Source organism: Siphateles boraxobius, unplaced genomic scaffold (genome assembly GCF_051911475.1).
Source record: "Siphateles boraxobius isolate OS27281-9 unplaced genomic scaffold, OSU_SipBor_1 11, whole genome shotgun sequence".
Lineage (NCBI taxonomy): Eukaryota > Metazoa > Chordata > Actinopteri > Cypriniformes > Leuciscidae > Siphateles > Siphateles boraxobius.
The window spans coordinates 4,110,365-4,175,000 of NW_027508711.1; the positions used below are offsets into that span (position 1 = coordinate 4,110,365).

Consider the following 64,636-nt stretch of genomic DNA (forward strand, 5'->3'; position numbering starts at 1 on the left):
TTTTCGGGTTATGGTCGGGTTAAGGTCACTATTCGGGTTTCTGAAACATTAGGAATAACCCGTTTACATGCGTGAGCGGAGAGAGTTAGGCTACTCCTGTATACATGGAATTGCAATATCTCGATGTAAACGGCGACGCACGGTTAGCATCTGGACGTACGGACAACCTTAAGACGCAATATGCGTCATTTCCGATTTTTCTTCCTGTATCTAAAGACAACAACAACAGCAGCAGCACGCGGATAATGGATAGTTCGGGGCAGATAGCGATCGCCTTTGTTTGCGCTTTGGTGCTGGTACTGAACTCGCTCCAAAAGTATGCTGTGCTGCGTCTCGCCATGTTTAATTCCGGTATACTGCACGCGGGTTTTTGTATGTGCCGAGAAGTTCCTCAACTCAAGAAGCCAAGATTCCTTGCGAATAGAACATGCGCAGAACACAAATCATTATGGGGACATGCCGATACGCGTTTACACTTTCCTTTACTGTCTATGCGTTTACATGACCAAAAATTCGGGTAAGAAAAGGGGTACCCCAGGTATCATATAGCCTACTATATATTTACGGATTTTTAAAATCCAGGATATGAGCATATTCGGGGTTTTGCCGGTGTTGACATGGCCGTGCGTGACGGGGTTATTGCTAATATCCCGGTTTTGAACGGGTTATTGGCTGCATGTAAACGTAGTCATTGTTAGACGTATTAAAAATATATCACAGAAGTACTGGGTTAAAAGTTTATAGCCTAGTTCAGATAAAAACCCTGATGTCTACGGAAGAGATCACAATAGTGCAAATCACCTTTTAAAAGTAACTTGGCACTTCAGAGAACAATTGTATCGATTACATTGTAACATCCAGTGTTGTCAGATCGGGCGACGACCGCCCAATACGCCACCAGGTGGCGACAAGTGACTGTTAAAAAAATGATTGTCATTGAATCATTCACTCTAGAGATTCGTTCAAAAACGCTGATTCATCCAGTAATGAAACAAGTGAAGTATTTATGAGTGATTCACTGAATCATTCATTCAAACAGTCATGTTTTAATAAAATTCATTCAGACAAATTAAACATTTTAATTAGACTGCTGCAATTATTATCAATTAGTAAATTAAATGTTATTTTGTTTAATTGTCTGTTCAGAATCATGATCTCTGTTTGAAATTAGAAAAAAAATCGTGATTCTCAATTTATCCAAAATCATGCTGCTCTAATTTCAAGCAATTAAGCAAAAATATCAAAAGTATATAAATTAAGCCAACTGTGTCCAAACTTTTCAACAGACTAAAAAGAGCTCTGGCCTGTCATACTGTATCTGAATGTCAATCAGTGAAACAAATGAGAGAGGAAGAAAGACGTTTAAGCTGGAAGTGATGAGTATTTAAATGAATATGTTAGTATTCAAGTGAGGTGTAAGAGCGAGAGAAATTCAAGGAAATTGCTCAGGAGCGTCATTACCAATGATTTAGTGAATATAAGAAAAGAGTGGAAAGTGTAAGATTGGGAGGGAGAGAAAATAAACAATGTCCAATGAACGAAATCAGATATGTACCGCTAAACAAGTTTGTTTCCCTGTGGTTCGAGCTGCCAATTTCCTCTGATGAAATATAAGCCAAAGTTTTCAACGGCGGCAGATTTATCTTGCTGATAATTGTCTTTTAGATTATGGATGTTTCTGGAGTGATTTATTGCTGGCAGAACGTCCCTGTAAACCTGGTTACAAGGGCACCTTTAACTCAGCAGAGATTTTGTTAATATGCCTTTTGAATAAATTAATCTATGTGGTGTGTTTGACCCTGCAGTAGGGCAAACACACACACAAACACACACACACACACACACACACACACACACACACACACACACACACACACACACACACACACACACACACACACACACACACACACACACACACACACACACACACACACACACACACACACACACACACACACACACACACACACACACAAGCTTAATCAAAGCCAACTTTGTAATAATGTTTGTCTTTGCCCCCCAAAGTTTGTTTTATTCAGATTAACTTCAAAACACACACACAAAACTTTTACTTTGTCCCCTTGAACAGACTTTGTCCTCGCCTGAATATAAACACCTACAATACGTGAATGTCTATTTTAACAGAGTTGCAGAAAAGTTTATTATAGTAGAAAAAGTTTTTTTAGATTATTAAAATGTAAAAGAAGAACTGTTCACTGAAACGTTCTTTAGGTGAAAAAAAGTTTATTTTATGGTATCACTGCAAAACAACAACAACAACCTTTGGAGTTTGGAAACTTATTTTTGTGTAAAATAGGCCTACGTTATATTTCGAAGGCTGTAGTTATAGGCTTACTTACAAAGTAAAATAAATAAATAAATAAAAAATCTTATGATCCCACAAGTAATCAAAGATAGTTGGATTTACTTTCAGAGTGATTATTTGGCAACACTTCATTTCGATAGTCCACTTTAGACATTCAACTTACTATAAATAACTTTGCAGCTACATATCAACTAACTGTCATTAGAGTATTAGTAGACTGTCTGCTTAATATCTGATACTACTTTATTTTGTTGGTCCCCCAACAGACATTATACTGACTATCAGTAACTTAGCAACTACAAGTCAACTTGTTCTCCTAACCCGAACCCTAACACCTAGCCATAACCTAACAGTCTACTGACAGTTTACTACAGCCTACTAATATATTAATGACAGTTAGTTGACATGTAGTTGAAAAGTTACTTATAGTTCGTAGAATGTCTAAAATGACTATCGAAATAAAGTGTAACCGATTTTTTTTGTTGCTGATGAACAATAAAAACATTGACAGCCAATCAGAATCAGGCGTTTAATATTGTTTGTCTATGTGGTGTTTTTAAATATGCTTTAAGACAAACCATGAGCAAGCTCATAAGTCAACACAATTGCTGAGTATTTTCTCCTTAAAACTGTTTTGTATCAAAGACAGTCTCAAAAACGTGGTTTGAAATCGCTGGTGTTTCTGACGTCACAAACTACCTTGTAACCAATCAGGTCAACGTGTGATCGTCAATGAGTGGATTAATAAAGGTTACTTGTTAGTTTGGATTTATTAAAAGAAGCACATCAAGCATTTAAAATATGGGTGCTGCAGTGAAATTAAACATTAATATCCATATAAAAATGTGAGAAAATAATTTGAAATTGATTTGTAAAAACAATCCTGATTGGTTGTAATGAAGACTTTTGTGTGGCAAAGGCAATTTTTTAAGAATATTTCAAACATTATTATATTATTCGTATTACAATTTTCAGTCTCTATCAAAGAAATAACTTTTTTTAGAGAAATTTGCAGCCACTGTGCAATGCCCCACATCTTGGCGAAGGACAGTAGCTGTATTGATTTTTTTTTGGTATCAAAAGAACCATTCAATAACGTTTTCTTGTTGTTCTGCCTCAAATCACAGAATAAACCTCACGCACACACAGCAGGGAAGTGAGGAAAAGGATGGTCAGTGTGAGCGTCGCAGCAGGACAGAGCTTAGTGAGCGTATCGTTGAGGACAGACATCCGGTCATTACACTGAGAGTTTCTGCAGGAGGGATTTTAGATATCATGTGATGCAGAAAAGATTCAGCCATTATTTTCAGTGTGTGTTGCACATCACTGAAGAACACTTGGTTATAGTCCTGAGAAATATTCATTTCAGTCAATTTTGTTTCAATGAACCAATCAAAAGAAAGAGAAACAATTCAATGATTGGTTTAAGTCATCACTCACTGATGTTCTCAGAAGCATATTTTAGTTAAATAATGCTGTTTGTGCTGTGACTGTTTGAGAAGCTGGTATAGATGACTGCAATGCAATGTTGATATTTTGTAAAGATCTGTTTTGTTCTCTTTTTTTATTTATTTAAATATAATGACAAACTGTAAAATATTTTACTTAAAATGTATTTTATTAAAAGTAATTCCTGATGTAGTGCTATTTTAGTTGGCCGTACACAGTAGCTATTTGGGGTCAGTAAGATTTTCTAGAACAAATTAATACTTTTATTCAGCTAGGACGCATTAAACTGATTAAAAGTGACAGTAAAGACATCTCAAATAAATGCTGTTCTTTTAAACTTTCTATTTATCAAAGAATCCCTAAAAGAAATTTACATTAAGCAATATTAAGCAGATCAACTGTTTTCAACACTGATAACAATAAGAAATGTTTTCATTAGAATCATTAGAATGATTTCTGAAGGATCATGTGACACTGAAGACTGGAGGATTGATGCTGAAAATTCAGCAGTGCATCAAAGAAATAAATTACATTTTTAAAATGTATTCAAAAACAAAACTGTTATTTTAAATTGTAATAATATTTCACAATATAACTGTTTTTAACGTTTTTTTAATCAAACAAATGCAGCCTTGGTGAGTAGAAGAGACTACAGGACTTTTCAAAAACATAAACATTTGAATGACATTACTTTAGACATGCTATACATATCTCGCATTTCTAACCTAAGATAATATTATTTCCCTGTTCATTTATCACACTGGAAATGGAAAGCCAAGTCAAGTGCATTGCACATTTAAAAGAAAATTCACGTACTATGCACGGCATACATACAATATACTGCAGAAATAGTTAAATAGTAGAGTAATACTAGGTCCTTCTCAAAAAATTATCATATTGTGATAAAGTTCATTATTTTCCATAATGTAATGATAAAAATTAAACTTTCATATATTTTAGATTCATTGCACACCAACTGAAATATTTCAGGTCTTTTTTGTTGTTTTAATACTGATGATTTTGGCATACAGCTCATGAAAACCCCAAATTCCTGTCTCAAAAAATTAGCATATTTCATCCGTGTTTTTAATACAAAAAAAAAAGTCAACCTTCAAATAATTATGTTCAGTTATGCACTCAATAGTCAATACTTGGTCGGGAATTCTTTTGCAGAAATGACTGCTTCAATGCGGCGTGGCATGGAGGCAATCAGCCTGTGGCACTGCTGAGGTGTTATGGAGGCCCAGGATGCTTCGATAGCGGCCTTAAGCTCATCCAGAGTGTTGGGTCTTGCGTCTCTCAACTTTCTCTTCACAATATCCCACAGATTTTCTATGGGGTTCAGGTCAGGAGAGTTGGCAGGCCAATTGAGCACAGTAATACCATGGTCAGTAAACCATTTACCAGTGGTTTTGGCACTGTGAGCAGGTGCCAGGTCGTGCTGAAAAATGAAATCTTCATCTCCATAAAGCTTTTCAGCAGATGGAAGCATGAAGTGCTCCAAAATCTCCTGATAGCTAGCTGCATTGACCCTGCCCTTGATAAAACACAGTGGACCAACACCAGCAGCTGACATGGCACCCCAGACCATCACTGACTGTGGGTACTTGACACTGGACTTCAGGCATTTTGGCATTTCCTTCTCCCCAGTCTTCCTTCAGACTCTGGCACCTTGATTTCCGAATGACATGCAAAACTGAGCAACAGTCCAGTGCTGCTTCTCTGTTGCCCAGGTCAGGCGCTTCTGCCGCTGTTTCTGGTTCAAAAGTGGCTTGACCTGGGGAATGCGGCACCTGTAGCCCATTTCCTGCACACGCCTGTGCACGGTGGCTCTGGATGTTTCTACTCCAGACTCAGTCCACTGCTTCCGCAGGTCCTCCAAGGTCTGGAATCGGTCCTTCTCCACAATCTTCCTCAGGGTCCGGTCATCTCTTCTCGTTGTGCAGCGTTTTTTGCCACACTTTTTCCTTCCCACAGACTTCCCACTGAGGTGCCTTGATACAGCACTCTGGGAACAGCCTATTTGTTCAGAAATTTCTTTCTGTGTCTTACCCTCTTGCTTGAGGGTGTCAATGATGGCCTTCTGGACAGCAGTCAGGTCGGCAGTCTTACCCATGATTGCGGTTTTGAGTAATGAAACAGGCTGGGAGTTTTTAAAAGCCTCAGGAATCTTTTGCAGGTGTTTAGAGTTAATTAGTTGATTCAGATGATTAGGTTAATAGCTCGTTTAGAGACCCTTTTCACGATATGCTAATTTTTTGAGATAGGAATTTGGGGTTTTCATGAGCTGAATGCCAAATTCATCAGTATTAAAACAATAAAAGACCTGAAATATTTCAGTTGGTGTGCAATGAATCTAAAATATATGAAAGTTTAATTTTTATCATTACATTATGGAAAATAATGAACTTTATCACAATATGCTAATTTTTTGAGAAGGACCTGTATGCAAATCTGAACCTGCATGTTGAGTAAAACTGATTGGCCAACAGGAGGCACTGTTCTCCTATCCTTGACTTATATGGCTTTGAATAGGGAATCATTTAGCCTACACATTAAAATCCCCTTTCAGCTGCAAGATAGAACAAGACACTTTTGTTTCACTGATTATATTTCACATTAAATTCACGGTTCCATATAAATTTCCACATTACGGGGAATCAATATATGGTTTGGTCTATCCACACGCAGACTCCCTGGCGGGAGGGAGGGAAATTTAATCAGTGACAAAAGCAGGAAAGACAAGTGAGCATCTCAAAGGCAAAGCAATAAAGGCATTGTCAGGCGCTCACATGTGATGATAGTAATGTTCTAATGCTAATAATAATTTAATGAGCAGTTTGCTCCTCCTCCTCTAGGTTAAAATAAGTGTTAATGTGAATGTGGGAGTTTCTGAGATGGATAAAAGCAAACCCCTGAAGGATTAAATCTCAAAAGATGTGGTCTGTGTGTAATTTGACCATTCTTTGTGTGTGTGTGTGTGTGTGTGTGTGTGTGTGTGTGTGTGTGTGTGTGTGTGTGTGTGTGTGTGTGTGTGTGTGTGGAATATTGCAGTAGGATATTTATTATAAATTATTTATCTGTTCACATTATTTTTTATAGCTAATTCATGTTCCCTCGTAATCTTGAATTAAAATATTCCCCTCCCTCTTGCAGCGACTTCTCGTCTCTTATCTTCTCTTCTCTTCTGTGATGACATGTTTACTGGCCTGAGGGCGGGGCAACCTGTCAATCACATGAGATCCACCAATTGCAATAACTTTACCAAAAATAACAACCATCCAATCAATTCCCAATGTACAAAATCAAGTCCCACACTACAAAATTCTGAAGCACTCGGATAGGGAAGAGAAGATTACCGCAACTTCCGCTTCATGCCGACTTGACCAGCTGTGTGTGTGTGTGTGTGTGTGTGTGCGCGCGCGCGCGCGAGGTTACAATGAGAAAAGTGTAAATCTGTGAATTATATTGTTCCATTTCCATAATTTAATTTTTTTTTGTGAGAGCAGATTTCAGAAATGAATATTAGTTAATGCTGAATATGCCGTATTAGTATGGCTACAGTAGGCTAAGCGTCATGGGATAATGTGTGTGTTGCTCTACAGTGATTAATGTTGTGACACTAAAAGCAATACTTAGTGAGGTCTAAATCACCTCATGTGGGAACATCTATGTGTGTGTGTGAGCGCTTAATGATATTTAATATCTAATAGCATTTTACTTTAGTGTTTCTGCCCCATAGCACAGACACTGCGCGAGAGAGAAAATGAATGTAAATGTGTTCATATCAGAGAGTACATCATATCACAGGTGGAAATTCTAGAGGAAGGAAGTTCATTCAGAGGGCAACATAAATCCTTTGCTATAAAATAACTCGGAAATGACCTATGTTTACACACTCTTTAGGAACCTCATAGCAACACAAAGGCAACAACCAATATGCATACACTGTAAAAAAAGTCCCGTTGTTTTTACGGAATAAAACCGGCAGCTGTGGTTACCAGAACTTTACCGTCAAAAATACAGTATCAACATTATTGGTTTTATAGACTTAATGTAAAATTTACAGTAATAAACCGTATTTCATAATCTGATTTAATGTTAATTTACCAACCCATTGAAGTATTAATATCTGTTCCCTTTCGAAGGGAACTCAACAATACGTCAACAACGTTATGGGGAACGCCTCAGGCGTGACAGGTGTCTGAAATCACTATCAAATCACGTCAATCATATTGACCGGCGACAGCCCGTGAATCATTAGCGTGAATGATTAACGTGCGACCTGGAAGTATAAAGGGGCGCCTTGCACACATGACAAACCACCTCATCGTCTTCAGGGACTGTTTGTTTGAAAACGCTATTCAAGTTACGAGGTAAGAGAAAGATGAAACGCACAGCTAAGGCAGATTGTTTTCGTAAGTGTGCCGACCCGTGTCCGAGGTTTCTGACACCGGCCGACACACACGAGCTGTGCGTTTTTTGCTTGGGTGAAGAGCACGCACGGGAGGTTCTCGAGGGAACCCTCTGTGCGAACTGCAAGCGTTTTTCCCTTAAAACGCTCCGCTCTCATCTGGCCATCTTCTCGAGTGAAGGGGGTCCGGCGTCTGGACCTTGTGGTGCGGGTCCCGCTCGTGCTGAGGCCGATCGGCGACTTACATCATGGGGCTCCCAGATGGAGCTTGTCGATCATCTCGAGAGGGCTGTTAACCTCTCAGATGATTCGACGGCTGACGAGGGCGAACTGCAGGTCGATGGGGAAGGTTACTCACCGATTGTACCTGCAGTTGATGCTCTTCAGGACGCGCAGGAGATGGCTGAGGAGGTTTATGATCAGGTAGATCCTGAACCTCCTCAGCCATCCTGCCCCGTGTATGCAGAGCTGGTGGATGTGATGGAGCGCGCTGCCAACAGGCTGCAGCTGCCTTGGCAGCGCGCTAGAGGAGAGATCGCTCGCGGTAGGCTCGACGATCGGTTTCTCCCCGGCCACACACCACCAGCTCAGGTGAGACTTCCATTTCTTCCTGATCTCCATACCGAGATCGAGAGGGCATGGAAGAGCCCATGGGGACAGCAAACTCCCGTACACACACGTTTATTTGTGGAGTACACAGGAGTACTCAGGAGTTTTCTAGATCCAAGATGGCGCCGCGGATGGCTGCCTCGGTGTGGAGCTCTCCAGCTATTGTGTTGTTTTTGTTCGTTTGTTCTGCGTTTAGTCATTCTTTTCCTATCAGTTTCACCAAAGACGAACTACTGGACATTAGGAAACACACACCAGAAACCTTTTCTACAGTTTTTGATTATTCGGACGTTTTGCTGGACATTCTCGTCTGAGGGGCAGCGTTGTTGTTCAAACGCGCGTTCAGACGCAAACGCGGGAAGCGAGCCGGCGCGCTGGTTAAACTCCGCGAGCGCGGCCTGCGCACTGCACTCCCCAGCATTCATCTCGCGAATCTCCGATCCCTTCCTAACAAAACGGATGAACTTCTTCTCCTCACCCACACTAACAAGGATTTTTTAAACTCTGCTGCTTTGTGCTTCACTGAAACCTGGCTGAGTGAAGCCATACCGGACAACGCAATACATCTGCCGGGCTTCCAGCTGTTCCGAGCGGATCGCATCGCGGAGCTAACGGGGAAAACGAGAGGTGGTGGATTGTGTTTCTACATTAACGAAAGTTGGTGTTCAGATGTAACAACACTGAAGAAGATGTGCTCTCCTAATTTAGAGGCACATTTCATAAACTGTAAACCCTTCTACTCGCCTCGGGAATTTTCCTCTTTCATTCTCGTGAATGTTTACATCCCTCCAGACGCGTGCGTGAGCGCGGCGCTACAACAGCTGGCTGAACAAATATCTGAAACGGAACAAAGGTACCCAGACTCTCTTTTAATCATTCTTGGGGATTTTAACAAAGCAAATCTTCCCCGTGAACTACCAAAATACAGACAGCACGTTACATGTCCCACCAGAGACAGTAATATACTGGACCACTGTTACACCACAATAAGAAATGCATATCACTCCGTCCCACGGGCAGCTTTGGGGCTCTCTGATCATTGTTTGGTTCATCTCATACCGACCTACAGGCAGAAACTGAAATCAGCTAAACCTGGAATAAGGACTGTAAAAAGATGGACTAATGAAGCAGAGCAGAATCTACAGGCCTGCTTTAAATGCACTGATTGGACTGTTTTTGAAGCTGCTACCAATGATCTGGATGAGCTCACAGATACTGTAACATCATATATAAATTTCTGTGAGGATACATGCATTCCTACCAGGACATTCTCATCATTCACTAATGATAAACCATGGTTTACTGGGAAACTCAAACACCTTCGTCATGCCAAAGAGGATGCTTACAGAAGTGGGGATAAAATCTTGTATAACCAGGCCAGAAACAGATTGACAAAGGAGATCAGAGTTGCTAAAAGGAACTACTCTGATAAACTGAAAAACCAGTTTTCATCCAACGACCCATCATCAGTCTGGAATGGCCTGAGGAACATTACCAACTACAAGTCACCATCCCCTCGATCTGTGGACAATCAACACCTGGCTGATGATTTAAATTCATTTTACTGTCGGTTTGAAAAGCCCTCATTCACACCACACACCCGGTCTGATCTGCACTTCACACATTCAGCATCACCTCCTGTTCTCCAATTATCACTCCCCCCTCCTGCCATCCAACCTGAGCTTAAGGTCTGTGTGGAGGACGTGAGCCGAGTCTTCAAAAAACAGAAGACTAGGAAAGCCTCAGGCCCAGACGGCATCTCATCTGCTTGTTTAAAAGCCTGCGCTGACCAACTGGCCCCGGTCTTCACGCAGATCTTCAACAGATCATTGGAGCAGTGTGAAGTTCCCTGCTGCTTCAAACGCTCCACTATCATTCCTGTCCCCAAAAAACCCAAAATCACTGGACTTAATGACTACAGACCTGTCGCTCTCACGTCTGTGGTCATGAAGTCGTTTGAAAGACTGGTGCTGGCCCACCTGAAGGACATCACTGGACCCCTGCTGGATCCCTTTCAGTTTGCTTACAGAGCAAACAGGTCTGTGGATGATGCAGTCAACATGGGACTGCATTATATCCTGCAACATCTCGACAGACCAGGGACTTATGCAAGGATCCTCTTTGTGGACTTCAGTTCGGCCTTCAATACCATCATGCCTGGTCTTCTCACAGCCAAACTGACCCAGCTCTCCATACCATCCTCGATCTGTCAGTGGATCACCAGCTTCCTGACGGACCGGCAGCAGCGAGTGAGACTGGGGAAACACACATCCAAGACACTCACAATCAGCACTGGTGCTCCCCAAGGGTGCGTTCTCTCCCCACTGCTCTTCTCCCTGTACACTAATGACTGCACTTCTAAAGACCCCTCTGTCAAGCTCCTGAAATTTGCAGACGACACCACTGTCATCGGTCTCATCCGAAACGGTGACGAGTCTGCTTACAGACTGGAGGTTGAACAGCTGGCTGCCTGGTGCAGTTATAACAACCTTGAGCTGAACACGCTCAAAACAGTGGAGATGATCGTGGACTTCAGGAGGAACAGCTCAGCACTCCCCCCACTCACCATCATGAACAGCACTGTGGAAGCAGTGGAGTCATTCAGGTTCCTGGGCACTATCATCTCTCAGGACCGGAAGTGGGACAATCACATTGACTCCACTGTGAAAAAGGCCCAGCAGAGACTGTACTTCCTTCGCCAGCTGAGGAAGTTCAACCTGCCACGGGATCTGCTGATTCAGTTCTACTCAGCCATCATTGAGTCCGTCTTGTGCGCTTCCATCACTGTCTGGTTTGGTTCAGCTACCAAATCAGACATCAGGAGACTACAACGGACAGTCCGGACTGCGGAGAGGATTATTGGTGCCCCCCTGCCAAACCTCCAGGACCTGTACTCTTCCAGAGTGAGGGAGAGAGCAGGTAAAATCATCAGGACTCCACTCACCCTGGACACCACCTGTTTGAACTGTTACCGTCAAGACGGAGACTCAGATCACTGGCCACAAGAACATCTCGGCACAGGAACAGTTTCTTCCCACAGGCCATTTCCCTCCTGAACAGTTAACACTCCTCCCAAGGCATATGCCTGTAAGTGCAATACTCCCACTGTTTAGTGCAATATCCCACAACCCAGGTGATACTTATATGTAGATTTATTTATTTATAATATTCAAAACACTGTAAATAGGTTCATAATCTGTAAATCTGAAAATGTCTATTCTGACTAAACCCAACTGTGATAGTTTTATTCTCATATATTTATATTTTTATTTTTTATTCTTATAATTTGTAGTATTATGTTTCATGTTGTATTTGTATATGTCCACTGGAAGCCTCAGTACCAAAACAAATTCCTTGTGTGTGCAAGCACACTTGGCAATAAAGCTCTTTCTGATTCTGATACTCTGCCCGTATTCACCTACATCAGCGGGCCAGTTTCGCTGATGTGGAGGGGATCGGAGAGTATGGGTACGTGTCAATGCCGCCCATTGACGAGACGTTCGCGAACTATCTCGTGTCTGGGCGGGCAGCGACACTGAAAGCTCCAACCCTGCCATCCAAACCGCTGAAAACAACGGCTCGTTTGAATGGCAGAGCATACACGGCAGCAGGTCAGGCCGGTGCTGCACTGCACACCATGGCAGTGTTACAGGCGTACCAGGCCGACCTGCTGGGGGATCTCGACCAGGGGGCAGGGATGTCCCCTGAGGCGGTCGCTGAGCTGCGCCGCACCACAGATCTGGCTCTCCGGGCTACCAAGCAAACTGCTGCCGCGATTGGACGGTCGATGGCGGCGATGGTGGCCACGGAGAGGCATCTGTGGTTAAATCTAGCCGACATCGGGGAGGAAGAAAAAGCCTTTCTCCTCGATTCGCCGGTTTCGCCTTCCGAACTCTTCGGCACCTCCGTAGAGGCGGTGGTGGGGAAGTTCAGGGAGGCGAAGGCGCGCTCAGCAGCATTTAAAACTTGTATACCGCTGAGATCCGCGTCCGTACCCCGGCAAGCGGGAGGGCCTGGCCCTTCACGGTCTGAGGACCGTAGGCAGGGCCAGCGAGCCAGTGTCGCCTCTCGTGCGCCCCCTCCCTTGAGGAGCAGGTCGGAGAGAAAGCGTGACTCCCGCAACAGAAGAGATTTGAGGGAGGTTATCCAGCGCAAACGCACACAGCGTCGGTAATGGATAACCTCCCCGGAGGGTCACGAAATCTGCCCTCTCTCTTCTGACCCCCAGGCGTTCATAACATCAGGCCTGGGGATGGGCCTATGATGAGAACGATGTTCCAATGGCCCACCTAGGCTTGGTTAGTGGAAACGCCCCTTTCAGTCATGTAAAGTGGCGAATCCCAGGTTTGTAAAGAACTATCTGGCGAGTCTTCACTTTGCACGCCGCAGGTGAGCTGCTGGTCTTTTCAAAGAGTATTTTTTGTGTTTAACCTGTTAACCTTCAAGGCCACTTTTGAAAAATCCCCAGAAATGGCATACCCAAACTTAAACAGATACAGTTCATGAACCCTTTGCACTAAAAGCACAAGTATGATCTCATTTGAAAGCTGACACCTAGTAGTTTATTGTAAATGTAGAAATAATTATTGTCATAATGAAAAAAAAAAAGTTTAAATAGCTTCAAAGTTTTGTAAAGTTATTAGAAATTTACTTTCATGAAACATCTTCATAAAAATAAAATTGAAGTTGGCCCTGGAGCAATCTAGAAATGCACTGCAGCTAAAGCCATATGTGTGACCATTTTATATTTAAAATCTGAAAATGATAAGTCTAAAACTCTGTATTTAGTTAAATGTTTTTCAAGATCATGTCAAATTACTTTATTTTGATTAGACTCTAAAATGCAAACTGATGTTTAGTCATCTTCTGAGTCATCTATTCAGTCTATTGTCTCTATTATTTTGTGGTGCAAACGAGCCCCATTCAGAGTCAGTCTCTCCTTGCACACATTTACACCTCTCCAGACTGGTTATGGCTCTAAATATGCATTTCTTTTCTAGTAGCATTATAGCTACTAACGACTGGCTATTCACAGGCTATTCATAGGGTTTCAAACCCTAATTTCTTTTATCAAAGTTCTCACTAAATATTTGAAACTGGTATCAAATGCACTGCAACATTTCAGTAAGCATTCCTATTTAGAAAAAAATCATAAAACAATAACTGCTGGTGGCAGGTGCACCTGGGCTAGCTAGCATGTTAGCTTAGCACACCATCAATACACGACCATTTATGAGATTGAAACCATGTTTGTGCTCCAAACTTACTTTATAACGCAAGTCGGATGTTTTAAATAATCTTCTGTGATCTAATTTGGCTTCAGATAAAAAAAAAATCCGACAGAAAATTTATTATTTATAGTGTTCTGCACGATGATGAAATCTATATCGATTAGCATTGCATTATAAATATAATCTATTATTATGAAATACCTGGCATGGCTTGAAGAACACAGGTAACTCAAATATCATAGCAATCATGTTTATTGTCTTCAAAACATCTTTATCTGCATGTTACAGCGATCTCTGTCAGCTACTTTCTGTATCAGTGACGTCCTGGAATGTCACATGACTATGGGTCTTCTTCGTGATCCATATATGGACTGTTATTGTGCATATAGCGCCCTCAGGCTATTGGTATGAATTGAAAACACAGCACATCTCAGTAAGAAGCGATCATAATGATTACATCGACGCATTTGGGTATAAATTCAACAAATATTATTCCTGTCTATAGAAATATGATGTGAATCTATGAGAATATATCAATATTTCTCCAAGTCTGCACATTTTTGAGCTAAAGCCCTGAGGGACGATGTTTTGCGAATCGCTGTCATGACGACAGCTTGGAGTGTTTTTTATGAATGGACCAGCTGACGCTCATAATTCATATTAAAGGTATCGACTCATTTTTCCATTTCATAACTCCTGACACAAATTAAGAGATAACTGTCACTATAAGTTTCTCAGAATACAATAGTGGTCAAATACTGAATCTTGAGTATTATATCTTTTTAATGATGTATAGTTTGTCAAGGTATAACATTAAATCTGATAGTGAATTTGAACTAAATAAAAAAAAAAACCGCTTCAGTGCGCCGACGCTCTGGAAACGGTTAACAGGTTAAAAAAATAACATATTTCTCTTTACAGACCTCGTTCCCTGTATAGAGTCATGGGGTCATGTCAAGGTAATAAGGTAAGAGAACTTTATTGGATTATCAGGGCCCTGAAGTTCCCCGTTAGGTGGCCAGAACGGTAACTGTGTTAGCCTTGTGTTAGCCTGTGTTAGTGGTTGGTCTCTCTCTTAAAATTGTTTTACTTAGAGGGTTGACTGACGCTAGAGCTTCAGATAGATCTTATGGCCGGCCCACGGGTACGTTTGACTTCTTCCTGAGTATGTCGCCCCTTGAGCTCTGTTTGGGTTTTCATTAGGCTGAGCGATTCTGCAGCCCTTTGTATGGAATAATACAGACTATATTCTTTAGTAAGGCTGTGGCTCCTCCGAGCCCTCAGATAGATCTATGCTTGCAGGCTGGCTCTCACCAGGGCCGCCTCTGTAGCTGGCCTAGGCTGTGCCAGGGATAATAGAGGCGCTCTGCTAAAAATTTTAGCATTTCTTCCTCTGACCCTTCACTTTGTGAATGTAGGTTTCTAGCATCCCTGTATGAACAGCCTCCTCCCATGGGAGTCGTTTGGCCAAGGCCCGCCCCCTTCTCTGCATTCTGGGGTGACTAGAGTAATGCAGCGTGGTGCAGAGGATGGTTTATAAGGACATGGTAGGCCTCAAATAGGCCTCCGTGGTATATATGTCTTTACCGAGCAGGGTTAGGCCATCTTTCGCTTCACGAAGAAGACTGGGTTTCCTGCCCGACCCTGCCGTGCAGAACTGGCCTACGGATTTAGGCCGCCAGTTTAGGCTTCACTCACCTCGCTGAGCTACTGCTCGAGCGCTAGGTTGTAGGTGGTTGGCTTTCATTCAAGCCCCACTCCCCTAGGTTGGGCACAGATACATTTCTGTCACCCCTAGAGCCGCTGGCAGGCCCGCACCCTGGTAACCTCAGGGTGAGGTGTGAGTATTCCCCTGTGATACAGGTAGGTCTGAGCACTTCACTCCCAGTTCTGTTTTATCCTACCTCGCACCACTATGGCTCGGGTCGAGTATGAAGTAAGCTTCACTTCTTCTTTGGTCGAAGTACGCTCCCCTGAAGCCAGAGCATTGCCCTGAGCTGACGCACATGCATAGATGGTAGGCCCCTGACTAACTGGGGCCTCCGTTGAGGCTGAGTGGCGTATGTTGTACTCCCCTTGTTTTAAGGGTGCTAGCTTTCTTGCGGAGTACACTGCCATGGGCAATGTGATTAGGCACCAGGATGCCCTAGGCGCTGTGTAAACAGTTTTTCTGCCAACGAAGGCCATTAGGTTGTAGGCCTCAGCAGGCCTCCTTGATTGGGGTTCAGGCCTCCCATTCCCAATTACGTTGGCTATCAGGTAGTAGGCCTCTCTGGGCCTCCCTGAATGTGAGCTTCCAAATATTGTGGCTGTCAGGTAGTAGGCTCCTCCAGGCCTCCTTGAATGAGAACGGTCAGGTAGTAGGCCTCACCAGGCCTCCCTGAAGGTGAGTTCCCACAGTTTGTGGTTACCAGGTAGTAGGCCTCTCCAGGCCTCCCTGAAGGTGAGCTCCCCACATACTGTGGTTGTAGGGTAGCAGGCCTCACCGGGCCTCCCTGAAGGTGAGTTCCCACGTACTGTGGTTATCAGGTAGTAGGCCTCTCTTGGCCTCTCTGAAGGTGAGCACCCCACATACTGTGGTTATCAGGTAGTAGGCCTCTCTGGGCCTCCCCGAAGGTGAGCACCCCACATACTGTGGTTATCAGGTAGTAGGCCTCATGTGCCTCCCTGAAGGTGAATTCCCACTTACGTTGGCTATCAGGTAGTAGGTCTCAGGTTACGACTGTGACCTATGTTCCCTGAGAACAGGGAACGAGACAATACGTCTCCCTGCCATGCCTCGGGGCTTGCCTACCGTACAGTCCCTTCAGACGATAAGGTGATTTGTATTGTGTGCAAGGCGCCCCTTTATACTTCCAGGTCGCACGTTAATCATTCACGCTAATGATTCACGGGCTGTCGCCGGTCAATATGATTGATGTGATTTGATAGTGATTTCAGACACCTGTCACGCCTGAGGCGTTCCCCATAACGTCGTTGACGTACTGTCTCGTTCCCTGTTCTCAGGGAACATAGGTTACAGTCGCAACCTGAGACGTTTTGTACCATTGTGATACACTGACAACCAACAATCACCACAGCAGTGGTGGGAGTATCACAAGCAATCTTCCACAAGAAAGTTAATACTATTATATAGAAGCTGCACAGTCTCATTCGCACAAACATTAAACACCATCACGGTAACACATATGAAATTATAAAAATGCAATAAACATTGATTTAACAACATTAAATGTGACATAAAACCCTAATGTACATAACTGATTAGAAAAGACCTAAGAAAACTAAGAAGAAACATAGTTATTTCAATAAAAATACATAAAATGTGAAGTGTCACGCAGGGAATTGTGGGAATGTCAATTTACGGTTTTTCACTGTAAATTATACAATGAGTTGTTCTTTTTCACTTTCAAAAACTGTAAATTTAATGGTATTTTACAGTAAAATTACATTAAATGTACCGTTAGATCTATCACAGTTATTTACAGTATATAGTAAGGAAACTTTCTGTTAACCAATTAACAGTTTTGCACTGTAGCATTTTTACAGTCTTTTACCGTTAAAATCACAATCATTTTTTACAGTGTAGGCAAACAGTCATGTCTTCAGTGTAGTGTAGTGAGTATAGTGTACTGACACTAATGTGTAGTGAGACTAAAAGAGTAGTGAGACTAATGTTGTCCAAATAATTGAAGTTTTGTGTGGACACAAACATCTCTGTGGACTTTTACATTGGGGATTAAGGACAAATGCACTTCCTTTTCCTATGTTGGATTTATTTTTCCACGCTATTTCCTTCAAGGAAGAAGTTTCCCCCTGTAGTTCTGTGAATAATTAATAAGCAGATGGAAACAATTATACAGGGTGAAGAGACATCTTACACATCATACAATCGACCTTACAGCAACCTTTTACACAATATAAACATGAAACATCATCCAAAACGCTTTGTATCTTCTGTGTTGTGAGGTATTTCTGAATGAAACAGAATATTCATTGAGAAATGATGTAGGATGAGAATTTGCACAATCGCATTTGATCAAGTTCAAACGTTATGTTAGGTTGTGATATTGTTGGTCAATATTATTAATATTATTAAATAATAATATTATTTTTCCTACCCACATGGCCTTGATTACATCTGCAGAGAAAGGAATTATTTTAGTGTTATTTATTTATTTGATGAATAATTCAAATGTTTTTATAAGAACATACATTTGAATTGTGCTCAAATTAATGTGTATTAAACATTTATATTTTATGTTAATTTAAAGACTAAGTGCAGTTTAAGTGCAATAAGACGTGAAAGAGAACTTAGTTTAATAATCTGGACGCTCCGTCTGACAGCTAGCTTTCTGTGCTTGTTCTTCGGGTGTGTACGCTCAGAAAACCATATAGTTTAGACTGATATAGCTTTAAAACACATGCAAATAAAAAACTTTCATGATGATGAAGAACAGCAATGGTAAAGATGATAATCAAAACCAAAAATATTTATTTTTTAGCAGTATATGGATTCAGGAGCTGTACAGGCTCCGCCCTCTTCTGGAAAGCGTGGCCCTGGGGAGTAGCAGTTCATTTGCATTTAAAGACACATGCACGAAAACAGCATGTTTTTCTTTCCACTCATTTCAACATGGTATAATAAATTATCTGTGTGGTATTTTCAACTGAAACTTCACAGACACATTCTGGGGACACCTGAGACTTATATTACATCTTCTAAAAAGGGGCATAATATGTCCCCTTTAAGGAGATGAATGTCTAAAACAGTTTACTGGAAAGTTCTGTTTTATTTATGTGTATTTTATTTCTTTAGCTTGGTCACTTTATATTCATAAATATTATGAATGCTTTGTAACTCTAATCAGCTACATCATTCTTTTGAATGAAAGTCTGTAAGTAGCCTACAATAATGACACATGATCATTTGTCATGTCGATAAGGCCTCTCAGAATGGAGCTGATTTGAATTAAACGGTTATGGCTTAAATGCTTGTGAGGATGTTTTTGGGAACGCTCAAGCTGTGAGACGCGAGCGCAAATGTGCCGTCGCCCTTGAAAGTGCTCAGCTAAAAAACACAATTCAATTAGCCACCATTTAACTGCCATGATCAGACACCCAATGCCCGTAAAGCTGCTCAAGAATCAATCTCTCTCTCTCTCTCGTTGCTAGGAGACAGTGGAAGAGCAGGTGCATACGGCTTTATGACGGTTCTTGACTTGAAGATGAGATCATCATCTTTTTCTCAGAGTCTCCGCTCTGGTGCTGTCAGAAATCAAAAGTTAAACCGCTGTGTGGTGCTGCATTGATGATTTCAAGATGCTGTTGCCCAAGGATTTAAAAAAAACATTGAATGCATTGAAGCTCAATGCTCATTTACTGTAGATGGAGTGGTGTTCAAAAGAATTGTAATGAAAATCAGCAATTTAAAATGAAATTTCAAGTCAAATTTATATATATGGTATAAAGAGGTAACCTGCAAGAGCTATTTCTACCTGATTTAATCCAAATTAGTTTGTTGATATAAATTAATGTAGTTGGTTCAGTGATGTTAAATCATATTTTAACTTGAATAGAATATTCATATATTCACTGCCATTCATAAATCCTCTCCTCTGGCCTCATGGGACAGTAAATTATCAATCGAATGTGCACTTCAGACTCTCGCCAGAAGTAGTACATCATTTGGGTCATCTTTTCACCTACTCTTTTAGGAATACTGAATTTGGACACTACTCTGATCACATACTGTTTTGCACATACAGTACTAAATAGTATGGAAGTACAGTAGACGTATTCGGACGCAGCGATTGAGTAGACTCGCTTCCTTGGTCAAAATCAAGGGATCGAGGGTCCGTCCAAATAAAATTCCCTCGCTCACTTGACGAAGTTGAACACACTTCAAAATATCAGTGGGTGTTCTCCCGAGGGGAATTTCTCAGGGAAGTTTGCGAGTGTAATGCTGGAACTGCATACGTGTATACTCTTACTACTTTTACAATAACTTTCTATGACAGAAATGAGTAGTATGCTAGTATGCAGTTCTGAATTCACCATCTGTCTTAAAGTGGAGTTAAGTATTAGTATTAGTGTATTAGTAGCCTGGCTGCGTCCGAAAATCGCACACTCTTCTGAATAAGTAATTACTTTGTGACCTCTAAAAAAGTATGTTCAATATATGTGTGTATGAATGTAATCCAGATGTACTACATTCGCCATGTTGTCATTGTCATGTGATCTACCAGCGTCAGTTGTGTTGCTTCACTGCCATTCATAAATCCTCTCCCATGGCCTCATAGTAAGGTGTACATTGTATGCTAACGGAAGTATAGGTCATCCGGGTACTTTTTGCCATACTCTTTTATGAGCACTGTGAATTCAGACATACTTCTTTTGACACATTCTGTTTTTTGAATTAAGCCTTTCGATGTGTTCACCTTTTTTATTTATGCGCAACCCACTAATATGCTAATTGATGTGGGGAGGTCAGTTAATAAAGGCCTTTAAAAACCCTCAGTTGAGTGGAAGTGAGAAGTTAGTTTGCCTTTTGCCCTCTTTGAGCTTTGTCTTAAAGGGTATTTCATTTTGTGTGTGCCCTATTTTTTATTTTATTTTTCACTTTAGCCTATATTATGAGCCCAATATAGGCAGAGGTGTTCTTGCCAATAAAAACCATCACCAATCCTGTTTTGATTCTCTCCACCTGAGAATACTAAGATGTTTAAAGCCACAGTCGGTATCAGATTGTAGCAACACGGTGCACACTCACATATACTGTATACCTTGGTACTCCTAGATTATCATATCATTACACATTTTAAATTGTGAATTTTTGATATATATGTATATATATATATATACATATAAACAATTCACAATTTAAAATGTGTCATGATATGATAATATCTAATATAAATATTTTATATATATAATATATACATAATATATAATATTGTATAATATATATATATATATATATATATATATATATATATATATATATATATATATATATATAAGTATATATAAATGAGAAGAAATGAAAACTGTTATTCAGCAAGGATGCATTTATTGCAAATAAATGTTGTTCTTTTGAACTTTCTAATTATTAGGGAATATACAAAGAAATGTATCGCTGTTTCCACAAAAATATTTAGCACAACTCTTTTCAACACTGGTAATAATAAGAAATTATTTTTTGAGCAGCAAATCATGGTATTAGAATGATTTCTGAAGGATCATGTGACACTGAAGACTGGAGTAATTATGCTGAAGACTCAGCTTTGATCACAGGAATAAATTCAATTTTTAAATACATTTTTAAATAGAAAACAATATTTTACAATTTTACAGCCGCATAAAATACTTCTTTCAAAAACATTACCAAAACTTTCTGAATCATTTAAATGCTGGTTTAAATTATATTTGTCATACAGCTTTTAAATTTTACATGTGACATTTTTTTTTTTTTTACTTACATTTGACTTCCTGTCAATCATTGTAGTGATTCCCATGGTAAAGTGTGATATGATCCATCTGTATGAACACATTTGACACGCTAATACCCAGGGTGCAGGTGTGTAAAATCATACATCTCATCCGCTGTTTACTTTGGGAGGATGTAATTATATCTCTTCGTCCAACCTAGTTCTAAATGCAATTCAGGAACGACAGTTAAAATTTTAACCAAATTATATTTATTTATAAATGGGAAAAAGCAACGGAACTTCATGTGAGAATTTCAACATAATTAAACTGACCTAATAACAGACAAAGCAAACAAAACAGAAAATCAACCTAACTAAAACCAAGAGAAAACAATGACACAAAGCTATAACAGGCTAGTCTGAAACATTTTAAAAGACATCTAACAGATAACCAAGCCCTCCCAGCTCTGATCTTCACTCACTGTGGAGCCTTTTCTCTTTATAGGCCATTGTGGATGTCCTGTTTATCAAGACGTTGTTGTAACCACTTCCTGCCAATATACTCTGTAAGAAGATGCCCTGTGAGATCAAACGGATGAAGTTGCGGTGTAGTCCATCTTTAAAATGATTTGCATATATTTTGTCAAGTTCATTATGAGCTCAGATCTTGAAGATTTTGAGGTGTGTCAGTTTGAGGAAACAATATTGGAATGCATTCAATACATGCTAAAATCTGTAAAGCTGTTGTTCAGATTTGATTTGTAGAATAACTTGTTTAAATGCTGACTGCAGCTTTAATTATCCACAGTATCTTTATCTCAGTGCATGGCTAATGACTAGCTCATATCATTCAGGACATCATTGCATCTGCTGTTTCTTTTAAGAAGTACAGCAGTGGTCAAACCAGCGGAAATCAATCATTCTCCATCACAGGTGCATCAGAGAAGACAGCAGCGCTGAAGGGCTCAAACCAACCACAGCAGCTCACTTAATTAACACGCAAAGCCAGCAGGAGTATGTTAGCAAAGAGACAGGAGAATATAATGTCTTTAATGAAATGCCCAGCATGCATTTAGATGTTCAAAAGTCATTGAAAAGGTCAACATTAAAGTGCTTCTTGCTTTTTGCCTTTCATATAGCCTAGTGACTAATATAGCTGTCTGTGAATGTAAAAGGTCTCACAAAAGAAATAACCAATTCTGAACTACCTGAAATTATTATTTAGTAATTCCAATTTTACTTCCTGTTTGAACTTATGTAGGTTTGTAACAAATTTGCATAATGCCAGCCTATGTTGTTCACTGGCTGCTGGTGAACAATGTCTATTTTGATACGCCCTCAAACAAATTAGTTGTAGCTGATGGCACCTGGAAGAGTTTGGTTCGTGTTGTGGACGAATGATGTCGAAAAGACACTTTGCATGCACTTTCAAAGGATGAGGACCCAAATTTATATGTTAAAACCAATCAGAGCAGAGTAGACCAATCACAACAGACTGGGCCATCTTACCAATTAGAGTAGAGTAGACAAATCCCAGCAGACTGGAGCATCTGACCAATTAGAGAAGAGTAGACCAATCACAACAGACTGGAGAATCTGACCAATCAGGGCGATAGGCTCTCAGAAAGGGTTGGGTTTAGAGATTACATCAAAATCAGAATGAACAGAAAATTAAAAAAAATATATAACAATTATAAATTATAACATGTTGATGTTATTTGTATTTCATCCTGATATAAAATATATTTTTTTAGTTATTTATTTTTGTCAAACTAGTCACATACTGAGTTACAAAGCAATGAATTGGGAGTATTAATTCAATTCAAATTTATTTGTATAGCGCTTTTCACAATACTTATTGTTTCAAAGCAGCTTTACAGAATGTGCATTTCAGAAATGTACATAGGAAAAAATACAGTTAGTTAATCATGTAGTAATTTAGGGCATAACATATCGCCGGCGTTGAGTCGTCTCTTCACAGGCGTCGAGTCGTCTCTTCACAGGCGTCGAGTCTTCTCTTCACAGGCGTTTAGTCATCTTATCGCAGGTGTTGGGGCATCTGAGGTCTCCGTGAGAGGCTGGATACAAACTGGAGCTGACGAACGCTATTTACCTCGGGACTAGCGTCCCGAGATAACAGCAGAAAAGCAGATGGGAGATAATTAGCATAGCTGCTGTTCATAATATTAATGCATTCGATCTGATTCAACAGTGGTATAAAAGGTAAGCATTATGTGAATGCTTGGCTAAAGAGATGCGTCTTTAATCTAGTTTTAAACTGGGACAGCGAGTCTGAGCCTCGAACAATATCAGGAAGGCTATTCCAGAGTTTAGGACCTAAATGTGAGAACGCCCTCCCTCCTCTAGTGGACTTAGATATCCTAGGAATGACCAGAAGCCTCGAATTTAGTGATCTTAAAGAACGCGATGGATTGTAGGGCGATAGAAGGTCCATTAAATACACAGGAGCTAAACCATTTAGGACTTTATAGGTCAGTAATAGTACTTTGTAATTGATACGGAACTTAATAGGTAACCAGTGTAGAGATGATAAAATAGGTCTTATATGATCATATTTTCTTGACCTAGTAAGAACTCTAGCAGCTGCATTTTGCACTAACTGTAGCTTGTTTATTGAGGATGCAGGACAGCCAGCTAATATAGCATTACAATAATCTAGTCTCGAGGTCATGAATGCATGAACTAACTTTTCTGCATCAGAAACAGATAGCATGTTACGTAGCTTAGCAATGTTTCTAAGGTGGAAAAAGGCTGTTCTTGTAACATATGAAATATGATTTTCGAAAGACAAGTTGCGGTCTAGTATAAAACCCAGGTTTTTTACTGTAGTGGATAAAGTAACAGGACATCCTTCTAAATTAAAGTTGTATTGTACAAGGTTTTGTGGGTAGTTTTTTGGACCAATAAGTAATACCTCCATTTTATCTGAATTTAATAGCAGGAAATTACACATGATCCAGCATTTTATATCTTTGAGACGCTCTGTCAATTTAGATGAGTTAGTGTTTTCATCTGGTCGTGATGAAATATATAATTGAGTTTCATCAGCATAACAGTGGAAATTAATTCCATGTTTTCTTATAATATTACCAAGTTGCAGCATATATATTGAGAATAGCAGAGGGCCTAACACCGATCCTTGCGGCACTCCATAGTCTACTGACGTTATCTTCGATTTTTCCCCATTTAAACAGACAAAATGATAACGGTCTGATAAGTACGATCTAAACCAGCTTAATGCCTGTCCCTGAACTCCAGTGTAGTTTTGTAGTCGATCCAAGAGTATTTAATGATCTATAGTGTCGAACGCAGTGCTAAGATCAAGTAGAACTAGTATTGAGATACAGCCTTGGTCAGAAGCTAAAAGTAAATCATTTGTAATTTTAACTAGCGCAGTTTCTGTGCTATGATGCGGTCTGAATCCTGACTGAAATTTTTCATAGATATCATTTTCTTGCAAGAAAGAGCACAATTGAGGGGACACAACTTTTTCTAGTATTTTAGACATAAATGGAAGATTTGAAATGGGTCTGTAATTTGCTAGGTTATTTGGATCTAATTGCGGTTTCTTAATGAGAGGTTTTATTACTGCCAGTTTGAATATTTTTGGAACATGACCTAAAGATAAAGACGAGTTAATAATATTGAGAAGAGGCTCTTCCACTACAGGTAACACTTCTTTCAGTAGTTTAGTGGGTATTGGATCTAATAAACATGTTGTTGGTTTAGATGCAATGATAAGTTTATTTAACTCTTCCTGTCCTATATTTGTAAAGCGGTGTAGTTGTTCTTGAGGGGCGATAATTGAGGCTGAATCATAAGACACCATCAAAGATTGTACATTTACAATTGTGTTTCTGATGCTTTCTATTTTCTCTTTGAAGAAATTCATAAAATCATTACTACTATACTGTAACGGAATATTTTGCTCTTGTGATGTTTGTTTATTTGTTAGTCTAGCCACGGTGTTGAATAAAAACCTTGGATTATTTTGGTTAGTTTCTATTAGTTTGCGGAGATGCTCAGCCCTGGCTGCTTTTAGAGCCTTTTTATAACGTGACATACTGTCTTTCCACGCGATTCTAAAGACCTCTAAATTAGTTTGTTTCCATTTACGCTCTAAGTTACGGGTTTCTCTCTTGATAACATGCGTAGAACTGTTGTACCATGGTGCTTTAGTTTTCTCTCTAACCTTTTTTAATCTAATTGGTGCAACAATTCACTGAGTAGCTGAGATAGATCAGGTAAGCAAAAGTATTAGGTTAAGTTAGGTCCATTTTGAGAGTATTGAGAACAAATAACAGTTTTTGGTAAATATTACAACAATGATCTCCTAAAGTAACTGCAGATCAACCAGAAGATATAAGAGAAATAGGGGAGGGGGGGGGGGGTGTTGCACCTTGGGGCACACAGATACAAGTCCAGGAAGTTATGGTGTTTTAATGTGAGCGGATTTGTCAGCGCTTTTGTTAGTTTGCATTTGTAATCAAATGCTTAGAAATGAAGTTTTTCTGCCCTCTCATCTGTGGTCTCATGTTTTCCTGCATTTGCTTCACAGGTAAGAGCTTCATCCAGCCTAAACACCTGCTCAAAATACTAGTTATTCAAATACTTGTGTTTTATTTTTGTTATCTTGGGGTAAAGACATTTGAAAATGCATACACATCTCACTAGCTTCTCTAGATGTCCCTGTACAGTCCAAATGTTTTCTACAAATCAAATGTACAGTATATTGACAAATATTGTCCGAACACATAAATATTTCCTCATTTGTCAGCTGCTTTGGAGAAAAGTGTCTGCTAAATGAGAAAATGCAAATGTTTATGGCTTGTTTGTCATTTCTTATTCAAAGGTTCAAGTGAGGAGCTGACTGTGAATCAGAGCCCATCTAACATCACTGTGAATGAGGGAGATTCTGCTGAAATCACCTGCTGCTGGAAGAAATTACACAAGGAGAAAGTTAAAGTTGCTTGGTACATCAATGAGACAAAACATTCAGGGGCAAAGGAAAAACTCCAAGAGCATCAAACACAGAACTGTTCAACCCTCCACCTCACTAACATACTTAAAAATCATACAGGTCATTATGTTTGTGAAGTGACTCAAGACATTCCTACCCTGCTTCGGGTAAACGGAACTGGAACAGATCTATCCGTCAGCGTCAGACAACTACAAAAGACAACGACTGGTAAGATTTTACCATCACAATATTGTTTTTTTTTACATATTCCAATACAGTTAAAAGACTAGAAGACCACGATTATTAAACTCATACAATATTTGATCTAATTCAGTCTATTTCTTCTTTTGAAGTTCCTCCCTCGTCTCAAACAACCCAGACTATTCGTACATCCACACCGACTGGTAAGATTCTTCTGTCACAATATTATTTGTCCTACAAATACCAATACTATTAAAAGACTATAGAACACAGTTACAGTTGTGCTTAAAAGTTTACATACACTTTGCAGAATCTGCGAAAATTTTAATAAAATAAGAGGGATTATAAAAAATGGCATATTGTGTTTTTTTACTGTTCTGAATAAGCTGTCCCTTACGAAAAAGAAGTATACTTCTAGTTAATTTTATGAATTATACTTAAATAATGTTCAAGTTTATTTTTAAGTATAATTATGTAGTAAGTATACTAATGTCAATATGTACTAGTAGTAAACTTTTAATTGTACTATTTTAATACCGCTTGGCTTGGGACTAAATTGGCCCACTTTTATTATATAAAAGTATTTGTTTAAGTGTACTATAAGTGTAACATTTGTAAACTTTAAATGCACAACTAGTTCATGATTACGTTTCTCATTTGTGCTGAAAGTGAACTTATGGGTATACTAGTAGTTTACTATTTTATAGTTTTTTGAGCAAATTTTTAGTTTATGAAAGTACACATTGAAGTATACTCTCAGTAAACTATTAGTTTAGTAGTTTTATACTACAAGTTTTCTTTAAGTTGTAGTGTTACAAATTTATTAAATGTTTAATTGAAGTTCCAATACAATAGTACATAAACTGAGACAGTTTCGTATACTGAATTTAGCATTTAAGGTTATGATGGTGATGATATTTGCTGTGAAACAGTTTTCCAACAAGAGAGTCCGGCAAATCCTGTTTTCTGTATTTGTCAGATTACTGCTCTCTATCGAGCCTGCTATTCCTGTTTCTCTCTATTGTAAGCAGATTACTGAAACTTTGGTAGCTTCTGTCTCAGCGGGAGAGTTTTGCCATTCCTGCTTTTGAGTCTCACTGTTTGAATAGTTATGCTGATTGGATTAGGACCGGTAATTCGCTGACTTCTAAACATAATTTACATGCTTTGTTTCAGAGTGTCCCCACTAATATGTAACTCCTCCCCCTTTAAAGGTATATGAACTCTACTGTAGTGTATACTGCCTTATGTCGCTTTTCCACTGCATGGTACGGTACGGTTCGGTTCGGTACGGCACGCTTTGGCGCTTTTCCACTGCATGGTACGGTACGGCTCGGCACGGCTCACTTGTGGCGCTTTTCCACTGCATGGTACGGTACGGCTCGCTTTAAATGGTACCACCTCTGTTGAGGTTCCAAGCGTACCGTACCGTTACTAAAATGTGAGCACTGTAGATCACTGATTGGTCAGACAGACAGAATCGTCACTACCAGCGTCATTGTATTTGCGAGACATCAAACCCGCTAGATTTAAATAGCCAGTAACAGCCTCCAATGTTTTAAAAACTACTTGCTGACTTGCTTGAAGAAAAAAACTTCCAAAAAAGAAATTGCTGAATCGTGGTCAGTGGACGAGAAGCGCAGACGTTCCTCTTGTTAGTTGCCGAGGAGCGGATAAACGTCTCAGGTTACGTATGTAACCCTGGTTCCCTGATAGGGAACGAGACGCTGCGTTTGAGACGCGGTGGGAACGCTCTGCGTGATTACGTCGTGAAGCACGTGTAAAATCAGTCCAATGGAAGCCCGCTACGACATAGGTGACGTCATAGACCAGGAAACTATAAAGCAACCCTGAAATCAGACCGCGATAGCTTCTGAAAAACCTGAAGCAAGTCGATCAGGGCATGCAGGAAGTATGGCAGGCAAACGCAGCGTCTCGTTCCCTATCAGAGAACCAGGGTTACATAGGTAACCTGAGACGTTCCCTTTCAAGGGAACTCAAGCTGCGTTTGAGACGCGGTGGGAACCCTATACCCACTACGCCATAGTGACAAATGCCCGTTCTGTGTGAGGTCCTGTGCACACTAAGAAGCAAGCAACCTCGCCCCAGGAGTGGAGAGGTCAAGGTCATAAAACCTGACAAATGTATGCGGAGAGGACCATCCTGCCGCATTACACACGTCAAGAAGGGAAACTCCCGAAATTAAGGCCATAGAGGCCGCCATACTCCGAGTAGAATGGGCCCGCACAGCCATAGGTGAAGGCTGTCCGGCCGCTTCATAAGCCAATGAAATAGCCTCGACTATCCATTTACTCATAACCTGCTTAGATGCAGGGCATCCTCTCTTGAGTGACCCAAAACAAACAAATAGTTGCTCAGATTTACGCCACAGGGCAGCTCTGTGAACGTAGGCATCTAAAGCCCGGACTGGACATAACAGGTTAAGCTGTTCCTGGTCAGGGGTATTAAAGGGTGGAGGATAAAAGGCCTGCAGCACTATTGGGCCCCCAACATTCAGTGGGACCTTAGGAATATAACCCGGCCTGGGGTAGAGAAATGCCTTCACCATACCAGGTGCAAATTCCAGACATGAAGGAGCAACCGACAAAGCATGTAAATCACCAATTCTCTTGATAGATGAGATAGCAAGGAGAAATAAAGTCTTTAGAGTGAGGAACTTTTCAGAAACCTCCTCGATGAGCTCGAAGGGAGCTAAAGCCAGACCCTCGAGTACAATGGCCAAGTCCCAAGCCGGTGCTCTAGAGTGCAGTGCAAGTCTCAACCTCAATGTACCATGGAGAAAGCGAGTAATTAAAGTATTTCTCCCAATAGAAGTGTGGTAGGCAGATATAGCCGCCACGTAAACCTTTAGGGTGGAAGGAGATAACCTGGCCGAGAAACGGTCTTGCAGAAAATCAAGAACTGAACCAACAGGGCAGTTAACAGGATCTAACTGACTTTCAACACACCACGTGGTGAAAAGTTTCCATTTTAGCACATACAGCCTTCTCGTGGAAGGAGCTCTGGATTGAAGAATGGTTTCTACAACATCGGTCGAAAGACCGGTCTCCCTGAGCCTGGCCCTCTCAGAGGCCAGGCCCACAGTTTCCACAACTCCGGCCGAGGGTGAAATATCGTGCCCCCGGCCTGGGACAGGAGGTCCACCCTGATTGGGATCTCCAAGGGGGGGCCGTCCAGAAGAGACACCAAGTCCGAGAACCAAACTCGGGTCGGCCAATAAGGGGCTACTAGTAGCAGACGAGCCCCTTCTCAGCGAACCCTCTCCAGAACCCCCGGAAGCAAAGATATCGGGGGAAAGGCGTACAGGTGCAGCCTCGGCCACACCTGCACCATAGCATCCAGACCGAGAGGAGCTGGGTGCGTTAGAGAGAACCACATGGGACAATGGGTTGAATCTGATGATGCGAAAAGGTCTACCTGAGCACGACCGAACTTTTCCCACAGGAACTCCACCACTTCTGGGTGAAGTCTCCACTCCCCGGGCCTCAGCCCCTGTCTCGACAGAATGTCTGCTCCCACATTCTGATGCCCCGGAATATATACCGCCTTGAGCGACAATAACTTCCCCTGGGCCCATAGGAGGATCTGATGGGCCAATTTGCAAAGATGACGTGACCTCAGACCCCCCTAATGGTTGATATAGGAGACCACCGAAGTGTTGTCTGTGCGGACCAACACGTGATGGCCTCTCAGGTCTGGCAGGAAATATTTGAGTGCTCGAAATACCGCCATCAACTCCAAACGATTTATGTGCCAGGAACATTGATGGTCCTGCCACAGACCTTGCGCCGAGCGGCCACTCATGACCGCCCCCCATCCCGTGAGGGAAGCATCCGTCGAAAGCATGACGCGTCGACAAGGAGCCCCCAACACTGGGCCCTGGGCGAGGAACCAAGGTTTCTTCCACAAGGCCAAGGCACGAAGGCATAGCCGCGTGACCTTGATCTTGCGGAACGGATTTCCCCTCGGAGAAAACCCCTTGGTCCTGAGCCACCACTGCAGGGGTCTCATGTACAGAAGGCCAAAAGTAATAACGTTGGACGCAGCTGCCATGAGACCCAACAGTCTCTGAAACTGTTTCACAGTGAGTGACTGGCCTAGTTTCACATTCTTTGCGGCTGTGAGAATCGCAGAAATACGAGCAGGAGACAGGCGTGCCTGCATTGTGGTCGAATCCCAAATTACACCTAGAAAAGTGGTCCTCTGAGCAGGGAGGAGCACACTCTTTTTGGTGTTTAGCCGCAACCCCAAACTCTTTATGTGGGACAGAACAGCATCTCGATGCTGAACTGCCACCTGCTCTGACTGAGCTAAAATCAACCAATCGTCGATGTAATTTAATACGCGGATGCCCTGGAGTCTCAACGGAGCCAGAGCTGCATCCACGCTTTTTGTAAAAGTGCGGGGAGATAAACCTAGGCCAAATGAAAGAACCCGATATTGGTATGCTTCGCCCCCGAAAGCGAACCTCAGGAACCTCCTGCGATGAGGATGGATAGATACATGAAAGTACGCGTCCTTCAAGTCTATTGTGACAAACCAGTCCTCGGACTGAATCTGTGATACAATCTGTTTGAGTGTAAGCATTCTGAACTTGAGTTTCTGAACCCTGCTGTTTAACTGGCGCAGATCTAGAATAGGACGCAGCCCTCCATCCTTCTTTGGAACAATGAAGTAACGGCTGTAAAACCCTGACTCTCTGCTGGAAGGAGAAACCCTTTCTATAGCTCCCTTTCGAAGAAGTGTCAGTACTTCTTGCTCCATTACCAGAGCCTGCTGTGAGTCCACCACCGTGGGGAGGACTCCTTGAAATCTGGGCGGACGAGAACCGAACTGAATTCTGTAACCCTTTTCTATTATGTGCAGGACCCATAGAGAAATATTTGGCAGTAGTTTCCACGCTGCCAGAAATTCCGATAAGGGAACCAGTCTCTCGAGACTGGCCTCTGGATTTGATTGAACAATCATTTCGGCGCCCTGAAGCGGCGAACCGGCAGGGAACAACCGAACTGACCGTTCTACAACCCTCCTCAGAGGATTGCACGGGGACGCTGACACCTCGGCGCCCTGAAGCGGCGAACCGGCAGGGAACAACCGAAGTGGCAGCGCTGCGGCTCTCCTCGGAGAGTCGCCCCCCGGAGGGTGCCAAGGAGGGACGGTTCCTCGGAACCGTTCCTCCCTTGAGGGGACCACCCTCAGAAGCCTGATAGCCTTGGCGTCAGGACTTCTTCTTAGCCCAAGCTCTCCTAGAGATAACAGTCCTCAGATCTTGTCTACCCCTAACAGGTCTGGGCTGCGAGCGCCACTCAGGAACCGTAGATTGAGGAGGTGCCCGAGCGGCGACGCTCTGTTTTTTTTTTTAACTCTGTGAGCGGAGCTCGTAGACTGACGAGGCTGCTCAGACTTTATACTACGAGCAGCCTCGGGGACAATAGACCGGCGAGGAAGAAACCTCTGAAACGCAGCCGCTTGTTTCTTATTTTCTTGAAACCTATCGACAACACAATTTGGAGAATCGACATAGTGTGCAAACATGCTGCGGCCTGACCTGCTGCCGAATACGCTTTACCCACCAACAAAGATGTATTTTTTAATGGTTTGGTGGGTAACGTCGGGGCTTTCAGAGAAGAAGAAGACTCAGGGGAGAGATAGCTCGTTATGTGTCTTCAGCACAAGGCATAGTCAAATAACCATAATGATCGATCCCTTGAACTTTACTATAATTCTTAGTTTGTGGGTTATGCACTCTGAAAGACGCCGGTTTAATCCACGATCTCGACACCTCGGTGTGGAGATCGGGAAAAAACGGGAGTTCCCGACGAGGAGGTCGTGATCTAGATGTTAAATAACGTTCATCTAAAAGACTCTTTCTAGATTCAACATCGAAATCATCGGCTGGCCACTCAATATTTAATTTAGTAACAGCACGAGATAAAACCTCCATAAGCTCCTCATCAGCAGGTGTATGAGCTGGCGAACACTCAATATCCCCCATACCGCCGACATCCAGATCCTCAGAACTGGATAGCCGTAATATTGGTGCCTCAGCCTGGGAAGGAGAAGCCGCAGAGCGGGCTCCTTCCTGGGCAAAGACACCGAATCCAGCAGGTAAGGGCTGAGAAAGGGCGGGGCCCATCTCAAACCCCGCTACTAGATCCATCTGCGAACCCCAAGATGAAAGTCGACGCTGTGCCTCGGCAGCAGCGGGACCCGCACCTCGGGGAGCGCGAACCGAACCGTCCTCCTCAAAGAACGCCCGGCGAGAGCGGAGAGTTTTCATAGACAAACTCAAGCAATGCTCACAGTCAGCCCCCTCGAGGACTGACTGGGCATGCTCCACTCCCAAACAAGCAATACACATACGATGTGTGTCCCCACCCGTGATATAACGAGGGCAGGGCACAACATAAGGTTTATAACTTTTCTTGCTTGCCATAGTGATATAAATATATATATATATATATATATATATATAAGGGGCTTGACAGACAACAATAAATAGACAAGGACAGATATACAGAGAGCGCTTGCTGAAGGTACAGAAGCTATCGAGGTATGATTTCAGGGTTGCTTTATAGTTTCCTGGTCTATGACGTCACCTATGTCGTAGCGGGCTTCCATTGGACTGATTTTACACGTGCTTCACGACGTAATCACGCAGAGCGTTCCCACCGCGTCTCAAACGCAGCTCGAGTTCCCTTGAAAGGGAACTATAATGATCAGTCATAATCCCACCCACTTTGAAGCGGTACTAACTGCAGTGGAAAAGCAACCGAGCTAAAGCGAACCGAGCCGTGCCGAGTCATACCACGCAGTGGAAAAGCGAAGTGAGCCGAACTGCATTTATATAGTGCTTTCACAGACCCAATGGCCACCAAAGCGCTTTACATATTTGCCTCTCATTCACCCATTCACTCAGTCATTCATACACCGACGGCGGTGTCAGCCATGCAAGGCGCCACTCAGCTCGTCGGGAGCAGCTGGGGTTAGGTGTCTTGCTCATGGACACCTCGACACTTGGTCAGGTGGAACCGGGGAACCTAGTTAGACTCAAGACGAGCTTGGAAGACTACATAGACGCACAGCTCATGTTCTCAATAAAGAAACCTTCTTAAAAGATACGCCCGAGTCTCCTGGTCTTCGCTTCTGAGTTGCCTACACTTTAGAAGAAAAAGTTCACAACAAAGTGAACTTAACATTATACATATAGTTTACTATATTATTTTTGCACTTGCAGTAGGCCTATACTACTATGTTCAAATGTTATTTTTTATACTTGAAAAATAATTTTAACTGTACTTTAATTTTAAAAACATTTTATTAGCTTCATGCATTCTTTTTTATCAACACTTGAATGTTGGTAAGTTTCATAAAGAAAGGCAACATTTAAAAAAAAGATGAAAAAATCCAATTTTTGTCAAAGACTACGCCTTGATCATCAGGACGATGATCAAAACACAGATGGAGTAGATCGAGTCCAACACCCCCAAAGCTTCACAGTCGTTTTCTCTTCATGTGTAACGCTTCATTTCATTTGGAAACATTAAGCAGTTTTGATTTACACGCTGTTTAATGTTTGATGATCACGTGATTTTACATTTGAGTGAGCAATCTTCTGTCACTTGTTTCAGCTTCTTCTCCTGTGTTTTGATCTGGAGATTCTGTACAAGAAGATGTGTCATAGCGCCCGAATGTGAAATATCGTATAACTGTGAAAACATGGATAGCTGGAAAATGCAGTCAATGGTTGGGAAACAGTAAAGTAAAATTAAAGTAAATTCCTAAGTACACAACCAGTGGACTAGCCAACACAAAAATTCAGATATGCTGAATAGAAACATATCTGTTTTATATCAATATTTTACTCAATATTTTCAAACAATGTAAGTTTTATAAGACTGTATTTGAAAAACTATGTAAAAAAGTATATTTAATAGGCTACTCGATCAAAAGAGTTAACACAACTACAAGCCAAGTGTACTATGAATACTTAATTATACTTTTAAGTATATCTCAATCAAAATATTGAGTACAAGTATAGGCCAAATATACTTGGACTTTTCTCTCAGTATAAGTCAAGTATTCTGAAGTGTAATTTTAAGTATATTTCTGAGAAGTATATAAAATGTAGACAAAGTATGCTTTCTTATTTTTAGTTGAAAAGAAGTATACTAATAGAACACTTTTCCTATTCAAACCTATTTTTCGTAACGGATTATTATCGCTGTGTACAAGATCAGGTTCAGTTCCATGCTTATTTTATGTACACTATAAGCTATTCCACCTGAAAGCTTGTTACTTTATAAACCTGAACATGTTAGTTTATAAGACAGTGTGTAATATTATCTTTTTAAAAAAGTATTTAATAAGCTACTCAATCAAAATAGTAAACACAAGTATAAGCCAAGAATACTTAATTATACTTTTAAGTATATCTCGATCAACAACTGTAGGCCAAATATACTTAGACTTTTCTGTCAGTATAAGTCAAGTATACTTAAGTGCAATTTGAAGTACATTTCTGAGAAGTACATAAAGTATATTTCTGAGAAGTACATAAAAAGTAGACTGAAATTATACTTATTTTTTAGTTTAAAAGAAGGTGTACAAAATGCTGTCTTAGCCTTATCCACTTCAGCAACTGGCACTTTGTTGTACCCACTGGCAAGATCTAACGTTGAAAACCACTTTGCTCCAGTCAGTGCATCCAAGGACTCATCTATGCGGGGGAGTGGATAGGCGTCCTTCCTCGTCTTCGCATTCAAGAGCCGGTAGTCAACACAGAGTCCAAGGTCTCCCCCTTTCTTTTGCACGATAACTTTTTTTCCCAAAAAAATGTTTCCGTTATTGTGGAGACCATAGAGCCTGTGTCCAGCAAACATGAAACTACTCCCCCCCCCCCCCATCCAGGCATGAACCACTGGACACTGGCCTATGAGATGGGGCATGCTATCAAAAACCAAGTGACAAGAGCCTAATTGAGCCCCCCTTGGTGTTTGGCTCTCCACACCTGAGGGCGCTAGTTTTCCTGCGGCTGCGGAGGAGCGGGTGATTCCACTAGCTGATTTTGAGCTACAGCCCTCTGCCCCACCCCCCGGTTTGCTACATTAGTTGAGTTGGGATCGATACGACAGTATTTGGCAATGTGACCTGCTCTGTTGCAGCGATTACAAATCGGCCTACCATCGACTGGTCTCCTACACTCCTTGGGTTAGCCTGGGGGCGAGATGAATTTAATTGTGACAAAATGGCATCTAATTGGGCCTGCTGACGCCGTAGACATTCCTTTAGCTCTATCATTTCAGTGTTGGTCGCCGAGATTGCGTTAGAATCTGCACCCCGACTACCCCCAACCGATACGGGAGTATCAAAAGAAAAAGCTTTAGGTCTAGTCCTCGTTCCCTGTTTCCCCTCATCCCCCCATTTAATGGCTATGCTGCGGAGTTTAACAAAACTCATCTCAGAGTTCAATGCAAGCAGTCTTTTTAGCTCCCTTCTCAACATGTCATCATTTACATTTTCAGCAAACTGGCCACGCAGCACTAAGTCATGATTTAGAATTCCCCCAGGTGTCTTTTTTATTACAACATCCATAAAAGATTTTAAAACATGAGAAAAATCCCGTAAGGACTCCCCCTCCTTCTGGTGTCGTTGAAAGAAGCACAATTGGGCGGCCACATAGGACTGAGAACAGCTGAAATTTTCAGTAAGAATCTTAAAAATATTCTCAGCTGTATCTCTATCTGAAGTTATGAAACTCAACCTCTGCTTTTGCCCCCCCATCAAGATGATCATAAAGGAACAACACCTTTTCAGCATTAGACATAGGCCTGGCCTCGAGGCATCTACGAACCTCAGTGACCCATTGATCTAAGGTGACTAGGTCAACAGACAGTTTACCAGTAAATTTAGAACATTTACGCTCTCGTGGGACATAAACATAACATGCAGGAATCGAAGTAGCCCCAGATGCACTACTAGATGTAGACTGTTCAGGATCAGTAGAGGCAGATGTTATACGAGACTCACTGTTAGAAGTAGAAGCATCAATATCCCTGTTTCTATCCTGTCTCTGTGCTTTCAATTGTTCATTTTCAGCCTGAATCTGTCGAATTTGGTCCATTAGCTCGTGCAGTTCCATCATACCAGGTGGAGAAGACATGATCTCGGCCGAGGTTCAATGAACACTTGCTAACAAGTCTCCAACCACGTTCTCCTTGAAGACGGTGAACTGCCGCTTTTCTCCCCCCACACAACAACCTTGTACCTCCAAGTATCACAATGATATGATAATGTAACATGAAACAAAAGAAAAAAAGGAAAAAAAAAGGAAAAAAAAATTCTATGTAACCAGCCTTAGAATCCTATGCCGACTACGCCAGATGTAACATTATGAAACCAGACTTCACTAACATTATTTTTTTCCTTTCAGCAGGTATCTTAAAGAATTAAAAAGAAGACAAAGGCTGATGTACCAAAATTATACTCTCAGTTTATTATCACAAATGGCATGGTTACAGTATTCCAGCGGCACACCCATGGCCCACAGCAATGCCCCGCTATCACACAGAAACGTAGTGCAACGAACACCTCAATCTCAGTTAGCAACCATCCCTTCAAAAGAAAGAAAGAAAAGAATAAACAAAACAAATAATAAACAGCATGTACAATAAACCTTGGAGGTACCATATAATTCTTACAATTACAAAAAGGGGGAGAAAGCGGCAATTACACCCCAGAACACTCCGTTTCTGCAACAAATCACAAGCATACCATAAGCACACATAGCATAAAACCAACTGCACAAGTTTCTTTCCATCTGTATTGTCCTTCCCTGGGCTAAAAGAGTGTTTCCCACTGTATAATATCCCACCCACAACATACCACACAGAATAAATACATAACATCTGTTTTTTCCCACAGCAGTAATTCACCACATTTAAGCAGAGAAGGCACAACAAATAGTACAGTCTTTCTCACATTAATGCATTAAATTACATAATTACATCCATGTACCTTGCACTAAGGGTCCCCGCTCGGCAACTAGGTTTCCGTTTGTGACCAACGAGACTAAAACGTAGGAAGATAGCTCTATTAAAGTGCGTCCTCGATTACCGAGCTTCCTAACCTGCACGCAACAGTCAATTAAAAACAAGGTTCTTACCGTTCCAGTTTACCACGACGGACAGGAATATGTCGCCAGTGCAAATGAAAAGCTCTCGTTGCTCCCGCTCACCGCTGGTAACAAAAGAGAGACGTTAGCGTGTGACTTAAAGTTGCAGTAGGGAGTTTTGAAGAAAATGTTGACTTAGCCTGAAAATTTGAACAAGCACAAGTCACAGGTCCAACCCCCTTGCTCTCTGCTGCGCTACAGCCCTCCCTCCACAGCTCCTCCCCCACAGCGGAGCCTGCCGTGAACGCGCAGGCTAGTAAGCAGGGCCACCGATGACGGCGGATTATAAACAGTTATGGAACATTCACTAATAGGGACGAAACATCAACAATATCAATACATTGACTATGGCCTGCCCATACTTTGACTACAAACTTGGTCCTCAAATCATTATGTATTTTGCAATACATGTAACTTTATAACGTTGCACTCTTTCTGTTATGTGGATGGAAGGAGAACCCAGGCGCAGACAGCAGATGACTCACAAAGGATTTATTAAGGATAAAAACAGAAAACAAAAACCCACGAGGGGGCAAAACAGACGAAACAAGGGATATAAGACTGACAAGGCAGTACTAGAAAAAGACTGAACAAGAAACAAACAATGCGTCTTACAATACTAACAATGACTAGGCTACTAATAATGACTAGACTTGACAGGATACTCAGTAACGTTTGGCAATGAACCGACAAAAGACAGCGAAACACAAGGGGATAAAATAGGGAGACTAATCATGACATGACAGGTGACACAGATAAAGCAATAATGACTAAATCAGGATAACAAGGGGGCGGGGTAAATAGACGAGACAACACAAGCACATGACCAAAACACAAGGCCATGTGCTTGCACACAGAACATGGGTCTGTCATGATCCTGCCGCAATACTAGAAAATCACGGACATGATGGCAGAACCATGACACTTTCTATAAGTTATAAATAGCTAGTAAGATAACGTTAAAGGATTAGTTCACTTTAAAAAAAACTTTTGCTGATAATTTACTCACCCCCATGTCATCCAAGATGTCCATGTCTTTCTTTCTTCGGTCGAAAAGAAATTAAGTTTTTTGATGAAAACATTCCAGGCTTTTTCTCCATATAATGGACTTCAATAGGACACAAACGTTTCGAGGACCAAATGACAGTTTCAGTGCAGCTTCAAAGGGCTTTAAACGATACCAGACGATGAATAAGGGTCTTATCTAGCGAAACGATCGGTCATATCAAAAATAAATACAAAACTTTAAGTTTTATAAGCACAAATGCTCGCCTTGCTCTGTTCTGTGATGCACGTTCGTAATCCTGTTCGAACTCGTTCATCCAAATGAACAAATATTTTTTCGAGTCATTCGTTCGTTGAATGAACGAAATGACTCCGAAAAAGAGTCGTTCAAAATGAACAAATCTTTTTTCGAGTCATTTCGTTCGTTAAATGAGCGAAATGACTCGAAAAAAGATTTGTTCATTTGGATGAACGAGTTCGAACAGGAGAGTCACGAACGACGGTACGCGCTCGCGCTGTGCAAGAGAGGGGTGATCAGCGCGTACACGAGCGTGATTGACACTGCTAAGACATTCCTCCTGGCTCTGATTGGTTGTTTCTGACCGGGAGCGGTGTATTTCTGCAAATGGCAGTAGGACCACAGGGAGGAGCCAGAGGAGCTTGATTTTTTCCACAGATTATCTGTCTCATATTCTACTGTCAGGACATAATGACAGTTTTAACAAATATTTGTTTACAAAAGTGACCTACTGGAGCTTTAACTACATCAGTTCAAGGCATCGTGCTTGATAAATAAAATGTCGCCGATAATAGGCGCTTACCGTCCCTGCGTCTCGACTGAGAACAAAGGGCAATGAGCCCGCCGGATAAATAAATTACTCTCGTCCCACTTTTAAATGCCGCACTTGACGCGCGCTGACTAGGCCAACCAAACAAACAACTCAACACGGTGCGCTGCTTTTATCTACTTCCTAGTTCCAAACACCTCCATAACACCTGCGTGGGAAACTATGCAGGGAAGTTAGCCTGCAACAAACTCCCTCTATAGGAAGGGAGTAGATATCAATAGCCTACTTGACCTAGTTACATCCACCCCAGCTTTGAGAACTCCCCAACTCCCTCTATAGGAAGGGAGTAGATATCAATAGCCTACTTGACCTAGTTACATCCACCCCAGCTTTGAGAACTCCCCAACTCCCTCTATAGGAAGGGAGTAGATATCGATAGCCTACTTGATCTGGTTACACTAAAAGCACACGTGAATAAACTTCTTTTCCATAAGGGTTTTCACATAACAGATGTTTACACACAGTCCACAAGACAAAATAATAGCTGAATTAAAATAATTACCCTGTTCAAAAAAAGTTTACATACATGGAAGTATCTTCTGTTGGTTCTGGATTGCGGTACTAAATAAAAAATAACATGCAATTTCTATGATTACAGATTCTGCAAGGGGGGTGTAAACTTTTAAGCACAACAGTATTCATTATCTTTCAAATCACCTGCTGCCAATAAAACTAGCCTTGAAAGAATTTCAGCACAAAAGAGCCTTTTACAACTGATCTATTCTAAAAAATCCCAAATAAAAATAATGAATGTTATTATGTATAAAAAGTGATTCAGGAAATACAGTACTATTCATTGGAAGAAATCATGGTTCAAATTCATTCAACAACTAAGATTATATAACTCAAATTTTAACCAAGCAAGTTACAATACCATTGCAGTTTAAAGACCACCATTTTGGAAGACATGCATTTCGTCCTGCTGCGTGAATAAGGCAATATCAGATTTAAGGACTGTTGCATAATGAAAACAATCTAATTCTTCTGCTCTTTTACGGACAATGTTCATTTAGTTTCCGACCCACCAACAATGGTCCAGGTTCCCACCAGACTCCCAGCAACCAGTGAGTAGCAATGCAAAAAAACGATTCCTTTTCTTTGGTGCAGCAGGTGTTGTCTGGATGTGTTGAGTCATGGATCACATTGGTGATCTGGTTTCGAGTCAGTTTGTAACTGTCGTCTCAATGGTCTCCTGTCACCCTCTGGTCCTGTTTGAGACCATTTGGTCCCACTTTATATTAAGTGGCTTTAAGTACTATGTACTTACAAATAAAAATAAGTACAATGTACTTATTGTGTTAATGTTGTATTGTAAACCACTTTTGCTGCTATTGAGGTGTGATACTGGTAAGGTTAGGGTCAGGTGTGGTGGTATGGGTAGGTTTGAGGGTAGGTTAAGGTGTAAGGGAAGGGTCAACTGTGTAATTACAAATGTAATTACATAAATTAATTACAGCTGTAATTACATGCAGGTATTTTCAAAATACAAGTACAATGTAAAAACATGTATGTACACAATAAGTCCATTGTATCAAATTATTAATTTCAATGTAAGTACATAGTACTTAAAGCCACTTAATATAAAGTTGGACCGACAATTTTGGTCTCTCGGATCACAAATGGACGACGCTAAATGCAGGTGTAAATGGTGTTGTCTCTGTCTAATAAAGAAAATAATTAATAAATGAATAATATTCTTTTACATTTATAATAAATTCTTAAATTAGAAGATGTCAAGTGTCAAGTGCCAGAATTAATTATCATTATTAATATTTTATAACTGAAGAAAGATTTTGGAAATAAATCCAAAAGATTTTTTTTATGAATTTTTCAGGTTTACTAACTTTTCTTATTTACTTGTAGTTTTGTAGAATTATCTCAAAAGATCCTCTTTTAAAAAGATCAATTGTTTCTCACAGGTAGTTCACGTGAGGTTGTGATAATATACATATTAAGAAGTCTGCCCTTCATCTGTTTGCTGATGACGTTCTTTTACCTGAACAGGGACGACAAACCAGCAACAGTGTCAAAACCAGGTAACTGTTCAACATATAAGCACAAAACTCACAATGTAGTTTAGTTTAGCCTTTACCAAACAAACCAGAGATGAAGAATCACAACATTGAAACATTTGATTTGAGTCAGATATTTATTTGAAAACTGGAAATAGACTATATGCTTAACATTAAAGGTGCAGTGTGTGACTTTTAGCGACATCTAGCGGTTCGGTTGCGAGTTTACACTAAGGGCTCAGCCCACTGCTCACCCCTCCCTTTCGAAGAAGCTACCGTGTCTCAAACGGGAAAAACATCGTCGTCTGAGACGGCAGAGAATAGCCAGAGTAAACCAAGTTTCTGTACCACCACAGTCCATTATAAACCACATCATGGATAAAGTTTACAAAGCCATAGTCAGGTGAGGATCAAGGGTCTTAATACGTAATATAATAATAGTAATTAGTTGATTGTCTCACGAACGTAACCAGCACATTTCTCCCCACATAGCAAACCCATAATACAGTGAGGGAGAAGAACCAAATGAAACTATGCAACTATATATTTTTCTAACAGGGTAGTAAAAGTTTAGATGGCTAATATGAGCTGTTACTGTGGCTGAGCTGGTTAAAGCGTTAAGCCTTGTTTATACTGGACGCGTCCGCATGAGCCCAAAGGTGCGTGCGGCAAAAATGACGTAATTGTAACAGCGCGCGCGCCTCGCACCCCCTAGACACCATTTACTACACACAATAGGCTTTTTTCTCTGATTTTGGAAACTCGATCGACTTAAAATGCTTCCAAGATCGACGGGTTGGTGATTCCTGTAACTGTTTTACGGTCAATGACAAGAGTACTAATCAGTTGTCTCACGAAGTAACCAGCACATTTATCCCCACATAGCAAAGCCATAACACAGCGAGGGAGAACAATTAAGTTACATGAAACAATCCAACTACATATTTTACACCACTGACAATGGAAAATTCATTACTCACGGTGTTTATGGCTAGCTTCTAGCTTTCTGCGGCTTCTCTTTCAAGGTAGTGACGAAGCGCGCTCTGTAGCGCTGTTTGTTCGCGTTCGGCTACGGTAGAAACATGACGTCACAATATGTCGACCTTCATAGAAGGGGATTCCCGCGCCTATTTAGATATAAATGCCTCATTCTAAGGTAATAAAAACATTACGGTTTATTAAATAAATTCTTTATACACAACTGCACATATAGTTATGGATGTCATATTGCATTTTTGTTAATAGATACTCAAAATTGTTACACATTGCACCTTTAAGATTTAGATAAAAAAAGGATAAAATCCCAGAATTGTAAAATGCATTATCTACAGTTTCAAGGATAAAAATATGATGCAATAAAAAATAAATAAATAAATAAATAAATGATTTGATTACATTTAAAAACTAACATTAAAAATAAGCAAAATCACTCTTTTACACCCAATGACAGTGAATCTGCTTATGGCAAGCACATAGAACACTCTGGATCCTTCACTGGAAACCAAAAATACAGTTTCTCATTCCTGCTAAACATTTACTCTTTTATTTTTGCACCAATGAACAATTGAAGTTGACATCATTATGATTAAAAGTTGGCTAAGAAGTATTTCCTACTAAAGCAAGGCAGTATTTGACTTAAGTCAAGCATGCCCATAGAAGACTGAGGGTGGCCAAAGTATGCATGGCCAAACATAAAAATTATGTTAATACCTTGATCCATTCAGAAGTTATTAATACATTTGTGCATTTTGACGCTCTAGGACGCGTCGATCGACTTTGAAGGGTTAAGACAAGTCATTTCACTCGGTGGCCATCTTTGAAACACATCTCGGGCATGCAAGTGCAGCTCCTATCTCTTTGAATGGGGAAACATCAAATTCTCCAAAACTGTTCGCCAGGCTTACTATTAAGTTCCATATTTGAAATCACCAATGAAATCTGAAAACAACTGTCTCATAAATTTTGTTTCCTTTGAATCATGACAGAAAACGTCATTTTTCAGCTGGACCAAGCATGCTATATATGTTTGTATAGGAACAGGAGCTTCTAATGGCAGCTGCAGTGATGCAATGACTTTATTAACCTGCGATTGGCTCTTATTTAGAAGGTGGGACTAATTCTGCCATATTGCGCGTTACGCTTTTCCCATTTCAAAACAATATGAGTGACGCGTTTTGGGTTATTCTAAAGGTGATGATACACAGGGCAACTTTTTGAGCAATGTTGCTAGGCAATGTTGCTTCAAGTCAGTCGCCGATCGCTCTGCGCAGAGCTGCATGAAGTCGAACAAACCTCTAGTCTTTGTCGTGGCCTTGGATGGCCACATGCCCAGTGCATTATGGGTGTTGAAGTTTCCTACCTATTTGGAAAAAGACAAAAGCCCCTTTTCTCTGTTTTCTCTTATCAGGTATAGCTCCAATATAATTTTTTTTCTGCCTTTCTACCGCATAGCACCAAGTTTTATTTTGTTATTTACTTTTGTTAAGACCACTAAAACCCTTGACATAATATTCAGATTTTAAAGCCGCAGCAGTGATGTGGGAACTTGTGGTCAATGGGTTCATTTGAATATTGCCAGTGTCTAACAACATCTCAGACCGTTTGTTTTCATGCATGAGCACCAATGCACTTCTTTTTGTCTCTTTGTTATGACAAAGTGTGGTAAGCAAATCTAAATAATAGGTTTGGTACCACAGTTAAAGTAGTTAGTTTATACCCTTAAATGCTGCTGAGTTCTTATTGATTTGCATATGTATATTCATATTTCAATATATTCATATTCAAATATGTAGAATCAGAAGAAGGACTGGACGAAGACCTGAAGGCCGGAGAGACACAGAGAAATCAAACGGAACTTTCTGAACAGGAGAAAGAGAGGGGCGACTCAGAGAAACCTGAAGTTACTGCTGCTACAACAGAAGAAGAAAAGAATGAAGAAAAAGAGACGGTAGTTGTGGACGTTGAACAAGGTTTATCTGCAATGCATGGCAATGAAAACAAGACCGTTTCTGTTCTGGACACCTCAGAAAAGACTAATCTAATGGCTGATGTTGAAGACGTGACAGTTTCTGAGCTAGATGGCATTGTTTCAACTCTGTGAGACAGACAGGAAATGGAGATATGGGTGTTCTGTTCAGGTCTATGATGTCACTTCCTGTATCATAGCTTGTTTGCAGACCCCTAATGGTTTGCAATGACTGTGACTAAATTCTTACAGTAGATTGTATCGAAACTGATTTGTAATATATAAAAAGAGTCTTGTTCAACTTCATGCATGAATCTTTCTGTGTTTTTTTGTGGGGTTGTGTATATGGTTGTGTGTCCGGGGGAGAACAATGTGAGATCAGTGTTGTGGTTTACCCAAATGAGATGCGTGGAGCACGAGTGTCTCATGCGTGTGAACGGTTGTGATGTGGGAGTAAGTCAGAGTTCGGATTTTCGGCAGATGCTCAGAAATGAAGTGTTCCTCCAGACTCCTGTGTGGGTTCCTCATGTCATGCCTTTGTTTCACAGGTAAGTGCCGCTCAAAACACCTTCCTGAATGGGAAACCAGCACAGACTTTTAAGGATACTATTAGACATTAGTGCAAAATAAAGTAAATCAAATGTTCGTAGAGTTGTGAGATGATGCTGCCTTCCTCATTCAGCTGGAGACATTATTTTGTAGCATATTGCACTATTTTAATAAACACTTACAATTTAATAAAGACCTATTTATTATTTATTGCTGTCATATTGTAGCTATGTATAGAATAATCTGAATTCTATTTCCTTGTGTAACTTTTTATCTGATTCGTTATATGCCTTTGATATTTACAAATTAACTTGCATAATTTTTTATGTTGATTTTTATATGTACATTTTAAGAGGTTGAGCTGTATAGGCATGAGGAAGGAGGAAGATGTATACGTTTAAATTGCATAAAGACATTTTTTAAAACTTACTAAGTCGCACAGAAACATTTACAGGAATTATAAACAACAATCAGTCAACTTTCTGATGTTTATACAATACAGTTCAATTCACATTTATTTGTATACAGTATAGCACTTTTCACAATGTGTCATTTCAAAGTTGCTTTTCAGAAAATGCATGTTTCTATGTTACAGTCAGTGCTGGGTAGATTACTTACAAATTGTAGTCCATTACTGAATACAAACTAATGTACATAATAATTATAGTTAGTAACATAATCCATTACATTACACATCTTAGGTAATATAATCGGACTACTTTTTGATTACTTTTAGATTACTTTTGACAATGTGTTAATAACATTGATTTAAATAGTATAATCTTAAAACAATATTGATAAAAAAAATACAAAGAGAAAGAAAAATTATTCCATTTTGTTATCAACAAAATGAAGCGCATTAAACATTACATTACACCAGGGTTTGGGAAGGAATAGAAGGGAGTTCATAAAGTATTAAAGCTAATTAAATCAAAGAAACGTTAAATTAAAAATTTTCTATGTAATTATAGTCACTTGACTAAAGGCGGGTCTGTGTGTGCAATTCCACAAAACCTTTGAGAAAAGAAAAATTTGAAAGATAAAAAAGAAGAATTCTGAATAATTTATTGCCATTTTGTGAATATTAAGTAGTAATTTAATCAATAAAAAAGTAACCTAATTCTGATTATGAGTTGTTTTTAAATATAATATAATCTAATTACAAGTATTTAATTTTTAGAAGTTAATTACGTAATCCAGATTACAAATAATCAGTAACTACCTGGTTACAATTAAGAGTAATCCGTTATCAGAGGTGACTCAAAGTAATGTCCATATTGTAGAAATGTACAGTTCTAAGATAATATACATCATGAAGTTAGCTAACGTCATGCATTTAAGCAAACAATGAGCTTGGTAAAGCAATGGTTACATGTTGCGATCATAATGATTACAATATCTGGAAAATATGGCAGATATGAGCTGATATATTTAGACCGAAATGAGTTGTATGGGTTTGTTTTAATTTTTATTGATGAATCACCTACATAAAGTAATCATGTGTCATATCATCATCTATATAGCACATAATGGTATACTTATGCCAAAACTTTTGCAAAATGTAAAACTTTACAACAAAAAGCATTGGAAGAGTATAGAGACTTTGGTCTTTTATTTATTTATGTTTCATAATTATCACAAGACATTAATTAAAAACCAAAATATTGTATGTATTGTATATGTTATTTTCTCTTTTCCACTTTGATTTTTGTTTTTTAGATCAAAGACACGTTTCAACTTATCCTGGTCTTCATATCCAATTTAGCTATAATAAAATTCTACATAACGGAAAGGAGTGCATCCTGGAAAAATAATACATTTACAAAGCAATTAAATTTTTTTTGTTTTGTTTTTTAGATATGAAGGTTTTTTTGGTTCCTATTTTATAAGGTTAAAATGAGTTATTCCTAACAGTTTCAAGTCTGAGTAATGGAGAAGTCCCTAAAGATACAAATTACAACATCAAGAACAGCCATAAACATTCATGTATTTCATGTTGTTGTTTCTCAGTCACAGGTTCAAGTGAGGAGCTGACTGTGAATCAGAGCCCATCTAACATCACTGTGAATGAGGGAGATTCTGCTGAAATCACCTGCTGCTGGAAGAAATTACAAAAGGAGAAAGTTAAAGTTGCTTGGTACATCAATGAGACAAAACATTCAGGGGCAAAGGAAAAACTCCAAGAGCATCAAACACAGAACTGTTCAACCCTCCACCTCACAAACATACTTAAAAATCATACAGGTCATTATGTTTGTGAAGTGACTCAAGACATTCCTACCCTGCTTCGGGTAAACGGAACTGGAACAGATCTATCCGTCAGCGTCAGACAACTACAAAAGACAACGACTGGTAAGATTTTACCATCACAATATTGTTTTTTTTTACATATTCCAATAAAGTTAAAAGACTAGAAGACCACGATTATTAAACTCATACAATATTTGATCTAATTCAGTCTAATTGTATTTCTTCTGTTGAAGTTTCTCCCTCGTCTCAAACAGCCCAGACTATAAGTACATCCACAATCCCAGCATCAAATGCAATCCTGCCATTGTCCCTGGCCGCTGCCATCGTCCTGGTGACCCTCGTCTTGACCTTTAGTCTCTGCAAGATGAGGAACTCCTGTAAAAAATCAGGTACGCTTTATTTTAATAATGAGACTCATTACAGTCTTAGAAGAAAAGGCTCTACATACAGTAGAACCTTAAAGGAATCAGTCAGGCGCTTCATAGAACCTTTTAGAGGGGGTTCATTATGGGATCATTTTGTGAATTTATTTTTATTATTTTTATTATTTTGCATTGCTTTATTGTCCGCTGCATGTGTATGCACTGTACTTTTTCCTGCAAAGCTAAGTACTAAAACTTCATTAAGAATTAGTTTTTTTGACACCACTTACACCAATTCCTGTCCATTTATTATTAATTTAAAGGAAGGATTGGACATTTTCTTCGGTTCACTAAATAACAGCACGCTGTCATGCAAAAATCCAGACACACTCACTGACTAACTGAGCATTGTATGATGCAAGTGCTTGTAATATGAAAAGTAATATCAGAAAGTTGCTGTGTGAGCAGGTCTTTTGTGTCAAAGCTTGTCAGAGTTTGTGACGGTGTGGCCCCTCCGAGGGCACAGGAAGTGTAACTGTTGAGCTTATTCAAACACACATTTAACATTAATTTTAAAAGTAACAGTTAAAGTAAAAAGGTAAATTAATAATTACATTTATACGAACATTACTTCTAAAAAGTATTTATAATAAGTATATAATATAAAAATATAATTTTTATGTTGTACAAAAAATGTTTTATATACAAATAAATGTTACATTGTACACAAACGGTGAGTTGCAAACCCCAAACAGCAAGGTAAATAATGTTGAAAGCAACATAATAATAATAATAATAATAATAATAATAATAATAATAATAATAATAATAATAATAATAATAATAATAATAATAATAATAATAATAATAATAACAATCATACTCATACTCAATTTTATCATTTGGTTGTATGGATAATATTATTTCAATATTTAGCATCAGTGTTTGTTCCATGTGTTTGGCTGATAGAACACACTTTGGATGTTTGCATTTACAAAATAGTATTGGTACAATTTTCCTATTCAGCCAATGTCATATTATACATTTTTATATCATTGAGCCTGTGCAGTTCATATTAATATATTTAACATTAACATATTTGTTTGTAAGGACATTTCTGTTTACTTTTCTTAAAAATAAAAATAATAATCAGTAATGGAGATTGGATCCCTCTGGAGCTAAGTTAGACCTGCACAAACACCGAATTAAAATAGATAAAAAATTGTATAATCATAAAAAGCTAATTTGAGTGTGAAACATGGTTATTATAGTTAGCTAAAACTAAAATCACGAAAAATTGTTAATAAAATATATAAAAACCTTTTATTTCCGCTATAGTTTCCAAAGAAAATTTTCTCTTTTTCATTTAGTTTACTTTATGTACTAAAAAAAACTTAAAGTGATAGTTCACCCAAAAGTGAAAATTGTGTCATCATTTACTCACCCTCATGTTGGTCCAAACCTTTGTACATTTCTTTGTTCTGCTGAACACAAATTTTTAAGAATGTTTGTGACCAAAGAGTTGTGGGGCACCAAGTCAATCCACACAACTGGGTGAATGATGACACGATTTTCATTTTTAGTGGTGTGGGTAGGATACTTTCAGGACGGTGGGGTTCTCTTACGAGAGGTTCTCTCGTATTGCTTAAGTTTAGCTTACGCTTCGGGAAAGATTCATCTTCTCGAGATATTGAAGCCAAAAAATTATCCTTAATTTTGTATTCATTGTCAACGCAGAGCAGCAGCTAGCAGACCTAGAGCAGGCCATCTCGCGTGCTCATTGGCTGCCCTGCGGGCAACTGCTGCAGCCTACCAGTGAGCCCGGCGTGACGTCACGCCCAATGAAGGGCGCCCGCGCCTTCATAGCGTCACAGCCTGCCGGAATGGGCGTGGCTTAGCGTATAAAAGTAGGGGCTGTAGGCTGACTTCCCTGATTTTTCGTGTCTTCAGCGAGCTCTTGGCATCGCTGGATCTGAGAGAAGCCACCGCCACCGTCGAACAGCGAACAGCCAGCTTAGGACAGCACTGAGGAAGCCGGCCGTCTTCGCCACCTTCAGCCATCCGTGCGAGCTACGCTATCCGGCAACGTATCCTTTACCTTGCTACCTATTCTAAAAGAGCAGCGAGTGTTTTTTTAAAGATGCCTCGCGCTTCCTGCGGCTCGTGTAGAGCCCCGCTCAGCGACGGTGACCGCCACCTGATCTGCGCTCTCTGCCTGGGCCTGGAACATGCAGAGCTCGCCCTCGCGTCCGGGGGCTGCAAGCTCTGTGAAGCGCTTCCGCTGTCGACCCTGCGGGTTCGACTCGAAGCCTTCAACACCGCAGCAGTCACTCCACCCTCTGTGGGACCGCACAGGAAGAAGCGACGTTCCTTGAGACAGCCGGAACCTGTGGCCTCAGCGGCGCGCTCGCCGGAGAACCTCCCTTGAGGTTCGCCTCATCCTCAGATGCGACGGCAGTGAGGCTCGTGAGCGGCAGCTGCGCGTCGGTGAGGAGGGGCGGGGAAGGCGAAAGCGCTTTCGGCTTCCCCGCCCCTCCTCACCGACGCGCAGCTGCCGCTCACTAGCCTCACTGCCGTTGCATCTGAGGATGAGGCCGAGGGACACGCCATGAGAGACTGCTGCTCCATCCTGGCATCAGACGGCGAGGAATGGTCGCTTCACTCCGCCTCCTTGTCGATCCAGGAATCCACCCGTACACGCGCTGGAGCTGATGCGAACAGGCTCGATGGCTGTTTCCTTCAAAGTCGCCGCTGTGCAGCTTCAGCAAGCAAGCCCGCTCCATTCCTGCCGGAAGTTCACTCGGAGCTGACGAGGTCATGGAATACACCATTCTCCTCGAGACTTCAGTCCCAGGCCTCCGCGTCGATCTCCCAAGTGGACGGCGCCACAGAGAAAGGGTACACGGCTATTCCCCCTGTGGAAGAGGCGGTCGCAGCGCACCTTTGCCCGCCCTACGCGAGATGGCGGTCATGGTCAGCCCTCCCGTCAAAAGCCTGCAGAGCCACGTCCGCCTTTGTCGGCCGCGCATATACCGCCTCCGGCCAGGCCGCGTCTGCTCTCCACCGCATGGCTGTGCTACAGATCCTGCAAGCCGACCTCCTCCGTGAATGGGATGAGAAGGGCCGGGATCCAGCTGCGGTTACAGACCTGAGAAGTGCGACGGATCTCTGTCTCCGCGCCACTAAAACCGCAGCTCAAGCCATTGGACGAGCCATGGCCGCGTTGACTGTACCAGAGAGGCACCTCTGGTTGATGCTCGCGGATATGAGGGAATCTGAGCGAGCCACCTTCCTGAACGCGCCGCTCTCCCCCACTGGTCTCTTCGGCCCAGCGGTAAACGGGATCGTTGACCGTTTTTCTGAGGTACAGAAGACCACGCAGGCCATGAACCTCTTCCTGCCGCGACGATCAAGCTCAGCTACAGGCCACTTTCGCGAGAGACAAAGCCAGCCTCCTGTGCGAGCCAGCGCCCAGCACAGCCTCAGCCTTCGCAGCGACGTCAGGGCGGCCGACCTAGGTCGCGCTCAGACAGCCGTCACAGACCGCCGCCCCCCAGAGGGCCTCGGCAGAAGATCACAGCTGAAGTCTGAGCACGCGAAGCCCTCCTAACAAAGAGAGAGAAAAGACGCGCGTGTCCCTCTGCGGCCGGACCGCCGTCAAAGTTTATTTCCCTGTTAGTCCCCTTCAAACAGGCTACTGCAGTGGTTCATTTAGCAGCCAACGAGCCGGTTTGTTCACCCTCTCGCCTGCACACAAACGCCGTTTTCACGGCGACCCAGAGAAATCTCAAAAAGAGTATAATGTCTGGTCTGGCTCACGCCGTCGGTGTTTTAAGTGTAGTGAAAGTGCCCACGCCCCAGTGTTCACCCCTACACACAAGCACTTCGAATCTCGTGTCACTCACAGAGCACACTCTCATAAAGCGCAGAAAAGCCGCTCGAGTGTTGAATGTAAGAAATGTGTCCACAGGTCTGTGCCCACTATCTGCCCGCTCTGTTACACGATCAAAAAAGCAGGTTATGAATGTAAGTCTCGTGCCCGCCAGAGAGAGTTCATGCTTGCTAACACAAACCTCCCCCCGGGCTCCGCCCGCGCGTTTAAGTGTTATCACAAAACGCAGGTCATTGATAAGACGCTCCCCATCCATTATGATCGGGGCGTCAAATACACTTGTAAGTCTCGTGCCCGCGCACACGCGCTCACGCTTACAGGAAGCTTTTCCGCCCGGAGCACTGCTCACGCGTCAAAAAGTGAAAAAATAATGTTCCCCATCCCTTATGATTGGGGCATCTCACATAAATCAGCCGGTTTCGGCTTTCAGCGAGCAGCCATTGCCCAGAACCGAGAGCGCGCGCGCCGCGCTTTCGGCTCCGGCTCAGTTTCACAAGCCCGCAAATGGCGGCGATCTGAACCCGGAGGCCATTCACCCCTAGCGGTTCAAATTGCTGCGTGGTAAACTATCCCAGGGATTTCAGAATGGGTGCTGAGCACAATAAAGCAGGGCCATACACTTCAATTCATTCTCCGTCCCCCGCGCTTTCAAGCCCGGACCGCAACGATAGTGAATGCGGAAGTAGCACACCTACTTCACGCAGAAATAGCAAAGCTGCGGTGCAAAGGGGCTATAGAAAAGGTACCGCCTTCTCTGAGCGAGTCAGGTTTTTACAGCCGATATTTTCTCGTACCCAAGAAGGACGGAGCCTTCAGACCTATCCTAGATCTGAGACATTTGAACAAAGTGCTTGCGAAAAGACCGTTCAAAATGCTTACGACCAGGAAAATCCTCGCGCACGTTCGCCCGAGGGACTGGTTTATTTCTCTAGATCTGAAGGATGCCTATTTTCAGATTCAGATAATACTCCGTCACAGGCAATTTTTGAGATTCGCCTTCGACGGTCAGGTATATCAATACACCGTCCTGCCGTTCGGCCTGTCCCTAGTACCCCGTACATTTACGAAGCGCATGGACGCCGCGCTCGCCCCCCTGAGAAGTCAGGGGCTGCGAATAATGAACTATCTGGAAGATTGGCTGATATTGGCACAGTCATAGACAGAACTGCTATCTCACAGAACAGTGCTTCTCAGTCACCTGGACAGTTTGGGTCTAACGTTCAACTGGACCAAGAGCTCATTACTGCCCAGCCAGTCAATTTCCTTTTTAGGAATAGAACTGGACTCGGTTACCATGACGGCTCGTTTATCGACACAGCGCACGCGCCGTGTTCGCCACCCAGCCACATCTTTCCAGAAGGGCAGCTTTCTCGGAGAAAGCTTTCTCGGAGAAAGCTGCCCTTCTGGAAAGATGTGGCTGGGTGGCGAACACGGCGCGTGCGCTGTGTCGATAAACGAGCCGTCATGGTAACCGAGTGAAAACATTTCAAAGGATGTTGGGCTGTATGGCATCAGCTGCAGCGGTGCTTCAGCTGGTCCTACTGCGCATGCGCCCGCTCCAACGCTGGTTGAATGCTCGCGCGTCCCGCCGAGCCTGGGTTTCTGGCGGCCAGAAAATCAGAGTGACTCAGACCTCCATAGGGGCTCTGCAGCCCTGGTTAGTAGCCGACTGGTACCGGCAGGGAGTGATGATGGGAACCATCTCTTATCGGAAAGTCATTTCGACAGACGCGTCCAACTCGGGTTGGGGCCCAGGTTTGGCCCAGCCTCCTGCTATATGCTTTCCCTCCGGTCTCTCTGTTACCACAGGTGATCAAGAGAATCAGGTAAACGCGCCACTCGGTGCTCCTCATAGCCCCGCGTTGGTAGAATCAGATTTGGTTCCCGGAACTAGCACGGCTGTCACTTACAGCTCCGTGGCCGATTCCGGTGAGGGCAGATCTCCTCTCTCAGGCTCGCGGCGCGATCTGGCATCCCCATCCAGAGCGCTGGTCTCTGAACGTATGGTTGATCAACGGGTACTCGTTGCCCTGCCAGAAGGAGTGATGAACACGATCACGCAGTCTAGAGCTCCTTCCACGAGGAGGCTCTATGCGTCTAAATGGTCGGTGTTCTCCGGATGGTGCACCGACAGAGGTCTGGACCCACGGACATGCGGGGTGGCGCTTCTGCTCACCTTCCTACAAGAGCTGTTGGATAAGGGGAAGTCCCCATCCACAGTATACGTGGCGGCCGTGGCAGCGTTCGCAGAATCGACGCACGGTCAGTCACTGGGAAGACATGAGTTGGTCATCCGCTTCCTTAGGTTCCTATGTGGGATTTTTCATTGGTCCTCGAGGCCCTGAAAGCCTTTCCATTTGAACCACTAGACTCCGTGGGGTTGAAATATCTATCACTGAAAACCGTCTTTCTGACTGCACTGTCGTCAGTAAAACGTGTGGGGGACCTGCATGCGCTGTCTGTCAACGCGTCGTGTCTTGAGTTCGGGCCGAATGCCTCTAAAGTCATCCTCAGACCTAGACATGGCTATGTTCCTAAAGTGATGGGCACTCCATTCAGAGCGTAAGTTATTTCGCCAGCATCTGACAGTATCTGACAGGGAAAGTGAGGTGAATCTCCTCTGCCCTGTCAGGGCGCTGAGATTTTACATTACGCGCTCCGCCTCCTTCAGGCGTTCAGAACAGCTTTTTGTTTCGTTTGGTGGGCGCACCAAGGGTCTCGCCTCCTCGAAACAGAGCCTGTCCAGATGGATAGTGGACGCTATAGCAGCTGCTTACGCGTCAAAAGGTCTGCAATGCCCTCTGGGCATCAGGGCTCATTCCACGAGAGGCGTGGCCTCGTCGTGGGCGTGGTCAAGTGGGATTTCTATCAATGACATATGTGTAGCGGCGGGCTGGAGCTCTCCGTCTACCTTTGTCAGGTTTTACAACCTAGAATATCCTGCCTTGCAGGCTAAACTTTTGTCAGTTTGAAGGAGAGGTGCATACTGCCCAGATCTTCCTGCTCAGATCACTCTCACGTGACTCAGCTCTCCTGGTTGAGCTGCACTAGTTGGGTATGTTCAATGTGCCTATACAGACCGGCGCGCTGCTCTGTATTCCCTATGTGTGCTTATGTACAATTGATGGCCCGCGTGGCTGGCCACCTTATTTTTTCCACTTATGGGGTTCCCCTGAAAGTTCGGGGTCTCATGGTGGATGCTTGGCACGCACGGCGTTGACAAAGTGTTCCCGTAGCGTAAGCTAAACTTACGCAATACGAGAGAACCTCTCGTAAGAGAACGTTACTCAGTTACTAACGTAACCTCGGTTCTCTCTAGAGAGGGAACGAGTATTGCGTAACCGGCCGTGCTCGCGCCACGAGCGACTTCGCTTCAGTCGACGAAAAACCAGGGAAGTCAGCCTACAGCCCCGCCTTTTATACGCTAAGCCACGCCCATTCCGGCGGGCTGTGATGCTATGAAGGCGCGGGCGCCCTTCATTGGGCGTGACGTCACGCCGGGCTCCTTGGTAGGCTCCTAGCAGTTGCCCGCAGTGCAGCCAATGAGCACGCGAGATGGCCTGCTCTAGGTATGCTAGCTGCTGTACTGCGTTGACAATGAATACAAAATTAAGGATAATTTTTTGGCTTCAATATCTCGAGAAGATGAATCTTTCCCGCAAGTAAGCTAAACTTACGCAATACTCCATCCCTCTAGAGAGAACCGAGGTTACGTTAGTAACCGAGTATCGTTTTAATGCGTAAGTCCGAGCCAAAATCTTCAGAAAGATACGATTGGCAAACAGTTTTTTCAGATCGGTAAACCTTCCAGTTATCGTTCTCAAGTGTTAAAACTGGCGCATGAAAATGTTCTCTCTGGACAACTCGGTGTCACTAAAACATTACAGCGGATCACTAAACATTTTTTACTGGGCTGGGGTAAAATCCCCTATGTCTAGTTTGTGTCGTTCATGTGATGTCTGCCAGCGTGCAGGCAAACCAAACTGTTCCAAAAGCTCCTCTCAATTCAATACCCGTTGTATGAGGGCCATTTGAGAAACTGTTAATTGACTGTGTAGGACCCCTTCCAAAGTCAAAACATGGGCAGCACCAGTATATTTTAACAATAATTTGTACTGCAATCCGTTACCCAGAAGCTGTACCGTTTAGTACATTGAAAGCACAGATGGTGCTGAAGGAGGTTGTAAGGTTTTAAACTGATAATTTAAAATACAAAAAGGAAAAACTAATTCAGGATATTTTTCCTCAGAACGAGTGGTGATTCGCCAGACGCCACACAGTGAGGGTGAGGAGCATGAGCACATGGAAGAGGAGGACGGCAGCACAGGCTCCTCTCGAGGATCTCTCCAATGGGTAAGTGAGATCCGGCCTCATGAGAAGTCGTAATAATACATACAAGATGGCAGAATTGTATATGTTGAGTCATGTAAAAACATACAACCCTAACCCAAGTTATATCTATAAAGCCTAAACATTACTGAAAAAACAAAACAAACAAAAAAAAACAACAACTAGAAAAGGTGAAAAAACGTAGTGAGTTGTCATGAGAATAGGTCTTTGGCTCTGTTCGGAATGGATTACTAGCGTACTACATACTGCAAAGTATGTAATGTGTATTATTTTGTAAAGACATTAAATTTTTTGGGGTAATTTTATATTTAACATTATTATTACAACATTATTTTCCTGTTATCTCTGTAAAGCTGCTTTGAAACAATCTGTATTGTAAAAAGCACTATGTAAATAAAGGTGACTTGACTTGACTGTAGTAATGCTACAGTCAATCTTTAGCATTCTACATTTACATTGGTGTCACACGACCTCATGATGCTGCATGGTCACTAAAGTTCATTTTATTCACAATGGACATTGTTTCAAAGCAGATTTTTTTTGTAAGGTCTTTATTTAGATGATTAACATAATCAAATAAAATAAATAAAATAAAATAAATAGGGTTATTATGCATTTCCCAATTTATTCCAATTTATTTTACTAAAATCTCTTCACTCTTCAACGTGTTCTGTATCTTGCTTAGTTCATCTGTCACACTGCACTGAAGTGCAAACTTATTGTGGGATACAGGTCCCACACAGTCCCAGTCGGCACTTGACAGACCTTCAGCGCTTACAATGTCTGAAATTCATTCACCTATGTTTAAAAGACATTGAAACAATGTTGCAATATTAGCGTTAATTCGAATGGCAAAATCTAAACAAATTTCAACAATGATTCAACTCGTAAAGAAATGTTGATACATCATCTGGGAGTGTGTTCTCTGTGTAATGTATCATTTTGGCAAATGTAGTAGGTCATTCGGGTAATATGCACACAGAAATTTGCATAGTGCACGTTCCAAACATTCCCCCTGTAAAGGACACTTGACCCAAATCAACAATAACACATTGCAGTTCAGAGCACAATAAATGCAATATCTGTGATGTACAGATGCAAGTATCCAGCTAGATCTTAAAAAAACATGTTTATCTGTTGAATTAGAATAAATTAAAATATGCTTTTACTCTGGATTGTTTGGCTTCCCATATACAGTAACTGTATGATGTCATAATGTACAATCTCTGAGCAATATCTGCAATTCCACTGAGTTCTCTGAGAGCGTGCGACGAGATCTCACTCGTGTGCATCTGAGCCTCGTTCTGTGCCAAATCTCTCTTTTATCAGCTCTTTAAAATCTACAGCGTTCTGATGAAACCATTCTATCCATATTTCAAATGACAAGAATGTTTGTTTCGTCTCTTTTTACAGTATCAAGTACCAGTGTACTGGTCTTACTTTGATCTACAGAAGGGTGCAGAAGACAAATGACAACCAGAAAGGAAAGACAAACCTGATGTTCATTGGACTGTATTTTGTATTTTTCTTTCTTTCGTGAGAATGTCTTTATAAATAGCAGAAACTGTTCTAATCTTTAGATACAGTGGAAACCCTTTGAGCTCTTGATCGCGGTATCAGATGTTAATCTCTGTTTGTAGCAGCTGCACTGATAGATTGTTTTGTTCTTATTTAGTTTTTTGTCTGTCTTTTTGGTTCTCTGAAAAAGATGTTGCAAACTGACATGGAAAACTAATTTGATACGTTCATGCCCAAACTGATGCAATTCATACATGTATATATTAGTACACATTTTGCCTAACTGTGAAAAGTTTGAGTTTTATGCTGTACAGGTGTCGGCTACGCCTCTCAGTCTTCTTAGAAATGTTTCTAAGATTTGATTCTGATACTTTCGTACAGTGGTTTATTTTGCCGTAAAAATAAAAGTGTGTGAAAACCATTGACTGTGATACTAGTGTCATTATGTGCGAGAAAGAAAGGAGGAGGTAGATGTCGAGTTTCAGGGTGGAAACTCTGGTGGTATTGACGGGTCAATGGCAGGAAATGGAAAGCGCAGTGCATCTGGTTTCCTTCGACCTTGTTTTCAACGTGATGCACTTGTGTGCGCGTCTGTTGACCAAACAAATAAAACGGGTTAAGAAATCAAGCAGAATAAATACGCCAGGTTATTTCTTATATAAGAAAATACAACTAATAATTTTCAGATTTTGGCTGCATTTAGAGAGACAAATGCTCCATCAGGTGAACTGGTCCTCGCCATGCACAACCTAGATTTAGTTTTTCTCTCACACATGACCAGAATGTGTTTCTCTTCCACTCAGGTTCGTAAACATTCTTGAGCTGGTCCATTTTAGTGTGAATGGATCTTTAGGCTGATTTTGTAGATTTGATTAACCAAATAGAAAATCTTTTTTTTTTTCAATGAAAGGAAAGTGAATCAGAAAAAAAAAAAATCTATATCCCTAATAGACATACTCTGCCTGGCAAAAAAAATTTACCGTTTGCATTTAAAAAATGAAATGTTTAAGAGTCTATTATTGGAAGACACAACATGGCTAAACTCCAGAATGACAAAGGTTGATGCACCACTTGATGGAAATAAATGTTGTGATGTTATTTCCACCAAAAAGTGCATACATTCTGAGTCAAGATCTTGTATTGGCTATGCAAGAGTCCAGCACTCTGTAATGTCTCCTCCAGCACATCCCAAACACTTTCAATGAATTTAAGTCTCAGGAGCCGATTCATGTGTGAAAATGATTCTTCATGATCCTCCCAACCATTCTTTCACAGTTTGAGCCTGATAAATCTTGACATTGTCATCCTGGAATATGTTTTCCCACATGGTTGTTTAAGAAATGAAAAGCTACACACTCCATCAATTAGGGTTAGAAAAACTGTAGCTAAACATATAACATGCTAGAAACATAATAATCACTACAATAATGATCCAATCATAGACTCTTAAGCATTTGCCTATTTAAAGCCAAACCGTGTATAACAGTAATTATCAGGCAACATGATGGTCAATGAATTTGAAGAAAACTACAGAGGCAGCAAAGTTCAAGCCAAGTAAGGGAACACTTTGACTTTAGTTCACTTTATTCAGTGAACATCCAGTGGCATTAGTATTGCTCATTAAAACACATATAGCCAGTTAAGCTATAGGTTTTCAACTTTCAGTCCCTATACAGACCCCTCTGACCTCAACAATTGTTTGTTTACAGTTGTCACGAAGACTGCAGGTTTATGTGCGTCAAAATTAGCTTATTAAAGGTCATGGTCTGTAAGTTTGAACATTGAGGAGGGAAACCACTATGAATCACAGCGTTTTGGTTAGCACACGGTTGAAGGGACAGTCAAACTACACTTTTCTTTCCATTCATAGGCAAGCAAATGCGAGAGACTGGGAATATAAGCCCAAGTGAAGAGGTTTCACATTTCATGAAGATCGATAGGCTATGTCACAGTATGCCAGCTTAGACACCATGAAATCAATTGAATTTCTTTTATGGAATATTGCTGTATTTATTATAAATGATTTATCTGTGTACATCCTTAAATTTTTAAATCGTGTTTACTGGTGCAACGGAGGGACAACCTATGGAAGCTTGTTTCCGCCACTGAATAAAAAATAAAAAAGGTAATTGTGACTTTTTAAAGTCGAAATTGCAAGTTATAAAGTCAGAATTGCGTGATATAAAGTCACAATTGCGTGTTATAAAGTCAGAATTGTGAGATATAAACTCGCAATTGCGAGATAACTCGCAATTCTGACTTTTTTTCTCAGAAGTGCATGTTTATATTTCACAATTCTGACATTTATAACATGCAATTGGGAGATATAAAGTCAGAATTGCATGATATAAAGATGCAATTGCGTGTTATGAAGTCAGAATTTGTGAGATATAGCTAAACAAAAAAGTAATTAATTTTTCCAGAATTTGAATTCTGAGAAAAGATGTCAGAATTGCGAGATAAACTCGCAATTGCTTGTTATAAAGTCAGAATTGCAAGAAAAAAAGTCAGGGTAGCGAGTTAATTTCTCGCAATTGTGAGTTTAAATCTCGAAATGTTGACTTCTATAACACGCATAATTGTGAATTCATATCTTGCAATTCTGACTTCATAACAAGCAATTGCAACTTTATATCACACAATTCTGAGAAATAAAGTCAGAAATGCGAGATGTAAACTAGCAATTGTGAGATAAAAAGTCGTAAATTATCTTTTAAAATGTTTTATTCTGTGGCAGAAACAAGTTTCCATAACAACCTGTCAGTCACATGAGATCAACCAATATCTCAAGGAAGCAATTCTCGATGGACAAAATCAAGTCCGACCTACATTTTTTCTTGTTCGAGAAGGCAAGCGTCTCACTCGGGTATAGGCCTATATCACATTAGGGAAGAAAAGACTTGCGCAACTTTTGCCGAAGAAGAAGAAGACGACTATCACTACTTCTGTTTCAAGCCTTTAACTAGATAAAAACATAAACTTTAAAACTGCAGATTTTTACGCTAATCTCGTCTCCTGTTCTCAACGCATGCGACACACAAACTTCTCTGAGCGCCGCCATTTCATTTCACCTGACAGACTGCAGGAGGCCGTAACTGGATTATCACACAGCAAAAACTGCATGTAAGTCAATAATTTTGTCGTCACCTGCGTCTGGGACACTGGCAAACACCTGCATATTGATTGTCTGTCATCTCGGGGTTTAATAATAAATGTCTCCCTCAGTCTTGTATTTGTCATTCAGACTAATAGAAACTCAAGTCCAATAACAGACTCACTCAATAAACATCTCTATGCCTATATGACAGATGTGTTTGTGTATTGTAATATTGAGCTGAATTATATTTGCCTGAGTTTTATTACAAAGTCTCTCTTTATACATACACAAACACATAAAAATACATTGAGTATAAATATCAGGCAAAAGATTTCACACAGCCTACTTTTTTTCCTGGACGTTTTGCAACAATAACAGTCACTTTCTGAATACGTTTTATAACAGTAATTATGGGGATTATTTATAGTGACCATAAACGTTTTTTCTATTTATTTAATAACTTATTAATTCATTTATTAAATCAATCTATCAATTTAAAATTGTCTTTAAAATTGTATTAAAATAGCTTATGTATGTAAATTCTTATATGCACACTTTATATATTTCTGCAGAATTCATTTAAAGCATTTAATAAACCTTCTGATGAAAAGGTTTTAGAACGAGAAACAAATTCAGTCAAATGTGTCCAAAATGGTGTTGTTTTCTTTCTCTTTATATATGCATGTACATTATGCATTTGGCAGACACTTTTATCCAAAGTGACTTAAATTGCATTTCAAGGTACACATTTACATTCTTATCAGTTCTTGCTTTCCCTGGGAATCAAACCCATGACCTTGGCATTGCAAGCGTCAATGCTCTACTGTTTAAGCTACAGGAAAGACATCACCTTATGATCATCCTTTTCATTTCTTCCCCAAGCTGTCATATCAAATGTGGATTTGCTTGTATCGTTCTTTTGTACAGCTAAAGGCTGGAGACCCCTGCTCTCGGCTGTCAGATCAACACAATGATAATTAATATCAGTGTGTCATAGTGGCAGCTGCAAACTCAGACACCTCTGGTATGTTTGTGTGTGTGTGTGTGTGTGTGTGTGGGCGAGCTATACTTCAGAGATAGATTTGTACCCAGACGTAAACTCAGTTTGACAAAAAAAAAAAAAAAAAAAAACTTTTGGGGACATAATGAAGACATGCTCTCTTAATTGGAAAAATTATCCATAGATTTGATATGTATATATAGGTCTATATATATGCGCACCATCAGGCCGTAAACAGCAAAAATGTAACACAAAGTGTTTTAAACCAACATGCAAAAATCACTACATTTTCTTTTTTTACTGAAACATTCCCATGACGTGACAACTAGCCCAGGTCTACTCTAAATGTATAGCAACACCTCAGCTTTCAGATATATCATAATATTGACATGACCGTTTGTACAGCAGCATCAACAGTAGAGGTAAAACAAGGAAATGGTTGAGCATGTAAGTGTTCACATTGCTCACAGACGATGGTTGTGTTCACCCGCACCGCTGCTGTTTGTGGGAGTTCTGGCAGGAACGCAGCGTCCTGATATTCTGCTAATAGAGATACTTTCTGTCGGAATTGGCTGAAATTACACCGGATTGGTCTATCTCTCTTTCCCTTATTACCGCCGTCCTCATTAAGACCAGAATGAGATCTCTCTCTCGTGCACACAGGATCTCACAAATGGGATGTCAGAGTATATTTCTCTTTCCATTCATCTCATCTTGAACCTCACCTGCTACCAGCTACAACCTTTTATTCTCTCGGCCTCTGGTGTGGCTCCATACGCTGGATGTCGGCCTGGTTTCCTCTTTGAGCTCAATGTTCTCATTTCTAGTTTTATTTGAATATATTTAAAAATGTAATTTATTCCTGTGATGTAAAGCTGAATTTTCAGCATCATTACTCCATTCTTCAGTGTCACATGATCCTTCAGAAGTCATTCTAATATGCTGATTTGCTGCTCAGTAGTTATCAATTATTATTGGTGCTCAGTTATTAATAATGGTTCTAATTATTATCAGTGTTGAAGACTAGGAAATAGAAATATTCTGTTACACTATAAATGTATTTACTGTCACTTTTGCAGTAAAGACATTTATAGTGTTTCAAAAGATCTCCAAGTTTTCAGCATCGATAATAATACAAGCCATTATTAAAACCTTTGACCGGTAGTGTATACCCATTTAAAGACCCATTAATTTAAATAATAAGCGGTTTTACTATCATTTGGAAGAGTTAGAGAATTAAAACTAGGTCTGTGGCTGTGCCCCTTGTTGTTTATTATTGACTTTTTCTGAGCACGTTAGTTTCAATTGGTTATGTATTTAACAAAAACCTGTTATAAATGTGGTTGATGCATTTCTAAACCCCGAAGAACAGCCAACATGCTCACTTCCTGTTGCAAAGGTCACAAGTTTGATGTTTTTATGTGCCTCGAGCAAACGCAGAACTCTTCAATGTCTCGCTCTGAGTATATATTAACACCTTTGGTAATTTACACAAATCATTCTGCCCTTTCCCCCGGTTTTGTTTATTTCCAATTAGCTTCTTGTGGCATTTATGTCATGTGAGCTGCCTGCTGGCCGGCGGAGAGATTCACAAGGCATCGGACTGTGGCGCTCTGGGGCCGCTTGATGGAGTGGGTTGAAACTGTGGTAAAGATAGAGGGCGGAAGAGAAAGATGCAGACAGGAAACCCCAAACCACTCGTTGACTTCAGCATTTATTCATTCACCCCCTACACCTAGGCATTCAGAAAGAGTGCATGTGGCCTAATACCCCTTTTATTTCACAGGGAAAACTTTATACTGTGGATGGATGACTTGCAGATTTGTGTTTGCCATTTTAAATGTTAACAGTGGCATTTAAAAATAAAAAAGGAATAGTTTTCCCAAAATTCATAATTTTATCATTGCTTACTCATCATAATGTCGATTTATATGACTTGAACTCAAAAAAGTTATTTTGCTGAATAGCATTGCTGCTCCTATTCCAATGAAAGTGGATTGGGACTGGGGCTTTATTTTTTCTTTTTTTAAAGCACCTTAAATGTACTCCATATGACTTGTACATTCTAAGTCTTCTGAAGCCATACAATGATGAACAAATTAAAATGTACATTGTTGTTTACTAATAATGTTCCCCCTCCTCATAGCTCTCAAAATTGTTTTGTATTTGCATATGTTCATAGACATTATTGATGAACGATCACAAGACACAGAAGAAACCAATTACGTTTGATGTCAAACCTGGCTTCATAAGACTTGAAATATAGCCATTTGGACTACTTTTGGTGCTTTATTTGGTCAGTCCCCATCCACTTTAATTGTACAGTAAGTAAAAGAGCAGAACAGAAATTATCAAAATGACTAGCCAAAAATAAGCAAAATAGCTTTATATTAACTTAAATTTCAGTTTTTGGGTGCGGGATGATTATACTATATGATGATATACTATATGATTATAGCATTACAAACTTTGAATTTGAAACAAAAAAAATATTTGAAAATCAGACAAAAATACAAAGGTACAAGACTGTGTCTTACCTGCTTTGTGAGAGAAAGAACTACAATCCCATGAAGCATTGCGAACAGCGTAATCGAATTAAAAATGATAAAGAAATGTCAAACTACTCGTATAAAAAATGTTGATTATATGTATAAAAACAATATAGTTTAGGTTTATTGCAAACTATGCATATGTAATCAAATATTTAATTATTTTGAGAGTGCAGAGCGATAGACTCGATTGGGGCACTTTGGCACGTTTTGCTTGTCTCAAATTTTCTGTAGAGCATCATGGTTAATGTAGTTTTCACCACAAATTCTGATGTAAAACGATTATTTTAAAACTTAAGGTCGAAATAATGCAGGCTAACGGCTTCATCAGAAGCAAATACTATCGATTAATAGCCTTGTAGCTCACAGTAGGGCTGTCTTTAAAGCCCTTTATTTACTTC

The 64,636-nt window shown here is 41.0% G+C and overlaps 1 protein-coding gene and 1 long non-coding RNA gene across 4 annotated transcripts; one reads left to right on the plus strand and one right to left on the minus strand.

The window, feature by feature from the left end:
* Window positions 1–25,898: 25,898 nt before the first annotated feature.
* Window positions 25,899–58,010, plus strand: LOC143699008 (uncharacterized). Of its 3 annotated transcripts, none has more exons than XM_077194245.1 (6): window positions 40,692–40,755; window positions 41,611–41,727; window positions 47,228–47,569; window positions 47,701–47,856; window positions 55,971–56,074; window positions 57,485–58,010. In XM_077194245.1, exons 1-6 carry the CDS (start codon window positions 40,722–40,724, stop codon window positions 57,542–57,544), a joined length of 813 nt encoding a protein of 270 aa, XP_077050360.1. In that variant the 5' UTR covers window positions 40,692–40,721; the 3' UTR covers window positions 57,545–58,010. The 3 variants fall into 3 exon arrangements, with proteins under 3 accessions (XP_077050362.1, XP_077050360.1, XP_077050361.1); XM_077194246.1 differs by lacking the exon at window positions 40,692–40,755 and adding an exon at window positions 44,502–45,216 and having other exon boundaries at window positions 41,526–41,727; XM_077194247.1 differs by lacking the exons at window positions 40,692–40,755; window positions 41,611–41,727 and adding an exon at window positions 25,899–26,041.
* Window positions 37,294–39,781, minus strand: LOC143757203 (uncharacterized). The gene is made up of 3 exons (XR_013210441.1): window positions 39,665–39,781; window positions 37,830–37,903; window positions 37,294–37,735 (listed from the first exon to the last, which is right to left on the minus strand). It is a non-coding gene; the product is annotated as an uncharacterized LOC143757203 (long non-coding RNA).
* Window positions 58,011–64,636: the final 6,626 nt, after the last annotated feature.

Excerpts from the sequence above, each read along its gene's own strand:
- LOC143699008 (XM_077194245.1), top strand. The coding sequence starts at position 40,722 with ATGGTCCAGGTTCCCACCAGACTCCCAGCAACCA. Across the intron at positions 41,728-47,227 it reads AGCAACAGTGTCAAAACCAG|TCACAGGTTCAAGTGAGGAG; the intron begins GTAACTGTTCAA and ends GTTGTTTCTCAG. Across the intron at positions 47,570-47,700 it reads ACTACAAAAGACAACGACTG|TTTCTCCCTCGTCTCAAACA; the intron begins GTAAGATTTTAC and ends CTTCTGTTGAAG.